This window comes from Oncorhynchus tshawytscha, linkage group LG27 (genome assembly GCF_018296145.1).
Source record: "Oncorhynchus tshawytscha isolate Ot180627B linkage group LG27, Otsh_v2.0, whole genome shotgun sequence".
In the NCBI taxonomy this organism is placed as follows: Eukaryota; Metazoa; Chordata; class Actinopteri; order Salmoniformes; family Salmonidae; genus Oncorhynchus; species Oncorhynchus tshawytscha.
In genome coordinates this window covers 9,771,686-9,843,187 of record NC_056455.1, presented here as the reverse complement: position 1 = coordinate 9,843,187, position 71,502 = coordinate 9,771,686, and the positions used below count along the sequence as shown (strand labels likewise).

General features: G+C 43.6%; 3 protein-coding genes, 3 non-coding genes and 1 pseudogene across 13 annotated transcripts; 1 reads left to right on the top strand and 6 right to left on the bottom strand.

Moving 5' to 3' along the window:
• Nucleotides 1–42,443: 42,443 nt before the first annotated feature.
• rps11 (ribosomal protein S11) lies at nt 42,444–45,536 on the bottom strand. The gene is made up of 5 exons (XM_024414311.2): nt 45,380–45,536; nt 44,386–44,526; nt 43,467–43,542; nt 43,057–43,186; nt 42,444–42,658 (listed from the first exon to the last, which is right to left on the bottom strand). Exons 1-5 carry the CDS (start codon nt 45,392–45,394, stop codon nt 42,535–42,537), a joined length of 486 nt encoding a protein of 161 aa, XP_024270079.1. The 5' UTR covers nt 45,395–45,536; the 3' UTR covers nt 42,444–42,534.
• LOC112246057 lies at nt 42,796–42,879 on the bottom strand. The gene has a single exon (XR_002952853.1). It is a non-coding gene; the product is annotated as a small nucleolar RNA SNORD35 (small nucleolar RNA).
• LOC112246052 lies at nt 43,290–43,366 on the bottom strand (annotated as a pseudogene).
• On the bottom strand, nt 44,170–44,251 carry LOC112246054. The gene has a single exon (XR_002952851.1). It is a non-coding gene; the product is annotated as a small nucleolar RNA SNORD35 (small nucleolar RNA).
• LOC112246056 lies at nt 44,619–44,702 on the bottom strand. The gene has a single exon (XR_002952852.1). It is a non-coding gene; the product is annotated as a small nucleolar RNA SNORD35 (small nucleolar RNA).
• Nucleotides 45,537–45,657: 121 nt separating the features above from the next.
• On the top strand, nt 45,658–50,545 carry LOC112246045 (apoptosis regulator BAX). 4 transcript variants are annotated; one of them, XM_024414308.2, is made up of 7 exons: nt 45,662–45,756; nt 46,491–46,549; nt 47,356–47,404; nt 48,097–48,261; nt 48,382–48,517; nt 48,739–48,843; nt 48,978–50,545. In XM_024414308.2, exons 1-7 carry the CDS (start codon nt 45,677–45,679, stop codon nt 49,074–49,076), a joined length of 693 nt encoding a protein of 230 aa, XP_024270076.1. In that variant the 5' UTR covers nt 45,662–45,676; the 3' UTR covers nt 49,077–50,545. The 4 variants fall into 4 exon arrangements, with proteins under 4 accessions (XP_024270077.1, XP_024270076.1, XP_024270075.1 ...); XM_024414307.2 differs by having other exon boundaries at nt 46,479–46,549; XM_024414309.2 differs by lacking the exon at nt 46,491–46,549 and having other exon boundaries at nt 45,658–45,756.
• Nucleotides 50,546–50,857: 312 nt separating this feature from the next.
• Nucleotides 50,858–69,703, bottom strand: map3k14a (mitogen-activated protein kinase kinase kinase 14a). Of its 5 annotated transcripts, none has more exons than XM_042307416.1 (16): nt 69,556–69,703; nt 58,362–58,629; nt 58,180–58,261; nt 57,770–58,004; nt 57,016–57,396; nt 56,772–56,906; nt 56,548–56,677; nt 54,640–54,768; nt 53,498–53,605; nt 53,219–53,379; nt 52,905–53,055; nt 52,402–52,734; nt 52,144–52,256; nt 51,836–51,977; nt 51,583–51,683; nt 50,858–51,447 (listed from the first exon to the last, which is right to left on the bottom strand). In XM_042307416.1, the coding sequence occupies exons 2-16, from the start codon at nt 58,618–58,620 to the stop codon at nt 51,283–51,285; spliced, it is 2,625 nt and encodes an 874-aa protein (XP_042163350.1). In that variant the 5' UTR covers nt 58,621–58,629; nt 69,556–69,703; the 3' UTR covers nt 50,858–51,282. The 5 variants fall into 5 exon arrangements, with proteins under 5 accessions (XP_042163350.1, XP_042163348.1, XP_042163351.1 ...); XM_042307414.1 differs by lacking the exon at nt 69,556–69,703 and adding an exon at nt 68,881–68,991; XM_042307417.1 differs by lacking the exon at nt 69,556–69,703 and adding an exon at nt 60,016–60,197.
• Nucleotides 69,704–71,502: the final 1,799 nt, after the last annotated feature.

Sequence of the window (71,502 nt, the reverse complement as noted above, 5' to 3'; positions counted from 1 at the left end):
TGAATCCCTGAACTGACAAGGTAAAAAATCATTTTTCTGCCCCTGAACAGGCAGTTAACCCACTGTTCCTAAGCCATCATTGTAAATAAGAATTTGTTCTTAACTGACTTGCCTAGTTAAATAAAAATACAATTCCTGTCCCCGGTATATTATATAGAGTGAGCATAGTGTTCTCTTCCACAACTATAGAGCTGCACAGTCCATTTGCATAACTGTTCAGACTCCCACTGTTCTCCCCCCGTCCCTGCCCTACTTCCACTCTTTCAACCTAACTAACTCTTCCCATAACTTCCCCTTTGTCTACCCCCATGTTGTCCTGGGAACCACTGCTGATTGACAGGTTACACTGGGAGAGATCTAGTCTACCCTTCATAAGACTATAGGGTTATGGGGGAGGGACATAGGAAAATAGTGAGAACTTCAACTGTCTTTAGTTGCACAGTTCTAATTATGGATGCTAGGGGGGACACTGAGAGGCAAGTTTTGAATTTGTTTGGATTGTTTTCAATTGTCACCCATGTTCCTGGGAGGGCTTTGTGTTTTGTATGATGTGCAATCTGAAGAGATGCAGGCTGGGGACCCAGTCTGCCTGCGTATTATGGTGGAAGAATGGAGCTCTGGGAACTGATACTGTATAAATGACCAGGCATGCCAATGTGTGAGAATCTCACGGGACTGACTGCTGAGCTGGCCTGGGAGAGATTCAGATGGGAAACTGCTGAGGTTAGACTCAGCTGAGGTTCGGTGTGGGTTAGGTGGGTGAAATCTATAAAAACACTAACACCCTTGCCTTTCTGGCACTCACTGACTATGTTGATAGCTGCTTCATTGAGGAAACATTTGCTAACTGTGACTGTAATATCTGGTTGTTTCACCTACCCACCTACCTACCTTAAGATGAATGCACTAACTGTAATTCACTCTGGAAATGATTGTAAATGTTAAATGAAATGGGAACAATTACATATTCGATTAGTATCAACAACTTATCTGAGGTGGTTTCGGTTCAGACTAGCCATGAAACTTGATGGGCTACCGAGGCCCCCCTCCCCTGACTTCCCTCATCAACAGTTTCTCTTCGTTGAACCGTGTAACTTGTCTTCCTACCAGTCTCCTTCCGACCACAGTTTTTTTTTTTATCAGCCCTCGAGTCTCACACTTCAGAACAGACTGATACATGATCTGTTTGGAAATGACCAAATCTGTGTGAGCCCCTAACTTCCCTACCCTCAGGAGCCCAGGGGATCCCAACAGGCAGAGGGGAGACACAGTCTACATCAACGGTGGCCCTGCCTGTAACGTGTGTGATGCCGAGGGCCTTCGCCCTGCCAGAGCTCTATCATTGTGTCCTTCATAATACGCCACAGAGAACAATGACGGATGGGCCAGGCTCTCTGGGTTAATTATCACCACAATCAGTGATATTATGCTACATCTGTACTCTATTTAGAGCTTCACAGCTACTTTTAAAGCATCTCCACAGTGTCAGTTACACACTCGTCATTTTGGGAGTCTACTTAATTTTTCATTATACTCAGTCTTTAAAAAAATATTGTTAATTTCATACAAAAAACAGCAACACTCGCACTTGTCTTTTCCTACTAGCACTGCCTTTGCTGATGACTACTTTATCGAGGATAAATGTACTTGACTGTGATGAATGCACTAACTTGTAAATCACTATGGATAAGAGCATCTGCTAAATGACTAAAATGTCAAGATTCATAGTATTTCATTGTTTGTGTTTATCAAGCAGTTCCTGATTGATAACCTTCTGGCTTGTGTCTTGTAAGGTATTTTTATTAGATTTTACTAGGCAAGTCAGTTAAGAACAAATTCTTATTTACAATGACGGTCTACCCCGGCCAAACCCTAACAACGCCGGGCCAAATGTGCGCCGCCCTATGGGACTCCCCAATCACGGCCGGATGTGATACAGCCTGGAATCAGGGTCTGTAGTGACGCCTCTAGCACTGAGATGCAGTGCCTTAGACCACTGCGCCACTCGGGAGCCCAATCAGGAGAGTAGCATCCCTCTATCATGTCCTAGCTTTTAGCCAGGGTAAACAAAAGCAGAGACGCTGAGCAGAGAGCAGGGTTTAATGGATAGCACCATGGGAGGCCAGGGGAATTACCACCCGACAATGTAAAGCAGATGTGATTGTAAGGTTGTTAAACTACTTTACTGCCTTGTGAAAACCAGTGAGAGACGACACAAAGAGGACTAGCTAATTACTAAAGACTAACTGGTAATTGAACTGACATGGGATGCTAAGACTGCATTTCCTGTTGGAACCCACATAGAATTTATGTCAAGTTACTCCCATTTCTCCTTTTGTGATAAATGACACATACCACTTCTTGGCTCCTCCATTAGCAAATTGAGTCCAACATAATCACATACATATTTGTGATTGTTGTTATACTAAACTGTGTTTATTCCACTGCCATCTTGTGATGCATAATTTACTGCAAGACATGCATATGGCTCAATACTGATTAGCCATTGTCCATTAATAATTCAAAAACCAAGGACCACACGTTAAAAAGGCTTACTGCAATCATGCTTGGCTGTCTGTATGACTGGGGTAGAGCCTGGCCACATGCTACATGCTGAGGATACAACCTGCTCGGCAGAAATGCCAGTCTGTCTCTCAGTCTGGAATATCAGCAGAGCAGAATGATAATGAGGTGTCCCCCACACACACATGTCTGCACTCAAGTGAACACACCAACACACATACACCCACACACACACAAACACAAACACATACACAAGCATATGTTTTACTATCCTTGTGGGGACCTACAATTTATTTCCATTCAAAATTATATTTTCCCTTTTCCATAACTCTAAACCTAATCCTAAATCTAACCCCTAATCGTAATCCCAATCCCAATCCCAATTCTAACGATAACCCTAATTGTAACCCAAAACCTAAACCTAACCCCTAAGCCTAATATAACCTTTGTCCTCTTGGGGACCATGTTTTACTATCCCAGTGAGGATTTCTGGTCCCCACAAGGATAGTAAAACCAAAAAAACACACAAACACAGAGAGACAGACACACACACACAGCCTTCTGCTCCCCAGACTGTTCATCCTAGTCAGCTGAGGGAATCTTCTGCTCTATTTGCTGCTGAGGGAGGTTCATTCCTGGCACAACTCCATTGAGGGAAAACAATAGCACCACCATGTCGCCATCACACAAGGCAGCAGTCTACCCCTTGTGGAGGGTCTAACAGAGCTGATCCTCTCATAATAAGTGGATTATCCTAGGCCTTGTTTAACTGTCAGCCTTTAACGAATACAACAGGGGCATATCTAAGTTTACTGACTTTGCTGATGACTACTTTATTGAAGACAAATCGACTTACTATGACTGTGATGTGTGATTGTCCCACCTAGCTATATTAAGATGAATGATCTAACTGTAAGTCTCTCTGGATAAGAGCTTCTTCTAAATGACTGAAATGTAAATGTACAATTTTGTTTAACTGTCAAATTGACTGAATGCAACAGGGGCTTATCTAAGTTTACCCTTTATAAATAACATAAAGACAAATATAAAAGTAACACATATGATTAATATTATATGCAATATTCCTTTTATTAATTGAAAGTAGTAAATCGATTATGAATCGTTGTATTGTTTGTATTTTGTGCTTTTACATTTGGCAATGGTTCCGACTTATTACCTACGTGGTATTAGGAAAACACACTGCATATCTGACCCCTGTGTTTAATCAGACTTCTGCTAAGCCCTCATAGTAACCGTGGGAAACTGTAGGATTATTGCAAGTTGCAAGCATTTTGATTTCCCTCAGGGAGCATGAATGAGGACCAGGTTCGGTTAAGATCCTGGTGCAACTATATGGTCCATTATATGACTGGACAGAATGGATCAAATGACCTATAAGCAAAGATTCCATGGAGCAGGTCAGTCAAATGAGTAAAATTAGTCAAATAATTTCTCTAGAATAAACACTAATAACCACAGACTACCATCACAACAATGTTATAATATATACGTTTGTTATGCTATGACATTGCACAATTGTCAACTAAGAATTCCTTGCAGGTAATTAGATGGCATGTATTGTGATGAAATAGTATGTGAGCCAGACTTGCAGCATTGCATGGGGTGACAACAGTCCCAAAGCCAGATTAGAGAGTGTTAGTTTATGGAGATGCCGGGTGTTTTTCTGAGAGCCCGTGTCTCTGGTAGGCTAGTCTGTAGAGTAGAAGAGCAGCAGGTGCTCCTCCCTGCCTATGCTCGTGTAGTAATCTCCTTCACAAGGCAGCGGCCCCCTCACCCCTCAGACTGCTCCATACGGGCGCCATGCTAATCACAGTCACAGCCCAGCCTGCCAGCCAGCCACACGGCCCAACACAGATGTGCCTGAGATCAGACTGAACAAAAACACCCCGGCCCAGGCCAGCCCAGAAGTCTGGGAATGGACTAGACTGTAAAGCCTGGTTAGCCTGTGTTTAGCCTGTGTTTAGCTAACACCCCCTTAGCATGGATCATGGGGAGCAGGCTTTGCCTTCACTGGGATATAGGCCTACTGCATTCATACCTCTGTATCTTCAAGTGTCAATCCCCCCACATTTTGGTTCCTCCTTTTTGACAGAACATTTAACTATATCAGCTTAAATTTGTCAAAGTAAAATATCCCGTCAAACATTGTCATTTTCCCTTCAATGCATATTTTTTTCAAGGCAGCTCTGCCTGGGGAACAAGGAGAGAGCGAGAGATCATGGAGCATCTGTGCTCACATGACCTGATGATGTGGTGGGGAGAGTACGATCGCTAAAGCTCCCCCACTAAGGCCTCATTAGTAAACACACACGCAACCACAGTAACCCACACACACCATCGCTTTTGTCCCCAAGACAAGTTGTGACCGAGACTGTAATCATGTAATCTCCCCACACTGAATCCATTGGTTCTGTTGGACACCCCCCAATATCGTTAACCTCCGCAGAGCCATTCACTGTGACCAGTGCCAGCCCCAATCGAGGCCACACTCGCTCACTGGGCCTTTCCCACAACCTCCAGGCACCTTGGAGGAAGTCATCCATGGCTAACTGTGCTCCTTAATCAAAGACTGAATGTAGAAGTTGTCCCGGAGGTTGGCTGCTGCAAGTGCGGCATTAAGCAAAGCACATGCTCTCCTTTCAGCAGGAAACAATAGCACCCATTGTCTTGGTGCAGAACTGTCCATTTTGATTTAGAGGGGCTCTTTCCAGCAGATAGACAATACAGAGGAACTATATTTGTCCTCAATACACCAGTACACTATTGGACTTCACAACATGAGAAAATCAAAAGAGCTCTCTGTTTAAATGTTTTTATTTGTTATGTCAAATTACTCATGTCCTTCTTTTTTAATGTTTGTATAGGGAACATTATGAATGACAATCTTTTTTTCTGGAAGAAATTGTCACTCAGAAGAACAAAACTTATACTTGTCTAATATGCAGTAATGATGCTTTCTGAAGCTATCTGTAATAAAGTAACCATATCAGCAGATTATTGACTGGTGTCTCGTCTTATTGAAGGGGGTCCCTTTATTCAGTGTGTTGTTGTTGTGACAAGATGGATTCTACGAGAACTGATGTAACGGGCTCAAGTGAATGTCACAACAAGGGCTAACTGTGACAAATGGATGTGGGGGGAGACAGGACAGGATTCCGGCCTGGGTTTCCTCTCTGATAGCAGTAGGTCTACACTGTCTCTAGCAAGAGTGGAACGCTCAGGTTACCCTACAACAAAAGAAGAGAAGAAACGCTCACAGTTAAACACTCTTTTGAATTAGTCTTTAATCCAGACTAGCAAAGACATGCTTACAAAATGTGGGAGCCGTGCCTTAAAATCAATTGAATATAAATGTTAACTTTCTACTGTTTTGCTAAAGCCTTATCTCATGTTGTTTGACCCATAACTTAAGTTGGTTTATTAATGGCACTAACCCATACAAATAAATAAAGATGTTTTGTCCATTGTGTTTCCATCCTGGTACTGTCCTCGCCATTAATACATCTCTGCCATTCTCTGGTAAACATCCTGCAAACCGATCTAACTGACCTATTACCACTGACATGTTCTTCTCTACAAAATGGCGGCGAAAGAAATGGCAGAAGTTTTACGGGCGCCCAACCAATTGTGCTATTATGTGTTTTCTTTTCATGTTATTTGTAACTTATTTTGTACATAATGATCCTGCAACCGTATCTTACGGTAAAAAAGACTGGAATATGTTCCGGGATTCTTCCGATGGCATTGAGGAGTACACCACATCAGTCACTGGCTTTATCAATAAGTGCATCGAGGATGTCGTCCCCACAGTGACTGTACGTACATACCCCAACCAGAAGTCATGGATTACAGGCAACATTCGCAGTGAGCTAAAGGGTAGAGCTACCGCTTTCAAGGTGCGGGACTATAACCCGGAAGCTTACAAGAAATCCTGCTAGCGTCAATACAGGGCTAAGATTGAATCATACTACACCGGCTCCGACGCTCGTTTTATGTGGCAGGGCTTGCAAACTATTACAGACTACAAAGAGAAGCACAGTCGCGAGCTGCTCAGTGACACGAGCCTTCCAGACAAGCTAAATCACTTCTAAGCTCGCTTCGAGGCAAGCAACACTGAGGCATGCATGAGGGCATCAGCTGTTCCGGACGACTGTGTGATCACGCTCTCCGTAGCCGACGTGAGTAAGACCTTTAAACAGGTCAACATACACAAGGCTGTGGGGCCAGACAGATTACCAGAATGTGTGCTCCGGGCATGTGCTGACCAACTGGCAGGTGTCTTCACTGACATTTTCAACATGTCCCTGATTGAGTCTGTAATACCAACATGTTTCAAGCAGACCACCATAGTCCCTGTGCCCAAGAACACAAAGGGAACCCGTAGCACTCAGGTCCGTAGCCATAAAGTGCTTTGAAAGGTTAGTAATGGCTCACATTAGTAATTAGTAAAGGTTAGTAATGGCTCACATCAACACCATTATCCTTGTACTTCCGGCGCCGACAGAGATGGCCGCCTCGCTTCGCGTTCCTAGGAAACTATGCAGTTTTTTGTTTTTTTTACGTGTTATTTCTTACACTAGTACCCCAGGTCATCTTAGGTTTCTTTACATACAGCCGACAAGAACTACTGAATATAAGATCAGCGTCAACTCACCATCAGTACGACCAAGAATATGTTTTTCGCGACGCGGATCCTGTGTTCTGCCTTACAACCAGTGTAACCGAGTGGATCACATGCAGCGACCAAAAAAAAAACGACTCAGAAAAGAGGGAAACGAAGCGGTCTTCTGGTCAGACTCCGGAGACGGGCACATCGTGCACCACTCCCTAGCATTCTTCTTGCCAATGTCCAGTCTCTTGACAACAAGGTTGATGAAATCCGAGCAAGGGTAGCATTCCAGAGGGACATCAGAGACTGTAACGTTCTCTGCTTCACGGAAACATGGCTAACTGGAGAGACGCAATCCGAGCGGTGCAGCCAGCGGGTTTCTCCACGCATCGCGCTGACAGAAACAAACATCTTTCTGGTAAGAAGACGTATGTCTTATGGCCAACGTGACATGGTGTGATGAAAGAAACATACAGGAACTCAAATCCTTCTGTTCACCTGATTTAGAATTCCTCACAATCAAATGTAGACCGCATTATCTACCAAGAGAATTCTCTTCGATTATAATCACAGCCGTATATATCCCCCCCCAAGCAGACACATCGATGGCTCTGAACGAACTTTATTTAACTCTCTGCAAACTGGAAACGATTTATCCGGAGGCTGCATTCATTGTAGCTGGGGATTTTAACAAGGCTAATCTGAAAACAAGACTCCCTAAATTTTATCAGCATATCGATTGCGCAACCAGGGGTGGAAAGACCCTGGATCATTGTTACTCTAACTTCCGCGACGCATATAAGGCCCTGCCCCGCCCCCTTTCGGAAAAGCTGACCACGACTCCATTTTGTTGATCCCTGCCTACAGACAGAAACTAAAACAAGAAGCTCCCACGCTGAGGTCTGTCCAACGCTGGTCCGACCAAGCTGACTCCACACTCCAAGACTGCTTCCATCACGTGGACTGGGAGATGTTTCGTGCGTCAGACAACAATATTGACGAATACGCTGATACGGTGTGCGAGTTCATTAGAACGTGCGTTGAAGATGTCGTTCCCATAGCAACGATTAAAACATTCCCTAACCAGAAACCGTGGATTGATGGCAGCATTCGTGTGAAACTGAAGGCACGAACCACTGCTTTTAATCAGGGCAAGGTGTCTGGTAACATGGCTGAATACAAACAGTGCAGCTATTCCCTCCGCAAGGCTATCAAACAAGCTAAGCGCCAGTACAGAGACAAAGTAGAATCTCAATTCAACGGCTCAGACACAAGAGGTATGTGGCAGGGTCTACAGTCAATCACGGACTACAGGAAGAAACCCAGCCCAGTCACGGACCAGGATGTCTTGCTCCCAGGCAGACTAAATAACTTTTTGCCCGCTTTGAGGACAATACAGTGCCACTGACACGGCCTGCAACGGAAACATGCGGTCTCTCCTTCACTGCAGCCGAAGTGAGTAAGACATTTAAACGTGTTAACCCTCGCAAGGCTGCAGGCCCAGACGGCATCCCCAGCCGCGCCCTCAGAGCATGCGCAGACCAGCTGGCCGGTGTGTTTACGGACATATTCAATCAATCCCTATACCAGTCTGCTGTTCCCACATGCTTCAAGAGGGCCACCATTGTTCCTGTTCCCAAGAAAGCTAAGGTAACTGAGCTAAACGACTACCGCCCCGTAGCACTCACATCCGTCATCATGAAGTGCTTTGAGAGACTAGTCAAGGACCATATCACCTCCACCCTACCTGACACCCTTGACCCACTCCAATTTGCTTACCGCCCAAATAGGTCCACAGACGATGCAATCTCAACCACACTGCACACTGCCCTAACCCATCTGGACAAGAGGAATACCTATGTGAGAATGCTGTTCATCGACTACAGCTCGGCATTCAACACCATAGTACCCTCCAAGCTCGTCATCAAGCTCGAGACCCTGGGTCTCGACCCCGCCCTGTGCAACTGGGTACTGGACTTCCTGACGGGCCGCCCCAGGTGGTGAGGGTAGGCAACAACATCTCCTCCCCGCTGATCCTCAACACTGGGGCCCCACAAGGGTGCGTTCTGAGCCCTCTCCTGTACTCCCTGTGCACCCACGACTGCGTGGCCATGCACGCCTCCAACTCAATCATCAAGTTTGCGGACGACACAACAGTGGTAGGCTTGATTACCAACAACGACGAGACGGCCTACAGGGAGGAGGTGAGGGCCCTCGGAGTGTGGTGTCAGGAAAATAACCTCACACTCAACGTCAACAAAACTAAGGAGATGATTGTGGACTTCAGGAAACAGCAGAGGGAACACCCCCATCCACATCGATGGAACAGTAGTGGAGAGGGTAGCAAGTTTTAAGTTCCTCGGCATACACATCACAGACAAACTGAATTGGTCCACTCACACAGACAGCATCGTGAGGAAGGCGCAGCAGCGCCTCTTCAACCTCAGGAGGCTGAAGAAATTCGGCTTGTCACCAAAAGCACTCACAAACTTCTACAGATGCACAATCGAGAGCATCCTGGCGGGCTGTATCACCGCCTGGTATGGCAACTGCACCGCCCTCAACCGTAAGGCTCTCAGAGGGTAGTGAGGTCTGCACAACGCATCACCGGGGGCAAACTACCTGCCCTCCAGGACACCTACACCACCCGATGCTACAGGAAGGCCATAAAGATCATCAAGGACATCAACCACCCGAGCCACTGCCTGTTCACCCCGCTGCCATCCAGAAGGCGAGGTCAGTACAGGTGCATCAAAGCTGGGACCGAGAGACTGAAAAACAGCTTCTATCTCAAGGCCATCAGACTGTTAAACAGCCACCACTAACATTGAGTGGCTACTGCCAACACACTGTCAATGACACTGACTCTACTCTAGCCACTTTAATCATGGGAATCGATGGGAAATGATGTAAATATATCACTAGCCACTTTAAACAATGCTACCTTATATAATGTTACTTACCCTACATTGTTCATCTCATATGCATACGTTGATACTGTACTCTATATCATCGACTGCATCCTTATGTAATACATGTATCACTAGCCACTTTAACTATGCCACTTGGTTTACATACTTATCTCATATGTATATACTGTACTCGATATCATCTACTGTATCTTGCCTATGCTGCTCTGTACCATCACTCATTCATATATCCTTATGTACATATTCTTTATCCCCTTACACTGTGTATGACAGTAGTTTTTTTTGGAATTGTTAGTTAGATTACTTGCTCGTTATTACTGCATTGTCGGAACTAGAAGCACAAGCATTTCGCTACACTCGCATTAACATCTGCTAACCATGTGTATGTGACAAATAAAATTTGATTTGATTTGATTTGATTTGAAACCCTTGAACCATTCAATTTGCATACCGCCCAAACAGATCCACAGATGATGCAATCTCTATTGTACTCCACATGGCCCTTTCCCACCTGGACAAAAGGAACACTTATGTGAGAATGCTATTCATTGACTACAGCTCAGCGTTCAACACCATAGTACCCTCAAAGCTCAACACTAAGCTAAGGATCCTGGGACTAAACACCTCCCTCTGCAACTGGATCCTGGACTTCCTGACGGGCCGCCCCCAGGTGGTGAGTGTAGGTAGAAACACATCTGCCACACTGATCCTCAACACGGGAGCTCCCCAGGGGTGTGTGCTCAGTCCCCTCCTGTACTCCCTGTTCACCCACGACTGCATGGCCAGGCACGACTCCAACACCATCATTAAGTTTGCAGACGACACAACAGTGGTAGGCCTGATCACCGACAACGACGAGACCGCCTATAGGGAGGAGGTCAGAGACCTGGCCGGGTGGTGCCAGAATAACAACCTACCCCTCAACGTAACCAAGTCTAAGGAGATGATTTGTGGACTACAGGAAAAGGAGGACCAAGCACACCCCCATTCTCATCGACGGGGCTGTAGTGGAGCAGGTTGAGAGCAGAGGAAGGCCCTAAAAATTGTCAAGGACCCCAGCCACCCCAGTAATAGACTGTTCTCTCTACCACCGCATGGCAAGTGGAAGCCGGAGTGCCAAGTCTAGAACAAAAAGGCTTCTCAACAGTTTTACCCCCAAGCCATAAAACTCATGAACAGGTAATCATATTGATACCCGGACTATTTGCATTGTTTGCCCCCCACCCAACCCCCCAACCCCTCTTTTTATGCTGCTGCTACTCTCTGTTTATCATCTATGCATAGTCACTTTAACTATACATTCATGTACATACTACCTCAGTTGGGCCGACCAACCAGTGCTCCCGCACATTGGTTAACCGGGCTATCTGCATTGTGTCCCACCACCCACCAACCCCTCTTTTACGCTACTTCTACTCTCTGTTCATCATATATGCATAGTCACTTTAACCATATCTACATGTACTTACTACCTCAATCAGCCTGACTTACCGGTGTCTGTATGTAGCCTCGCTACTTTTATAGCCTCGCTACTGTATATTGCCTGTCTTTTTACTGTTGTTTTATTTCTTTACCTACTTATTGTTCACCTAATACCTTTTATGCACTATTGGTTAGAGCCTGTAAGTTAGCATTTCACTATAAAGTCTACACCTGTTGAATTCGGCACAAGTGACAAATAAACTTTGATTTGATGGATGATGAGAGTCCTTTTGTCTCAATGGGCATTTCATCATGAAGATATGGTCAAATGAACGGTCAAACTAGTGTCTTCTTTGTCGTATGAAAATAAATCTGAAAGTTGTAGCTGGGATTATGACCAGAGCTAATTCTATCTGATGTGTAGTGAAATATAAATAGCAATATTTGTTAACATGTTTGAGCGTAACCATGGACAATAGTAGTCCACATGATTGGATGTGTTTGGGAAAAACTTAAAGAAAAGTTTACAGTGCTGGACTGTTTCATGGTTTGGTTTTGTTTGGCCACTTTCCTGGTGGGACCGCTTGAAGCAACTGATTGCAACTGGCACTTATGAAAACAATGTCCCAGAACATTAGTTTCTTGACATCACTTTTCATCATGTTGTCAGTTAAATTAAATAAATATAGCATCAACCTGTCAAACCTTATCGCTTATTGTGTTTTTGTGTTTTACAAATAAACCCCATCCTCCAAACAACCAACTTTGGCTTTAAATGTATATATTTATGCTTTGTTAACACTTACAGTTGACATGTTTTTCTTGTTTAGTGTTATCGCTGTCTATTGCGTAGTTTGGGTTTAGATACCCATGTCCTACGCCATAACGGTTGTCTTTGAGGTTGCTGACACGTTAACGCAAAATAAGGGGCAGCTTTTAGAGGGAGAACATAAAACTTGGTCAGACATGGTTTCTTTTCTCTACGTGATTATGCTCCGTATCAGACTGTTTAAGAGGAGCGTTTTAAAGGGAGCTTTGGGGCCTTAAGCTGTGTGGGAGGGGGGCTGAAGTGGTGGTTCTCCATTATTCTCTTTCACTGTGGGCTGCCATTTTCATTGAAATGAAGGCAATCTATCAGGGGCCCGTATAGCTCTTTTCACAGCAGAATAAAGGGTGTGCTTTAGACAGACCTGTCCATGGGCTGCACAGACATGGGACACAACAGATGTGTTAAACACAGTGAACCCTCTGACAAGAGTTCAGAAGGGGGACTTCTGCATCCTTTAAGAGGGGCAGCTTTATGCTAATTGCTGAATAGAGTTGCTCAAAGCTGGTTCATCTCTGATGCCTTTGGTGAGCACGTCCGAGGACTCCCATGACACAAAGCAAAGAGGAGCTGTCTCTTCCCTCCATTTTCAGGTTGTGAGTGTAAGTGGGGTTGTTGGAGCAAAGGCTTAGCATGAGCTTCTTCCACACAGTGAAATGCAATGATGCCGTATGATCCCAACATCACAACCCTAGTTTGAGGGGGGGAAATAGATGTTTTGGTATACATGTCATTCAGTAAAAGTAGTGCACACCATACTGTCCTGTTTTTCCATCTATTAAATCTATAAACCTAGTATAGAATCTTAAAATCAATAGATTGGTAGCATTATATTGAGCTGTTGTAGTCTGGTGACAGATACATTGTGTTGTCAGGATCACATGTTTTACTATGGTGCTACTTACAACCTGAAGCCATGTTAGTGCTGGGGCCTGGCCTGTCTCCTACTGTGTCAGAGACTCCCGTGGGAATAAAGGTTTAGCACTATCCATGTGAGACTGCAGCCTATTCCACAATGTCAATCAAAACCACACAAAACAACACTCCCTGCGTTGTGTCAATCGTTTCCTTCACTTGAAAAAGTATATCTCATCTAAAAAAGTAAGTCATATCCCTAAACATGCAACCGGGTTGTTAGAGAAGACTATATTAGAGTTAGAGTTACTATATATAACTCCTATATTTCATCTTCTACATTTAAATGTCCCTTCTTTGGCGCTGAAGTGGGAGGAGTGAAGGTCCCGGCAAGCAGCTTTAAACCCGGTGGTAAACAATGGGAGCTTGGCGTGGACAGCCCAAGGCAAGCCATCTGCCATGGAGAGAGTGGAGTCCCATTGTCAGTCATTGTGGAATGTGGGGCCAGATTGACGAGGTTGATTCCTTCAGGGTCCTCCGAGGCAGCAGACAGCACAGAGAGAACACCATGCACAGGGCACACCACAGAGCACCTCACAGGGAACACCACAGGGAACACCACAGGGCACACCACAAGGAGCACCCCCTGGCTCCCTCCCTCTCCCTGTCCCTGTCCCTCTCCACACACACATCCACCAACCACAGGAGGATTCAGCAGCAGGGCTTTCTGTGTTCTGTAATATAGAGGGAATGTACTTTTTTAAGTCAATGTGAAGTTAGCCTACATAAAACCAAGGTTATCAGTGCTCTCAATGGTCATTTTTCACTTCAGTGGAACATTGTGGACATACCACAAGAGATTAATCAGATGCTTTGCGGTTTGTAAATGTAGTTTGTAATACCCATTGAAATGTAGCAATTTCTCAAAGTTGATGGATGAAAGTACTTTAAGAGAATTAATCCTCTTACATGTAGAATGGTTGAAACCATCATAAGTTTCAAAGTGAATTCCTTGCTATAAACCCTGTTAATGCCCGACAACAGATCTTTCCAGCATTGCACGGTCATTCTCTGTGGAACATGGTTTTGATCTGTGTTTTTTTTTTGTGAATGACCTTTCTGTAACCTTAGTCGATAATAAAGAGTCAGGTTCCTCTCTAGGTTTCTTCCTAGGTTCCTGCCTTTCTAGGTAGTTTTTCCTAGCCACCGTGCTTCTACATCTGCATTGCTTACTGTTTGGGGTTTTAGGCTGGGTTTCTGTATAGCAGTTTGTGACATCGGCTGATGTAAAAAGGGCTTTAAAAATAAAATTGATTGATTGATTGAACAAATTGACATATGACTTTATTGGTTGATAATCCATAAGATTTTACATTGACTGTAAAAGGCACATTCAGGAACTAGAGAGAGGGTGTGACGTTCTCCTGAACATTGGGAAAGAGGGAAACCCCAGGCCTGCCATTGGTTGACAAAAGGCTGGAGTCCTGCTGTGTTGTGGGTAATGTGTGCATGCCTTGGTCGGCAACCCCTGACCCTCTCAGCAGGTGTGTGTGGCCAGGATTTATTGAGAGAGGTGCCCTCTCTGACCTTTCCTAGAGGGGGCGGATCAGTGGTGGGGGAGGAGGGGCCTGCACAGGACAGATGTTGTATGTGAAAACCTCCAGGGAAAGCGTGCCGTCATTAAAGGGGGGATGGCAGAACAATAAGGCAGATCTCTGACACAAGCAGCCACACAACACACAATCCCCCGGTTTCCATAGCAGCTTGTTGCTCTGGCAGCAGTACTATGACCCGTCTGTTCACTGTGACATAAATTATGCCCTGGGATCCGGGAATCCAAAAAACAAAATATGCCTTTATTCCACTATTGCAATCATAAAACCATGTCTGTTCCAGTTAGAATCGCACAAAATGTATCTGCTTAGCGTCTCACTCAACGCCCTTGATACGTAAAGATTGTAAATTGTGAAGTCAGTATGATGAACCAGATAACACTTCACATAGAGCATTGTTGCAGCCATATGGTTTCATCATCTCTCTCACCATCTGTTTGCATGTGACTTCATGAATAGATCATGCCTGCACCACTCATTTGTATAAAACTAAAATGGAGGTTGCACGATATGGTTAACTGTGCCACAATTGTAGAGTAATTTCCATTATGTGGGATGATGAAAGAAGATTGGTTGCATTTGAACCGTCTCTGACAAACAAACAGTTTTGTGTCCACTGGGCAGTCAGAGAGTCAGTGTTCTGCAGGGTCCTGGGCCCCTATTCATAAAGCGTCTAAGAGTAGGAGTGCTTATCTAGGATCAGTTAAGTCTTTTAGATCATCTGCTTATATGGACAAGGGGGGACCTGTTCCTAGGTCAGCTAAATTATGAATACAGGCCCAGGTCCTATAGTTGTAACAGACTCCAGTCTTGAATCCTGACCAACGCACGTGGACAGAGTGTCTGAGGAATGCACTGTGTCTGGGGACAATTCCAACATGGAATTGCTAAAGCTTTAAAGCGGTGGGGTGTAGCAGACAGCACAGCTTGTTGTCCTGTCTGTTTACTGCGCTTGGGTCGTTTCCTTTGAGGAGGTGGCTGCTGCAGAGGAATGGGAGAGTCTGCCACTGTCTTTGATCAATCCACGGCCTAATCAGGTCATAGTACACAATAAATGAGCAGTAAACCAGTCACTTCAATAGCTTCAATCGCTGACAACTCTTTCCAATTGAGTAATAATGCACACAAGCACATTGCATCATTACTGTAGTAAACCTTCATGGACAGGAGAGAGTCTCTGCAGCAAGTCAAGATCTAGTTTCTCCAGCCTGGCCACCATAAAATGATCTTGGAAGTCATAAATATTGGAAGTGACATGTTTTGTTTTTTCCTTTATTTAACTCGGCAAGTCAGTTAAGAAGAAATTCTTGTTTACAATGACGGCCTACCCCGGCCAAATCCAGACAACGCTGGGCCAATTGTGCACCGCCCTATGGGACTCCCAATCACAGCCGGTTGTGATACAGCCTGGAATCAAACCAGGGTCTGTAGTGACGCCTCTAGCACTGAGATGCAGTGCCTTAGACCGCTGCGACCCTCGGGAGCCCCAGATTGATGAGGGTGAATGGAATGGAAGGTGCGTGTAGGGTCATAAAACCAAAACAATACAATGATGAAAGATATATGAAGACATGGGGGATAATACATGGAGAAACTGTAGCTGTTCAGCACTCCCCAGTGAGTGACACAGGATGATTTTTCACTCAGACAAATCTGTGGGATGACCTTGCATTGACTTTTCTCCGTGCTGACCTGTTTTTGTTGCGTTGAATTTACATTCAGAGAGCATTTTGAAGGTTTTCACATGAAATGCTCAAGGGGAAACGGAGGGAGAACAGGCAACCTCTAAGAATAAATGGTAATCGGGCAGGAACCGAGGAGAGAAGTCTTAGGAAGCAGTTCTAAAAGGAAGCTGCTGTGAGTAGAAAACATTGCCTCACTGTGCTAGTGTGTTTTTTCTTTTTTGAACGTGACCTTGTCTATAAAATATCTTTGTTCATTTTGCCAGGGGTCTCTGCTCTTCTCTGCCTCCAGGACAATGTTCGGAGGGTAAACGCTGGTGCCTTGTATGGGAGATGTCAGTCCAATGATGTATGACATTTGTATAACATTACTGGGTTCACAGCCTTGGGTCAAAGTGAGGCCAGGCCTGAGGCCAGGCCTGAGGATAAATTGTGAACTTCAGCCATCAGAAAGAAAGCACAGGTCAAATAACCCTTAGATACACATCTTGGCTTTAGCTCGGCTATCAAGTCTTTGAACCGTTTTGCCCCAAAAGCCATGGTCATCATCTCCCATTGAGAGACACCAAAGAAAGCCCCTTCAGAACCTGTAGAGATTATGTACAGTTTGTACAATATGAGGTCTACCATTTGCTTCTTCTAATTGTAACCACTTCCTTTATTTACCTTATGGAATTTGTGTTGACAAAGTAATACTATTGTATGGAAGTGTTTTTTATGGGGGATGAAGATCTGTTATATTTTTGGGACAGATACATAATGTGGCCTGTTGAATGTATCAGATCTAGCCAAGTTTCACGTGTATTTATTTTGTGAGATTAGTAAATGATACACTGATTTACAATGTGATTTGTTGCATCTTTACTACATTTCCCAAAACACCACGCAGAGAACGTTCGCTAAAGTGCGCCATTGAGGCATTTGGGGGTGGCAGGTAGCGTAGTGGTTAGAGCATTGGGACAGTTTTTTTTTTTTTTCTCACCCATCTGCACACAATACCCCATAACGGCAAAGTGAAAACATGTTACATTTCATTGTGTGCAAATGTATTGAAAATGAAATACAGAATGATCTAATTTACATATGTTTGCACACCACTGAGTCAATACTTTGTAGAGCATCTTTGCCAGTGATTACAGCTGTCTTTCTGGGTAAGTCTTTAAGAGCTTTCATACCTGGATTATGCAACCTTTGCCAATTATTATTTTCAAAATTCTTCAAGCTCTGTCAATGTGGTTGTTGATCATTGCTAGATAACCATTTTCAGGTCTTGCCATAGATTTTCAAGTAGATTTAAGTCAAAACTGTAACTCGGCCACTCAGGAACATTCACTGTCTTCTTAGTAAGCAACTCCGTTGTAGACTTGTCCTTGTGTTTTAGGTTATTGTCCTGCTGGAAGGTGAATTCATCTCCAGGTTAATGGCAGCAGCAACTTACTCTGTAGCTCTGCTAGCTCTTTCTATATCATATATGTATCACTTTCAGCTCTCAGTAACCACCACAAACACCTTATAGAAAATAGGCTAAAATATAAGGCACATTGCCACAAAGTTAAAAACAAACAGACTACATTGATGGCTTTTGCAAATAGAGCTGGGTTTCTTCACATTTAAATGAAGACTTTTAAAACAGGCGTCTACAATATCTGTTTTTTGTCAGACTTTCACATGTTTTCTACCACAACCACAATCCCTACAGCAGTTTCTGGTTCTCACCTCTGAGATATGATCTTCCTCACAGACAAACTGACATCAGTCTTTCCCAGGGTTTGTTTCCTACTGTGTCATTACAATACAGACTAAAGTATTACAATAGAGAGGAGCAACTTAGAGGTTATTCTTCGCCACTGTATTGCTAGGACAACGGGGTTTTAAAGCAACGGTTATTTTAGGAATCCAGCACAGCAGCTCATTTTAAGACATCTTGTTCAATCATACTGGCGTAGTCCAGAACATGACTAGAGGAAGGAAAATATACTGAACAAAAATATAAACGCAACATATAAAGTGTTGGTCCCAATGTCTTATGAGCTGAAATAAAAGATCCAAGACATGTTCCATATGCACAATAAAGCGTATTTCTCTCAAATGTTGTGCACAAATTTGTTTACATCCCTGTTAGTGAGCATTTCTCCTTTTGCTAAGATAATACATCCACCTGACAAGTGTAGCATTTCAATAAGCTGATTAAACAGCATGATCATTACACAGGAGCACCTTGTGCTGGGGACAATAAAAAGCCATTCTAAAATGTGCAGTTTTGTCACACAACACAATTCCACAGATGTCTCAAGTTGAGGGAGCTTGCAATTGGCATGCTAACTGCAGGAATGTCCACCATAGCTGTTGCCAGAGATCTAAATGTTGATCTCTCTACCATAAGCCGCCTCCAAATTCATTTTAGATAATTTGGCAGTACGGCCAACAGGCCTCACACCCGCAGACCACATGATAATGCACAGCCCTATGTTGCAAGGATCTGTACACAATTACTGGAAGCTGAGAATGTTCCAGTTCTTCCATGGCCTGCATACTCACCATACATGTCACACATTGAGCATGTTTGGGATGCTCTGGATAGACTTGTAAGACAGCGTGTTTCAGTTCCCGCCAATATCCAGCAACTTCGCACAGCCATTTAAGAGGAGTGGGACAACATCCCACAGGCTGCAATCAACAGCCTGATCAACTCTATGTAAAGGAGATGAGTCATGCTGCATGAGGCAAATGGTGGTCACACCAGATACTGACTGGTTTTCTGATCCACGCCCTAGGTTTTGTTTAAGATATCTGTGACCATCAGACACATATCTGTATTCCTAGTCATGTAAAATCCATAGCTTAGGGCCTAAGGAATTTATTTCTGTCATGAATATTACCGAAGGTGGCTCCCCTTCTTGTTCGGGTGGCGCTCGGCGGTCGTCGTCGCCGGTCTACTAGCTGCCACCGATCCTTTGTTCTGTGTTCGTTTAGTCTTGTCTAATTGGTATCACCTGTTTCTTGTTTGGTTGTTTGGGTGGGGTTATATAAGTTCGTTCAGCCCGCTTCTGTTTGTGCGGGCTTGTTCGTCTGTAGGTGTTAGAGTGATTTATGTTTGTATTCGGGTTTCTCGCTGTCCTTTATTTTTCTTATTTTTGTTAACAGTTTTGTTTATGTTATTTTTCCCTGGACATTAAAGCGTGTTTTTCCCGCATCCTTTTGCTCTCTGCGCCTGACTCCACACCTATTCACTCATTTAACGTTACAGAAGCCCGCACCAAATTATGGAGTCAGCAGGAGCAGCGACCACCCCTCTTCCCACGATGGAGGAGAGAGTCCTTCATCACACGTCCATCCTCCATCGCCTCGGATCGGCGATGGATCAAATGATGGAGAGGATGGATCGTTGGGAGAGGAATGGTCTCCCTACTACCCCACCTACCCTCCCACCAGCAACTCTACCATCTCCCCCAGCGGGATCTGGTTCCAGCGCTCTGCGCATTACGCCCCCGAGGGAGTACGATGGAGCAGCAACGGGGTGCCAGGGATTCCTGCTTCAACTGGACCTCTACCTGGCCACCGTTCGGCCGGCTCCCTCGGACGAAGAGAGCGTGAATGTCCTCATCACTTGCCTTACGGGTAGAGCCCTAGAGTGGGCCAATGCTGTCTGGAACAGGCCCGACTCAGCGAAGGGCAACTACCCGGAGTTCACCCGCCGTTTCCGGGCCGTGTTCGATCACCCTCCGGAGGGTCGAGCGGCGGGTGAGAGGTTGTTCCATCTCAGGCAGGGGACGAGGAGCGCGCAGGACTTCGAGCTGGATTTCCGGACCTTGGCCGCTGGAGCAGGGTGGAACGACAGGGCCCTGATAGACCATTACCGATGTAGCCTGAGAGAGGACGTCCGCAGGGAGCTGGCTTGTCGGGACACTACACTTAGCCTGGATGAACTGATAGACCTGTCGATCCGGTTGGACCATCTGCTAGCTGCTCGCGGACGTTCTGAAAGGGTCCTGTCAGTTCTACCTCCTGACCCTCCCGCTCCTATTCTGATGGAGCTAGGAGGGGCCGCGTCTAGGGAGATCGGAGGAGGAGGCTCCTCCTGTACCAGCTGTGGCCGGAGAGGGCACACTTCAGGTCGGTGCTGGAGGAATTCATCTGGGAGTCGAGAGGGCAGGCAGAACACTCCTCGGTCACCCCAGGTGAGTAAGCACCACACTCTCCCAGAGTTTCCTGTTGGTCACATATTTTTATTAATTTGTTTCCTTAAATATTTTCCCTCTCTCAAGCATAAAGCACTAGTAGATTCAGGCGCAGCTGGGAACTTTATAGATCGCGGACTCGCTCAGAGGTTGAGGATTCCGTTGGTAAAAGTAGACCCCCCTTTTTCCGTGCACTCTCTAGATAGTCGACCATTAGGGTCAGGGCTGGTCAGGAAAGCCACAATTCCTTTGGAGATGATTACGCAGGGGAATCACAAGGAGCGAATTAGTCTGTTCCTTATCGATTCACCTGCGTTTCCGGTGGTGCTGGGGATTCCCTGGCTGGCTATTCACAATCCTACGATTTCGTGGAAACAGGGAACTCTCCAGGGGTGGTCTGATGAGTGTTCAGGCAGGTGTGTAGGGGTTTCCATCGGTGCGACAACGGTGGAGAGTCCAGACCAGGTTTCCACCGTGCGCATTCCCGCTGAGTATGCCGATTTGGCTATCACTTTCAGTAAAAAGAAGGCGACCCAATTACCACCCCATCGACAGGGGGATTGCGTGATAAACCTCCAGGTATACGCTGCACTCCCCAGGAGTCATGTGTATCCTTTATCCCAGGAGGAGACGTTGGCTATGGAAACATATATCACCGAAGCTCTGGGACAGGGGTACATTCAGCCCTCCATGTCACCCGTCTCCTCGAGTTTCTTTTTTGTAAAGAAAAAGGATGGTGGTCTGCATCCGTGTATTGATTATCGAGGTCTAAATTCCATCACGGTGGGTTTTAGTTACCCACTACCTCTCATTGCTACGGCAGTGGAATCATTCTGGTGCGTATTCGGGAGGGAGATGAGTGGAAAACTGCATTTAGCACTACATCTGGCCATTATGAGTACCTAGTCATGCCATACGGGTTAAAGAATGCTCCAGCTATATTTCAATCCTTCGTTGATGAGATTCTCAGAGACCTGCATGGGCAGGGTGTGGTGGTGTATATTGACGATATTTTGATCTACTCCACTACACGCACTGCGCATGTGTCTCTGGTGCGCAAGGTTCTTAGACGACTGCTGGAGCATGACCTGTACGTGAAGGCGGAGAAATGTGAGTTTTCCAAACGATCCATTTCCTTCCTGGGTTATCACATTTCCAGCTCGGGGTTGGTAATGGAGGGTGACCGCATCAAGGCCGTGTGTAATTGGCCGACTCCAACCACGGTAAAGGAGGTGCAGCGGTTCTTAGGGTTTGCCAATTACTACCAGAGGTTTATTCGGGGTTTTGGTCAGGTAGCAGCTCCCATTACCTCACTGCTGAAGGGGGGGCCGGTGCATTTGCAGTGGTCAGCAGAGGCAGACGGAGCTTTTCGTAGGTTGAAGGCGCTGTTCACTGAGGCGCCGGTGTTGGCGCATCCGGACCCTTCTTTGGCGTTCGTGGTAGAGGTGGACGCATCCGAGGCTGGGGTTGGAGCGGTGCTCTCACAGCGCTCGGGTACGCCACCGAAGCTCCGCCCCTGTGCCTTTTTTTCGAAGAAGCTCGGGCCAGCGGAGCGGAATTATGATGTGGGGGACAGGGAGTTGTTGGCTATGGTTGAGGCCCTGAAGGTGTGGAGACACTGGCTTGAGGGGGCTAAGCACCCTTTCCTTATCTGGACTGACCACCGTAACCTGGAGTATGTCCGATCAGCTAGGAGACTGAATCCTCGTCAGGCAAGGTGGGCCATGTTTTTCACCAGATTTCGTTTTACTATCTCGTATCGACCAGGTTCCCTCAACACTAAGGCCGACGCGCTGTCCCGACTCTATGACACTGAGGACCGGTCCATCGATCCTACTCCCATCATTCCGGCAGCTAAGCTGGTGGCACCAGTTGTATGGGAGGTGGACGCGGACATCGAGCGGGCGCTAAGGGAGGAACCTGCGCCTCCACAGTGTCCGGAGGGTCGTAGGTACGTGCCGCTCGCTGTTCGTGATCAATTGATTCGATGGGCCCATAGTCTACCCTCGTCGGGTCACCCAGGTATTTCTAGGACAGTGCGAGGTCTTAGGAGGAAGTACTGGTGGCCCACTTTGGAGAGGGATGTGCGATTCTATGTCTCCTCCTGTTCGGTGTGCGCCCAGAGTAAGGCTCCTAGGCACCTGCCACGAGGTAAATTACAACCCCTCCCCGTTCCACAACGGCCGTGGACCCATCTATCGGTGGATTTTCTTACTGACCTTCCCCTGTCTCAGGGAGACACGACGATCCTGGTCGTTGTGGATCGGTTCTCTAAGTCCTGCCGTCTTATCCCATTGCCCGGTCTCCCTACGGCCCTACGGACTGCGGAAGCTCTTTTCACCCATGTCTTCCGGCACTACGGGGTGCCCGAGGATATAGTTTCTGATCGGGGCCCCCAGTTTACCTCCTGTGTATGGAGGGCATTTATGGAATGTCTGGGGGTCTCGGTCAGCTTGACCTCAGGGTATCACCCAGAGAGTAATGGTCAGGTGGAGAGAGTGAACCAGGAGGTGGGTAGGTTTCTGCGGTCGTATTTCCAGGACCGGCCAGGGAAGTGGGCGAGATACATTCCCTGGGCAGAAATGGCCCAGAACTCACTAAGCCACTCCTCTACTAACATGTCACCATTTGAGTGCGTGTTGGGGTACCAGCCGGTCCTGGCACCATGGCATCAGAGCCAGACTGAGGCTACTGCGGTGGAGGAGTGGGTGCAGGGCTCTAAGGAGACCTGGAGGGCCGTCCAGGAGTCATTACGCCAAGCGAGTGGACGGCAGAAGAAGAGCGCTGACCGTCACCGCAGTGAGGCCCCCGTGTTTGCACCAGGGGACAGGGTCTGGCTCTCGACCCGAAACCTGCCCCTCCGCTTGCCTTGCCGGAAGCTGGGTCCGCAGTGTATAGGGCCATTTAAAGTCCTGAGGAGAATAAATGAGGTTTGTTATCGATTATTACTTCCTTCGTATTATCGCATTAACCCCTCGTTTCATGTGTCTCTTCTCAGGCCGGTGGTAGCTGGTCCCATGCAGGAAGGTGAGGTTCCGGAGGTCCCTCCGCCCCCTCTGCACATTGAGGGGTCCCCGGCGTACAAGATACGAGCTATTCTGGACTCTAGATGCCGGGTGAGGGGCTTGCAGTACCTCGTTGACTGGGAGGGGTACGGTCCGGAGGAGAGGTGCTGGGTCCCGGTGGGGGATATTCTGGATCCACCTATGTTGAGAGAGTTCCATCGCCTCCATCCGGATCGCCCGCCGCCTCGGCCCCCGGGTCGTCCCCGAGGCCAGCGTCGGCGCGCTGCGGGAGCTGCGCGTCGGGGGGTACTGTCACGAATATTACCGAAGGTGGCTCCCCTTCTTGTTCGGGTGGCGCTCGGCGGTCGTCGTCGCCGGTCTACTAGCTGCCACCGATCCTTTGTTCTGTGTTCGTTTAGTCTTGTCTAATTGGTATCACCTGTTTCTTGTTTGGTTGTTTGGGTGGGGTTATATAAGTTCGTTCAGCCCACTTCTGTTTGTGCGGGCTTGTTCGTCTGTAGGTGTTAGAGTGATTTATGTTTGTATTCGGGTTTCTCGCTGTCCTTTATTTTTCTTATTTTTGTTACCAGTTTTGTTTATGTTATTTTTCCCTGGACATTAAAGCGTGTTTTTCCCGCATCCTTTTGCTCTCTGCGCCTGACTCCACACCTATTCACTCATTTAACGTTACAATTTCAATTCACAGATTTCCTTATATGAACTGTAACTCAGTAAAATCTTTTAAATTATTGCATGTTGCGTTTATATTTTTGTTCAGTGTAATTTCCAGTAGTTCAGAGTGACCAGCACCCTGGCTATGTTGAGGGACTTAAAACAAATTGAATGAGATTACATTGAAATAATTAATTGAGTGAGCACATGAGCTAGGGTGCTCAGTCAGTACCAAGCCAGGAGCATTACGATCAATCCTTGTGTTTGTGTTTTTCAGTTTGAGCCAAGTCAAACATGGAAACCTCATCATAGTGTGGGCAGAAGTTAAGCCCGGGGAGGACCCCTTCCTTTCAGCCAATCTCCTCCTGATTAGTGGGAATAAAGGGTCATCCTCCCCTGACATCCCTTTGTGTCTGTACCGAAAATCCTATCCACTGTTTCCCCTCGGGGATATGATGATCACTACTGTTGGCGGAACCATCGCTGGTCCAAGCCAAGGAATGTTTGATGTAGACCTGGCTCATCTTGGCAGGTCTGAGACCTGCTGTGAGACCATATGGACACGGTCACATCTGCAGGAAGACTCCTGATTATGATTAGACCTTTGTGGTCAGCATGGGTTCCTCTCTGTTCTTCTCCCATTTCCTCCTTACCGTGGGCACAGGCTTGCTTCATGTGTATCTCTGATATGTTTCCAATATGTTTGCAGCGTGTGCATTTTCAAAGAGTGACTGAAGCTAGGGCGTTCAAGTTGAGGCGATGTCGACTTTGAGAGTCCTTGTCCTTTTATGTGTTCAGTAGTGTTTACTGTTTTCAATCTGTTATTTCCCACCATTGTCTGCTGTGAAGGCGTTTTCTGGGAAGCATCAAGATATTTGTTTATCATCTACTTTCACGCTTGCCTTGTCCAAAGAAGCTGCTGCTAAAGATGTTTGTTTAGAGGATCAGGGAATCTGTTTAGAAATATAGATTTGTTTAGAAGTGTTTAATGCTGGAGATGTATTTAGCAGCTGGGGGTGACCCTTTGCTATTGTAGACAGGATGAAAATAACTTCCCAGAGTGTCATTATTTTCTGTTCAAATTCAGGAACATGGTTGTGTACATAGCATGCATCTTGAAGATACTGATATACAGTATGCATGCAAACTGAGAAACACAATGCTGTCTGTATAACAGAAACAGTACAAACACTAACAAATGAAAATTATATGAGGATAAGGGATAGTACACAAAATAGTCCAGAAAACTTTTTTTACAACTTCAGTAAATCGGAAGTGAGCAAACATGAAATTTGGCTGATCTCGGATTTGATCAATTTAGCCTCAGGTGTTGGTTTAAAATCTTTAAAGCGTTAAAGGGCTTGCTACTGGCACTGTCGTGTTGTCTTCTGGATGTATGGTCCATTGTACATTGTTAATACCATCTTAGCAGGAGAGCCTTGGCTAGTTATCCTGGTTTACCAGCTCTATGTGACATTATAAACTCAGCAAAAAATAAACGTCCTCTCACTGTCAACTGTGTTAATTTTCAGCAAACTTAACATGTGTAGATATTTGTATGAACATGAGATTCAACAACTGAGACATATACTGAACAAGTTCCACAGACATGTGACTAACAGAAATGGAATAATGTGTCCCTGAACAAAGGGGGGGTCATCAGCTGCATTTAAATACTGCAGTACATCTTCCTCCTCATGAACTACACCAGATTTGCCAGTTATTGCTGTGAGATGTTACCCCACTCTTCCAACAAGGCACCTGCAAGCTCCCAGACATTTCTGGGGGGAATGCCCTAGCTCTCACTCTCCGATCCAACAGGTCTCAGACGTGCTCAATGGGATTGAGATCCGGGCTCTTCGCTGGCCATGGCAGAACACTGACATTCCTGTTTTGCAGGAATTCACACACAGGACAAGCAGTATGGCTGGGAGGAGGATGTCTTCCCTGTAACGGACAGCGTTGAGATTGCCTGCAATGACAACAAGCTCAGTCCGATGATGCTGTGACACACCGCCCCAGACCATGACGGACCCTCCACCTCCAAATCGATCCCGCTCCAGAGTACAGGCCTTGGTGTAACGCTCATTCCTTCGGTGATAAACGCAAATCTGACCATTACCCCTGGTGAGATAAACCGCGACTCGTCAGTGAAGAGCACTTTTGCCAGTCCTGTCTGGTCCAGCGACGGTGGGTTTATGCCCATAGGCGACGTTGTTGCCGATGATGTCTGGTGAGGACCTGCCTTACAACAGGCCTACAAAGCCCTCAGTCCAGCCTCTCTCAGCCTATTGCGGACAGTCTATGCACTGATGGAGGGATTGTGCGTTCCTGGTGTAACTCGGGCAGTTTTTTGCCATCCTGTATCTGTCCCGCAGGTGTGATGTTCGGATGTACTGATCCTGTGCAGGTGTTGTTACACGTGGTCTACCACTGCGAGGACGATCAGCTGTTCGTAATGTCTCCCTGTAGCGCTGTCTTAGGCATCTTACAGTACGGACATGGTCATTTATTGCCCTGGCCGCATCTGCAGTCCTCATGCCTCCTTGCAGCATGCCTAAGGCACGTTCACGCAGATGAGCAGGGACCCTGGGCATCTTTCTTTTGGTATTTTTCAGAGTCAGTAGAAAGGCCTCTTTAGTGTCCTAAGTTTTCATAACTGTGACCTTAATTGCCTTCTGTCTGTAAGCTGTTAGTGTCTTAACGACCGTTCCACAGGTGCATGTTCATTCATTGTTCATGGTTCATTGAACAAGCATGGGAAACAGTGTTTAAACCCTCTACAATGAAGATCTGTGAAGTTATTTGGATTTTCACAAGTTATCTTTGAATGACAGGGTCCTGAAAAAGGGACATTTATTTTTTTGCTGAGTTTATGATAATACCTCTGATGACCCGAAGAATCTGTACAGTTACAGTATGTGACCATGAGTGGACCCAAACCAGGACCCATTACAACCAAACCTTACTCTTATATATGCATCCTCATAGAGAGAAAACAAGTCTTATTGAGAACAAAACTTTGTTTTAGATGAGTCTCTCACCATTAGGACAGTCCTGTCTATGTCTGTATCTGTGTGAGCGGGGACGAGGGAGTGGAATAACAGGCTAAATTGTGAGTAGGATGTGAGCACCCAACTTTGACCTCCCTCCCCACTGCTTCCTCTCCCAACTCCCTGGGTGGGACTTCCCCCCAGGCTGCTAGAAATCACACATATCTACTGTTCTCATGACCATTGTCTTCAATTATGCTTGCAATGCGTTCTCTCGCTCTCTGCCTGGCTAGTGTTTCTCTAGTTAGTAGTCTTAGGGACTGGGACTGAGAGATAACATTTATTGCCTTGTTGGCTGGAGTAGCAGGGAGAGAAATCTGTCAGTTTGTTTCAGTTGGGTTTCTGCCATGGTAGATATTAATCTGCTGTTTTTAAGCAGGAAATGAAAAAGAGTCCCTAAAACACATAAAAAGGGTGAAACAGTTCATGAATCCTCTGTCATAACAATAACACTGTGGCATGTCCCTGTTTTCTTTTCTAACCTTCTCTTATTATGATCAGAGTGACAGAGGATTCGAGAGAGATCAGGCCTGGGTAATGATTAAATGGTGCATTCGGGAAAAAAACAAATCGTGAATAGATGTATAATAAATTGTGAAAAATACGTCAACGTAGTCCAAGAACGTTGTGACGTTTTCTGCCGCATACGTGTCACTGAATTTGACTTAGCTCATGTTGTCATATCACATCATAAAGCATTCTGCATCGCACACAATATGTTGACAATAAGTTTGGACGAGTACAATTTTCCGTGCACCAGCGCGGCATTGAAAAGGACACATGGCTTGAATTTGTATCAGTGAATTGTTTGCCAGTGGAGAGGCCTAAAACAGCTTTAAGCTTCATGAAGAAGATGAGGCTTCTATCTGACGGAGCTCTATCTCTGTAGTATCAACCCCCCAGGAAGCGTGTGCACCAGTTCAACCATGGAGAGTTTACACTGCTGCTGAACAGATCAGTGTTTACGTTGGGGCCACCTCAGTAGGAAGCAGTGTAGCAGCAGTAGAAGCAGCGGTGGTGGGATCCGACTCCCTGTGTCATCAAATGAGTCACTTTTTCCATTTGATAAGTACAAAGCAAACAGTTTGATTCCGCTGTTTTTGGCGGTGCACAGGATGTGACTCTGCTTTAGAAGACATCAGAGAGTTGTTGGAATTCCAAAGGAATGTTATAATGGTTAATTGACTGGCTATAATGTGGGTTAGTAGTGTATGTATGTATGGAAAAGATATGCTGGTTCTGTCATTTCCATGGAAAATGTGTGTTGGACCTCAGCTGCTGGTTGAGGATACATGGGGCCAAAGTGCTGATAACAGGATTGAGGTTTGGTTTCAAGCAGGTTTCCTCCCATAAAACACACACTCATCACTTTTACTGCTGGGACTGAGAGTCAGCGTAAAATATTGCCCTCTTGCTTTACAATGAGCATAACTGAGTGCTGGATCAGGTCCAATACAGATGTTTTATCTCAATATCAAAATCATTTTGGGGTAACAATTAAGCACCTTAGTGTGATTGTTTTCAATTAAAATGGTCAAAAGGAAACAAAATCGCAATTTGTCAAGCAAAAATGTTGCTAGGACTGTCTGGGACTGGTCTGCGTGTAGAGGGGAAAACTGAAAACTCGCTGTTATTGGCAGAGAGGGTTGGAACTTTCTTTCTTTCTGATTGGTCAATTAACTCATTTACCGCCTGGGATGTCACAGGCAGGTCAAAAATCCATCCCACCAAAACAGGCTGAAATTTCAGGCAGTCTTTTCAAACAGCTCTTACACTAAAAGAGCATTATCATCATTTTCACAATTTCACAGTATTATTTCAACCTCATAGTATGGAAATATATATAAAACACAGGAAAATCCAATTTTTGACAGCACTGGGACTTTAAATCTATTTGGGAAACATTTCTGCATAGTGTGTAATGAATCTCCGTAACTATCAAGATTGCCTCAAATCAGTTTATTTGGTGCCATACTCTAATATACTCTTCTTTGTATACAAGAAAGAGATGGAAATGTGTTAGCTCCCTGTCCCCTAGGGCATTAAAATACCCAGAAACCCCTCATTATACGTACTTTGAATTGCTGAGGGTCCAGAGATGCTATCTGTCTCCAGATAACAGGAGATACTGTGTGTTTTAACATAGCACAGAATGGGGGACTTGTTTGCTCTTTTGAGATTTTCAGTCATCTATTTCAAGCCTGTCACACCATAGACTGATGAGAGATATGTTCTTCTGGCAACAAATACAGTAATATTGCACAGAGGCACAGAGGCTATCTGTTGCTGTCACTTTTCTGCCTCCCCTGAGAATGACTTAACAGACAAACGTTCATGAAACCCCCCACTCTCTCAATTAGTGCCTGATCACAGCTCTCATTCCCGGCATGCAGGGATGTCACGGACTGCTGCCTCACCGCCACTGCAAATATCAGACCAGACATGGTGGTCAGCTGCAAACTCTTATACTTTTTTTTTACCACATTACCATGGGAACTGCAAATCAATCTATTTTTTACCCAGCTACACCACAGTCCCCACTCATTGTGCTAGTATGCATATCTGTAGAGTCATGTAGAACCTGGGAAGTGTTATTAAATGCTGAGCTACAACAGATTCCTGACCCTACCCCAGTGGAGCCATGATACAGTGTTCTCATTGAGCCTGGTCTGAAACAAGGTTAAGTAGAAAGCCCTTTTTCCCATTTTCATGGTCACATGGTTCTTTTGTCACTATGATGGGATCACAACCTGAGGGTTCTCAGGGAGCACTTGGGTGTGCTTTCAGCATTTGATCTCTATTGTTCACTCTTTCCCTCTACAATTTGCTGAAGGAACAAGATACAGTTTCTTTCTCTTCTCCATAGAAAGTACCTCGTTTATGGACCTCCATTGAAATGTGACTTTTTGCCTCTTTGTACAATTCAGTTTCATCAATTGAGTTTGTTGAAAGACTCTCATAGATAGATTCCACTGGGCACACACTGGTTGAATCAACGTTGCTTCAACGTCATTTTAATGAAATTACATTGAACCAATGTGGAATAGACGCTGAATCGTGTGATTGCTCATTAAAAAAAACAAATCTAATCATATTTTCTATTCATGTTTATAAAGGTGGATGGTTAAAACATTAACTTCAGCGATTATATTTGTGGATTATAGTTTTTTTTGTAAATGAGAACAGTGTAATTGATGGACTAATGATCATAGGAGAGCGGTGGGAATGGGGACATTGGGACAGTCACTATCTGATCGAGATATGCTGGGCTCAGCATGGCGTCTTCTTATTAACATATTTTACTGATTGTATCTGGCCTACATATAACCATTTGTTTTGGCATCTTGGGAAAATGTCCTGGGTACTGGCATGTCTTACTGTCATGGTAATGACACTGTATGCATTGTGTGCATTTTATTAAAAGGCATCAGTCAGCTGTTTCCTTCTAATTTATAGTTTGGTAAGAATACACAGATATCCTCTTGGGGCTATAGCCTTTTTCTTCTTGGGGAAACACTATTGTTATGTGGTTACTCTCTGCTATTCTTTCTTTCTCTCCTTTGTTAGGTTGCACTGTATTTACACTATATTTGTATTGTGTAAGACATTAGGAACAAAAGACAGAACAAACTGCAATATCCACCCACTTTATCTAGGATCACAGCCTGGTCTCATAGACTAGTCGTAAAATAGTAAATGTAAACCTGGGACACTCAAATTAGTATGATAGGTTACATTTGTTATGGTTACATAAGACAGATGGTTACTTAAAGCAAAAACAAAAGTATGGTGGTTGGGGGTATAACACGAGTGTCAAGCAACCCAAAGGTTGCGAGTTCAAATCCCATCACAGACAATGTCCAGCAAACCAAAGGTTGCGAGTTTGAATCTCATCATGGACAACTTTAGCATTTTAGATAATTACCAACTTTTCAACGACTTACTACTTTTTATCTACTTTGCAACTACTTAGCATGTTAACTAACCCTAATTATTACATACCATACGAAATGTAACATATCATAGAGCGTTGGGCCAGTAACCGAAAGGTTGCTGGATCGAATCCCTGAGCTGACAAGGTAAAAATCTGTCATTCTGCTCCTAAGCAAGGCGGTTAACCCACTGTTCCCCGGCGCCGGAGATAGAGGTTGATTTTATTTTACCTTTATTTACCTGCCATTGATTATGGCAGCCCCCCACACCTCTCTGATTCAGAGGGGTTGGGTTAAATGCAGAAGACACATTTCAGTTGAAGGCATTCAGTTGTACAACTGACTAAATGGAGTGTCTCTAATTTACGTAAAGAATAATACCAAATGCTCTGAGACCAGGTTGAACATCAGCAAAAACCTTACAAACAATCTCAAGTATCTACACTGACACCCAAAATTGGAATTCAACAGATTCCACTTAAAGCATAGTCTTTGGTAGCTGACCTCAAATAACAGCAGCAGCAGGAGCAGCAGTATCTAGACTAACTGTGTGCTGTGATAGGAAACGAGATATGCCACTGAGGTAAGATGGAGAGATTGGGCCTGTGTGCTGATTACTACCAGGTTCCCAGGGTCTTGTCTCTCTCTGGGGAGAGACTTGATCACAGCTTGGGTCTCCCCACTGTCATTACCGCCAGTGAGTGCCACAATAGGTCAGGGAGATGAGATAACATTGTGGGTGAGAAGCTCAACAGGGCATTATTAGGTATCCGGGTCCCAGAGTGTAGCATTGCTGCTGGCCTCAGGGGTTATGACTCACCATCTGCCACAGAGAATTCCTCCTGCTCAGAGCTCAAGCCAAGGGCCAATTCAACAGAGAAACAAAATGTTTGTGTTTTTTTGGCTTTGGTTTGTCTAGTTTCTTTGTCTCTTTTTGTAAAAAGATGAATGATAATGAATATGCATTCAAAAAGTTATATCTATAGTAGTGTCTGTTTATCATAGCCTTAGTGGCAGACTACATCCTAAGGAAAAACAGATTTGTAGCATTTCAGATGTATTCTGTCTATGTAGTCATAGGAGCTGACCTGTAGAACACAATGCATGAACAATGAAAATGGAACCTGTGTTTCTGCCAGTCAGATATGTGGCCCACATTATATGGGTTTTCAGATTCTCAAATTCCAGTAGGTTTACATGACCATCAGTCACTGAGAGCACACCCCAGGGATGCTCTGATGAAAGCCATGTTGGATGATTCACACACAAGACCCCAGTCTGCTGACGCTGGGTACACCCTGTACCTTGATCTCTGACCCCAGCGCCTGTTTGATCTGAGACCCTGGTGTAAAATCAGAGGTGCCCATCACACCCACACATGCCAGCCATCCGTCCGGTCTGACAGGCAGACACGGCAGATCCTGGGAATATTGAATTAGGACCTGCTGCTTTGACTGGAAAGTAGGAGCCAGTTGTTAAGAGGATGAGGCTGGCCCCATGCCCCGTCTCTGACCAGCCAGCTTCAAGAGCAGCTGGTAACAGCTATCAGCTTTCACTGACAGACCAGGTGAAGTATAATCATTGTGCATTTCTATTAAATATCTCACTGCTCAAAACAAACTTGTAACTTTGTTTTGAGAGTAAATTCACCTAATTTGAAGTCCCTGCATTTTCATTTGCATTGATTTATAAATAAACCTTTACCATTGAATACAGAAATGACAACTTTGATAAGTTTATGTTCACTTAATGGATGCAACTCAAGCCATTTCATAACCAAAATTCAGAGATTGATTTATGGTATGGATATTACATTTTGATGAAATGAGAGAAGGGTAAGCCCCATCTGCAAAACCCATTCAAATCAGTTAAGGAGCTGACCTCACACTTGTAAATGCACTGCAGTTGTTGGTACCAGACACCTCAAGCCATGACCGGCACCTCTGACCTTTGCCTCATGTATTCTGACATGCTAATGTTGAGCACATCAACTACTTTCACTGGTACCAAACAACTTATATCAGCTCATCCTATATCATCTGCTTTTAAGGGGCGGCAGGTAGCCTAGTGGTTAGAGCGTTAGGCCAGTAACCAAAAGGTTGCTAGATCGAATCACCAAGTTTGGAAAATCTGTTGTTCTGTCCCTGAATAAGGCAGTTAAGGCACTGTTCCTAGGCTGTCATTGTAAATAAGAATTGGTTCTTAACTGACTTGCCTAGTTAAAATAAAGAGGTGTGTAAGATATGCATATGATTGTCTGTTATTCTGTTGACACCCTTGTCTTTCAACAGGAAGTTGTTGGACACAACTATAGTTGATTTGATCCAGGGACAGTGGATATCCTTGTGCACATCTGAAGGGCGATGCGTTGTCCAGATGTGGTGTGTTCCCCGGCGCTGACCCACAGTGCCCCAGAAGACCGCCCAAGCCTGGAAAATGTACTTGCCTTTGGAAACAGAAAAGAGTGCAGCTAGACATCAGCAAAGCAAATACTTGCTAATGATTTGAAACATCTCAAGAGAATGACAAACATCAATAAAGATAAGAATGAAAACTGCATTAACATACAGTGCTTTGCGAAAGTATTCGGCCCCCTTGAACTTTGCGACCTTTTGCCACATTTCAGGCTTCAAACATAAAGATATAAAACTGTATTTTTTTGTGAAGAATCAACAACAAGTGGGACACAATCATGAAGTGGAATGACATTTATTGGATATTTCAAACTTCTTTAACAAATCAAAAACTGAAAAATTGGGCGTGCAAAATTATTCAGCCCCTTTACTTTCAGTGCAGCAAACTCTCTCCAGAAGTTCAGTGAGGATCTCTGAATGATCCAATGTTGACCTAAATGACTAATGATGATAAATACAATCCACCTGTGTGTAATCAAGTCTCCGTATAAATGCACCTGCACTGTGATAGTCTCAGAGGTCTGTTAAAAGCGCAGAGAGCATCATGAAGAACAAGGAACACACCAGGCAGGTCCGAGATACTGTTGTGAAGAAGTTTAAAGCTGGATTTGGATACAAAAAGATTTCCCAAGCTTTAAACATCCCAAGGAGCACTGTGCAAGCGATAATATTGAAATGGAAGGAGTATCAGACCACTGCAAATCTACCAAGACCTGGCCGTCCCTCTAAACTTTCAGCTCATACAAGGAGAAGACTGATCAGAGATGCAGCCAAGAGGCCCATGATCACTCTGGATGAACTGCAGAGATCTACAGCTGAGGTGGGAGACTCTGTCCATAGGACAACAATCAGTCGTATATTGCACAAATCTGGCCTTTATGGAAGAGTGGCAAGAAGAAAGCCATTTCTTAAAGATATCCATAAAAAGTGTTGTTTAAAGTTTGCCACAAGCCACCTGGGAGACACACCAAACATGTGGAAGAAGGTGCTCTGGTCAGATGAAACCAAAATTGAACTTTTTGGCAACAATGCAAAATGTTATGTTTGGCGTAAAAGCAACACAGCTCATCACCCTGAACACACCATCCCCACTGTCAAACATGGTGGTGGCAGCATCATGGTTTGGGCCTGCTTTTCTTCAGCAGGGACAAGGAAGATGGTTAAAATTGATGGGAAGATGGATGGAGCCAAATACAGGACCATTCTGGAAGAAAACCTGATGGAGTCTGCAAAAGACCTGAGACTTGGACGGAGTTTTGTCTTCCAACAAGACAATGATCCAAAACATAAAGCAAAATCTACAATGGAATGGTTCAAAAATAAACATATCCAGGTGTTAGAATGGCCAAGTCAAAGTCCAGACCTGAATCCAATCGAGAATCTGTGGAAAGAACTGAAAACTGCTGTTCACAAATGCTCTCCATCCAACCTCACTGAGCTCGAGCTGTTTTGCAAGGAGGAATGGGAAAAAATTTCAGTCTCTCGATGTGCAAAACTGATAGAGACATACCCCAAGCGACTTACAGCTGTAATCGCAGCAAAAGGTGGCGCTACAAAGTATTAACTTAAGGGGGCTGAATAATTTTGCACGCCCAATTTTTCAGTTTTTGATTTGTTAAAAAAGTTTGAAATATCCAATAAATGTCGTTCCACTTCATGATTGTGTACCACTTGTTGTTGATTCTTCACAAAAAAATACAGTTTTATATCTTTATGTTTGAAGCCTGAAATGTGGCAAAGGTCGCAAAGTTCAAGGGGGCCGAATACTTTCGCAAGGCACTGTACATATCAGAAGTACAAATGTTCCTGTATGATTACATACACATGTTGAGAGTCCTCTACATCAACTCTTAACATTCACATAATCATACATAAGCCACCAGGGCATCATAGTAAGACAATATCCTCCTCCTACGTGCAACCTCAGAGTGCAGTACCTTGCCAGCTCTGTGTTGGTAACCCCAGTAGAGTAGAGGACTCAGCCTCTTCCCCACCCCCGCCTCTATGCTAGCAGCTGACAGAGGGCAGGGGGCCATCTGAGGGGCTGCTGATGCCAGGGTCCATGTTCCACTATGTTACGGTATACAACCCCGCTCTGCTCCCATCTGCTCAAGTCATCGGGCCTCCTCCACCGCTGCTGGAAAAGAGTTTGTGTGCTGCTTGCTGACATGTCAAAACAAACCAAGATGAGGGCCCAGTGCAGCACCGTGACCCCTCCTGTCCTGCCCCCTGCCCAGACCCCTGCTGGGACACCATAAGGCCTGTGTTTAACTTTCAGACATGACCCTTACGGAGATGACCCTCTAGACTAACATCCCTGCTGCTGAATGGACAAGTAAGAAAACCTGTGTGCATGCTCAGTGACACTAGATAAACATGTAAACCTGCAAGGCACTGGACTGTTAAGTGGTGGACAGTAAATGATGTGGAGAGGAAAGGAAGCCAGGCAATGCAGGGCAGTGATCTGCTGTGGGCTGCAGTGCCACTGGGACCAAACTGGTTGAATCAACAATGTTTCCACGTTATTTCAACAACAAAAATAAATGTGATGACGTTGAATCAATGGGGAAAACTGATTGGTTTTGCAAAAAGTCATCAATGTAAAGGAATTTCAGGGATTCCTGTACTCCCCCCCCCCCATGTGCCCAGGTCACATGCCTGTAATTGATGGTCCATTCACTTCCTACCCTCTCAGTAGTTCTTAGCTGCACCTTTTGGGACTTTTCCCAGCTGGAAAGTGTTTGAGCTCTTTAGCAGAGGAATTAGATGGACAGGGACAGGTTTGCCCTGGGCCCTCTTTCAACAGTATCCTCACCTGGAGATATAGCTAGATTTTCCATCCGTGTGTTACATAGAAATGATCTCCACTCCATCAGGATGTTACATAGAAATGATCTCCAATCCATCAGGATGTTACATAGAAATGGTCTCCACTCCACCAGGATGTTACATGTAAATGATCTCCACTCCATCAGGATGTTACATAGAAATGATCTCCACTCCACCAGGATGTTACATGTAAATGATCTCCACTCCATCAGGATGTTACATAGAAATGATCTCCACTCCATCAGGATGTTACATAGAAATGATCTCCACTCCATCAGGATGTTATATAGAAATGATCTCCACTCCATCAGGATGTTACATAGAAATGATCTCCACTCCATCAGGGTGTTAAATGGAAATGATCCCCACTGGAATGGGCTGTACTGTACAGTACCAGCAGGCAGACCATGCAGATGTTTGTTTAGTGGAGACTTACAGCCACATTACTCACAGCTCAAAAAGTGGCAAATCTCATGAGTCAGGTTACCTAACTAATGATACAGTGAAGATTGAGACATGGAAGAAAATACAAATTAGATGATATTGTAGCGAGAGCAAATCATCTAGAGAGTTTGGCATCTTAATTGAACCTATACAAAATATTGAAAACTTACAAAAATAATCATTCAGTCCCATTCTACCCACCGAAAACAGTTTCTGACTGAGAAGGAACCAAAAGACGAGAACAGTATAGAATATCTGCATCTTCTTCCTGTCTTTTTGCATTGTTAACATTTACTTTAGAGTTACATTTAAGTATATGGATCCCCCAGTGAGTCATTGATATTGAACTAACAGCTGCGGCAGGTGTGAGCACAAGATGCACGTATCAACATGGACTAACAATGAGGTATACTCCATAACAGACAGGTTTAACTGCCATGTAATAAATGAAACAGATATGCTTTGATCTGCTGCAAGTGATTGCTTCTCAAGTTGTTACATAAGTTCATATTTCCTTGCCTGATGGCATTGTTGTGTGCGTCTAGGATAATGAAATCAGTCACTGGAGTTTCCCCTGTTTGCCAACGGTTTCAATGAAATGACGTTGAACTAACGTGGAATAGACGTTGAATTGACATCTGTGCACCGTGGGCTACTGTACCCTGGTTCTATGTATTTTTATCCATAACAGAAACTAAATCAAGCTGGATTTATGAAAGAGATTTTTAATTAAAAGCCTTATAAAGATGATATCATAAAAGATTCAAGTATTCTTTCGCAAAACGCATTGCAAAGGTCAACGGCTATATCTATTTTATGAGGATAGAACAGTGGTGACACTGTTCCACACCTTAAAAACCTCCACATACCTTTGATCTCCTGTAATTTATGGACCTATCCTCATCCGACTGAGACCTGTGTTTATGATTCATAATAAAACCATCTCTATGAAGTCTCTTTAGTTACAGAATCCTCCATCCTCCACGGAAAACTACAGGGGCTGATTTCCTTACTTGCAATTGATTGCCTTAGCAAATCACCAACTAACACCAAAACAGTGGTGCGTAGTGACCATTTTAAAAATGAGGCTAACAACTATTTGTCAGTGATGTAGTGAGCTCCAATTTGAGGGTATTGTCATCCATATCGGGTGAACCGTTTACAAATTACAGCACTTTTTGGAGTCCCTTTTAATTAAAATATTAGAGAATATGTTTCTAAACACTTCTACATTCATGTGGATGTCACCACGACTATGGATACCCTTTGAATGAATCGTGAATAATGAGAGGAATAAATATCATACCCCCCCAAAAATGCTAACCTCCTCTGTTAATGGTAATGTTGAGAGGTTCACATGTCTTGGGGGTTTGATCTTTGAGCTTCTGTAACATTCTCACTCGTCGTTATTCACGATTCATTCATGATTATCCGTAATCATGGTGACATCCAGAAACATATCTATTCTTATTTACAATAAACTTTCTCAAAAATGATATAATACATTATTTACCATTAATTTCTATTGGGCATAAAATAATCTGAAACACAACCAAAACCAACTGCAAATGCATCCAACAAGTTTGTATTGTCACAAGCTTGATGTAGTCATTTCGTGCTAGGAATATGGGACCAAACACTAAAGTTTTTAACTACTTTAATACACATATACAGTTGAAGTCAGACGTTTACATACACTTAGGTAGGAGTCATTAAAACTTGTTTTTCAACCACTCTCCAAATTTCTTGTTAACAAACTATAGTGTTGGCAAGTCGGTTAGGACATCTACTTTGTGCATGACACAAGTCATTTTTCCAACAATAGTTTACAGACAGATTATTTCACTTATATTTCACTGTATCACAATTCTAGTGAGTCAGAAATTTACATACACTAAGTTGACTGTTCCTTTAAACAGCTTGGAAAATTCCAGAAAATTATTTCATGACTTTTAGAAGCTTCTGATAGGCTAATTGACATTATCTGAGTCAATTAGAGGTGTACCTGTGAATGTATTTCAAGGCCATACCTTCAAACCCAATGCCTCTTTGCTTGACATGGGAAATCAAAAGAAATCAGCCAAGACCTCAGAAAAAAGACTGTAGACCTCTACAAGTCTGGTTCATCCTTGGGAGCAATTTCCAAACGCCTGAAGGTACCACATGCATCTGTACAAACAATAGTACGCAAGTATAAACACCATGGGATCACGCAGCCATCATACCACTCAGGAAGGAGATGCTTTCTGTCTCCTAGAGATGAATGTACATCGTTGTGAAAAGTGCAAATCAATCCCAGAACAACAACAAAGGACCTTGTGAAGATGCTGGAGAAAACAGGTACAAAAGTATCTATATCCACAGTAAAACGAGTCCTATATCAACATAACCTGAAAGGCCGCTTAGCAAGGAAGAAGCCACTGCATCAAAACGGCCATAAAAAAGCCCGACTACGGTTTGCAACTGCACATGGGGACAAAGATCATACTTTTTGGAGAAATGTCCTCTGGTCTAATGAAACAAAAATAGAACTGTTTGGCCATAATGACCATCGTTATGTTTGGAGGAAAATGGGGAGGCTTGCAAGCCAAAGAACACCTTCCCAGCCGTGAAGCACAAGTGTGACAGCATCATGTTGTGGGGGTGCTTTGCTGCGGGAGGGACTGGTCGACTTCACAAAATAGATGGCATCGTGAGGGAGGAAAATGTGGATATATTGAAGCAACATCTCAAGACATCAGTCAGGAAGTTAAAGCTTGGTCACAAACGGGTCTTCCAAATGGACAATGACCCCAAGCATACTTCCAAAGTTGTAGCAAAATGGCTTAAGGACAACAAAGTCAAGGCATTGGAATGGCCATCACAAAGCCATGACCTCAATCCTATAAAAAAAATTGTGGGCAGAACTGAAAAAGCGTGTGCGAGCAAGGAGGCCTACAAACCTGACTCCGTTACACCAGCTCTGCCAGGAGGAATGGGACAAAATTCACCCAACTTATTGTGGGAAGCTTGTGGAATACTCCCCAAAACATTTGACCCAAGTTAAACAATTTAAAGGCAATGCTACCAAATACTAATTGAGTGTATGTAAACTTCTGACCCACTGGGAATGTGATCATTCTCTCTACTATTATTCTGACATTTCACATTCTTAAAATAAAGTGGTGATCCTAACTGACCTAAAACAGGGAATTTTTACAAGGATTAAATGTCAGGAATTGTGAAAAACGGAGTTTAAATGTATTTTGCTAAGGTGTATGTAAACTTCCGACTTCAACTGTAAGTGAATTTTTCAGAGTACTTTTGGTTCCCAAAAGGGTTGTAATTTCTACATGGTTCACCCAATATGGATTAAAGTAACCTTAAATTAAATCTGACAGTATGCATTTTAACCTCGTAGTCATTGTATAATTTCAAATCCACTTTTGGACCTCATTGTAAGTGACGCGGCAAGTTTCAGAGTAGCATTAAAAAGAACAAAACCAGATGCACACTATGACTGCTCACTAAACAAACTCAATATATGATGATTCATCTCTCTTGCCTCCCTTCAGTATGGATTCATGAGCAAGCTTGACCATTGAGGGGTCATGGTCAGGTCTCTCCTTCCTCTCCCTGGGGTGTCTGTGCGTGAGAGGAGCTATGGTCCACAGATCACCCCTGGGGCCTATCCTAACCCCATTACACAGTCCCCTGTCTATGGAGGCCTACGGCGTGATGACCCCAGCGTTGGAGACCAGCCTTGCTGATGAAGTAATGCAGTTGACCCTGTAGTTATTTTTTTGTCCCAGTATTTAGAATGATTTCCCTTGAACGGATGTGCCATAATCTTGGGAGTTGACAGAAACTCTACCTTGTTAGACATGTTTCATTTATTTATTTTACTACCTTTCTTGAGAAGCTGTATTGTGTGCCAGGATTCTGCAGTCAGACAAGTCTGGTAGAAGGTTTAGGGCTGGATTCAATCTGTATCGCGGAAGATCCGCGTTTACCGTGAATGCAGTCTGCGAACGCGGGAACATTGCCTTTAAATTGACGTAGATCTTCCTCGATACGAATTGAATCCAGACCTTAATCCGTGACTAGGTCAAATAAGAGGTGGGCATAAGCAGTGGCCAAGGATTGCAAGCTTCTTATGAATGCTGTCTAGCAAGGTGACTTATGGGTCTGGCTTCATCAGTGTGTCTACAATGTGAGAACATGCCCCACTCAACCCCCTGCCATAGCTGGACTCACGTCACCACCATACGGTCCACATTCACATAGGCACTGGGAAAGCAGCAACCTCAACATCATTATGTAAATGCAGACACCAAGACCTTGGTAGACCCAGGCAGCAAAGTAGACAGAAGCTCAGCCCTCATTCCCATGCAGAGACACTGAGGGGTTGGATATCAGAATCAAAGCCCCATATGCCTCAGCTGATGCACGCAGGCAATTTAGCATGTATTGCATGTTTGGGTACGTTTTCTTCTGGATCTCAGAAGCCATTGGGCGTACAGGCCTATAGCAAAACACCTAGGAAACAATGGAACAAACTGAAAAACAAGACAACCCTAGAATGAGTCCAACCAAGGACTTGTGTACATGATTTGTTTGGGTTCAAATGTATATGGTCTCGTGGGAGAAATACTTTCATACCATCATTCAGACCAAATATAAAAACCTTATATTGCAAGTTTGAAAGGGAAATCCCCACTGGTATTTGTCAGTTGAAACATTTGATTTCTGAAAGCATTTATTTTGTATTCCATTGTTTCTTTGTATTCACATTGGGAGTTTCAGTAGCATGCCACTGTAGATCTCTCCCATGACTTGGAAATTATGCTGTGTGGACCATGGGTGACAATCAACTTGCCTCAAACAGCCTCCGCTGAATGTGGCACACTAAATGTGAATGAATTAAAGGATAAAAATTATTACTTTGTCTATCAGATTTAAATAAAATGACATGAGAATCATTTACTGTTATGGTACTAACAATACTTTATATCCTCTTTCTACACCCAGTCCCAGGATGGAAGCCAGTGTGCAATTTCTTCAAATCTCATCAGTACATTTGGTAACCAACAGAGGGTGTTTGTCACCCTCTGTTGGTTAAGCATAGGACAAGGCCACACTTTTGAGTCTTGACATAGATTTAGTTATCCACTAGGGGTCCCTTTTGTGTATCCATCTTTGACTTTTGAGACCCAAGGTATATAAATAATTATAAACTGGACAGGTCCAGTCCTGAATGCTGATTGCCTGAAAGCCTTGGTATAGGAGTCAGTTGATGGATGGACAACGGAGAGAATTGTCCGGCAGAACACACAATAAGTCAGACTCAGTTATTACGCAAAACAAAGCACTCAATTTTCAGTTAATTGGCAAAGGCTTTCCATTGAACTGTACAAACGTAATTATTTAACAAAAGACAGGCCAGAAGACCAAGATACAGAACATTTTCTTTATTTCAGATACTTCAGAGCAGGTCAGCCTAGAAAGCCTTCCTGTCAATTGGTCTCATCTCCTGCACATCCTAGATTAGAACTTCTGGAACTGCTTCTTGGCGCCAGCGGCCTTTGTGACCTTGAGGACGTTGAACCTGACTGTCTTGCTGAGGGGTCGGCACTCTCCGACGGTAACAATGTCTCCGACGGAGACGTCTCTGCAGGGAAAAAGAGGGAATTACTGGAGCATAATCCGAAAGCGACCATGGCACTGCTTTTCTAGGAATAACATCAAGATAATGCAAGGAGAATTGAGAAACATGGAAACCACTGCCGTCTCATGTGATAGGTAGGCCAAACTGCATCAGTGTAGCCATTAGGCAGTGTCGTCAGCGCCACATGGGCTTGGAAGACCATTGTGAGAAAAACATAATTTGCAGCCAACATAAAATCTGATTTCATAGAACTTCAACTGTAGTGCAACAGTGAGTTACAGCCACCCTTGCAGTAGGAAAGGCACTAGCTAGGCACGATCAGCCAATTCTTGGATACAGCCTGGCAAGAAAAAGACATGCAAAGAAGAGAGGTTGAAAAGACTCGACAGAAATCCTCTTACCTGAAGGCAGGTGAGAGATGGACAGACATGTTCTTGTGCCTCTTCTCAAAGCGGTTGTATTTGCGGATGTAATGCAGGTAGTCACGTCTGATGACGATGGTCCTCTGCATCTTCATCTTGGTCACCACGCCTGAAAAGGCAGAATCAGGTCAATGTGGTCAATCTTAGACTACATCTAAGCACTGATCTAGGGATAGGAGTAGACCGTTGAATAGGGTGAGCATGGTCTTAGGGTCATTGCATCAGTAATGCCATAAGGCTTTGTCATATCCAGAAGGCTTGGAAGACCATCATGAGAAAACTGTTTGCAGTTCAGTGAGAATGTGGTCATATAGGGCTCTAAATGCCAAAGATGACTGTTTTACATCCAAACCAAAAACAATGAACAGCAAGGAAATTTAAAGACTAACCGGAGAGGATACGACCACGGATGGAGACATTCCCAGTGAAGGGGCATTTCTTGTCAATGTAAGTACCATCGATAGCCTGTTGGGGAAAAAAAAAGTTAGGTTCTCTGCAACTCCTTCCAAAACGCTCAAACCCGTGTAAAAATAAACAATACGGAACTAAAAGAAACCCAACATACAACAATTACCCAAGTTACAGTTCATAATGAAATCAGACATTTTAATTAATTGGGGCATAATCTTTGGATTTCACATGAATGGGCAGGGGAGCGGCCATAGGCCCACCCACTGGGCTTTAGACAGAAATATTCCTGTTTCATGAGTTGTCATCAATTTTAGGGCAAAAGCTTTGGGGAACATTCCTGCAGTCAGCATGCCAATTGCACACTCCCTCAACTTGAGACATCCGTGGCATTGTGTTGTGTGACAAAACTGCACATTTTAGAGGGGCCTTTTATTGTGCCCAGTACATGGTGCTCCTGTGTAATGATCATAGTGTTTGAGCAGCTTCTTGATATGCCACAGGTGGATGGATCATATTGCCAAAGGAGATATCTTCACTAACAGGGATGTAAACAAACATTTTAGAAAAAAATATTTTTGTGCATACGGAACATTACTGGGGCCTTTTATTTCTACTCATGAAACATTGGAGCATAACCGTACATCTATTTTTTTGTTCAGTATAGATGGCCAAAGCCCTCCTATAACTGCATCAGTGTTGCCATTTGGCAGTGTCGTCAGAGCCTCAGGCTTGGAAGACCATCGTGAGAAAAACATCATTTGCAGCTTTAAAGAGCAGTTAACCATACAAGCTAATTGACACCTTAGACAAGGCTGTATTCAAAAAACAATTAAATAATACTGCCCATAAGGAGCACAACTGTAGTTTTACGATAGTTTAGGTCGTTGGGTACATCACCTCTCTTGGGGTTTTGAAGCCTAGACCAACGCTCTTGTGGTAGCGTGGGAGCTTCTCCTTGGCCTCCTTGCCACCTTCACCAACCAGAACACGCTTCTTGTTCTGGAAGATGGTTGGCTGCTTCTGATAAGCCCTCTCGGTCTGTGGGGAAAAGACATAACCAAGTTTAAAAAAAAAATCTATGCAGAGACTAACCCGTTGCTGCATCATGGATCTGAAAAGACCCATCAAGCTATACTGCATCAGTGTTGCCGTTAGGCAGTGTCGTCAGAGCCTCACAGGCTAGGAAGACCATCGTGAGAAAAACATCATTTGCAGGTTAAAAAAAAAATAAGACACGACTACTGTGCATTAATGTTTACAAAATATTATAAGTTAATTTAACAGAGAAGTAGATCAGAAAGGGTGCACTAGCCAGATTTACACTATGAAGCTGGCCATTATGAAAGTTCAGAAAAGTTTGAGCTGGCTGCACTCAAAAGCAGAGCAAATTAACTAGGTAACTAAAACAATAGCCATAACATTTGGAATATAGAAATTGAGAAAGTAAACCGCTGAGTTTGGCCAACGAAAGAGTATCTGGCTAGTAAGCCAGCCAAATTAGCGTAAAAACTAACCTGACGGCTATAGCTTTTTCAGTACGTTAAGACTGAGCTTCTTGCGCATACATTTATCTAGCAATGACACGTTTTAGCTATCAACTCTGCCATAAATCAGTAAACTTCGATTATCAACTACAGATTAAGCATACGCACAATGTTGTAAAGGCCTAGTTAGCAAACGGCCTAGCTGCATCTCCGACAATGCGCTCCACAGTACAGGGCCTCGGAACGCGATAGTCGAAACAACTGCGGGACCAAACTACAGTGAAATACTTCAATCGCATGCTCTTCGCTTAACCAAAGCTATGTATTGTACGCTACGATGCCATGCTAGTTATTTTTCTGTCAAAAAGAAGCACATTAATTTCGCCACGCTGTTTTGCGGAACGTACTTGTGCATCCGCCATCTTTGCCAGCCGAGTCGTAAAGAGAACTAAGCATGCGCGCAACCGACAGAAGTCAGCAAGGTCAGGATATGACGTTTAATAAAGGGCAAGGCAGAAGCGGAACCTTGGATTACATTTGTCAAAATATTTGTATTCATTGCTGATTAAACGTGCTATACTCTTAGTGTTTTGTAAATTGACTACTCGTAAATGTTATCGGCCCTCTGCGTTGTGTTCTTACAAGCTGGCATTCATGAACGAGCAACACGAAGCCACTCCTCTGTTACTGTAAACATATGTCACATGACTGCAGGCGGAAGCAGACTCAAAGTAATATTAGTAACGTTACAAGATGGCTACGCCGTCGGGAGGAGGCGATTCAGGTAAGTGACATAACTATGATAAACACAGTCGATACGGAACTGTGGCACTGATATCGTAATTATCGTGAGCCGGAACTTAAAGTATTTGTCACAGTTTAGTTAACTTGTTAAATAATTGAGGTTTGTTACCGGTTGGACCCAGCCGCGTCGAGCTAGCCAGCTGGATAACTAGCTAACATAACACCCAGCCATCCCATCTCTGAAACATGCCCATACACATAACTAGGTAGTTAAGTTACCTATCTATCTATCTGGGAAAGCTACATTATAGTTAACTTGTTTTCTTTTCTCACCAAGCTAGCCTGTAAGCATGTAACGTTATGTGCTAGTCTGTAATAAACAGTTAATTGGTATATACATATACACCCCAAACATTCTGTTTTGTATTGGATATTCGGTTTTCACTCGTCAATAGCTATTGAACCAAGCATGCCATGACATGGAGTATTGTGACGTTTATTTCTGAATCAGAGGAGGATGGAGAACAATCGACACCTTTTGTGTGTTAATCTTAGATCTTTTTGAAGATTGAAATCTGATAAGGAAATGAGAAATTCACACAAAAAACCTATGGATTGTTCTCCATCCTTCCCTGATTTAGAATATATTTTCATTGTCATGGCATGCTTGGTTCAATAGCTATTGGCGAGAGAAGCGAATATCCTATATAAAACAACCTTTACCTTGGTACTGAACCATATACCTACCGGCTCTCTAAAAAGTCTTTTTAACAGTACTTTCCTGGGGATATTTTGTCTCAATGAAGATGAAGGACAAACCACACAGACAATCGGTATAGTAAGTTTAAATGTAATTTTATTCAACATTCTGGCAAGGAACATTTACAAGATTTTTCTGGCATTTGTTTCAACTGTTTATACCAATTAATAGTGTATTACAGACTGATTCGTCAGACTAGTATGTGGGTGCTAGCTAGCTGTGTTTAATATGCATGTTAGTGGGGGTGTATTTAAGATACTCTTTGAAGGGGTAGTGTTTCAGATGTTTTTGGGAAGATGGGCGGGGAAGCTGGTTCCACCATTGGGGTGCTAGGGCACAGGAGAGCTTGGACTGGGCTGATTGGGGGCTGCCCTCCTGTAGGGCTGGTAGGGGCAGGTGTGGCAGTCCGATGAGTCGTTGTACTTCATTCTTAATGGTTGTAATTCCAGAAACATCATTGGCAACTAACCTATCTGTAGTACATCTTGGGCCAGCCCAACTGTTACTAATGTCAGCTGAGAAGTCTACTTCTGAAAATGAGTCAGCTGGTGTTTTAACTTTCACGTTAATTCATGTCACACTGAACTGGTCATGAGACCTGCATACTTCAGTACCTACTTGTTCAAAAATATATTTTTGCGTCACATTTCAATCATGTTTAGCCCATTACATAATATATTTATGACTCCCCAGTTTCGATATGACAGACACCCATACATTAGCCTGGCTGACGCTACCTACGTGACTCAGTCAGGAGGACTTCAAGAGTTCAGTGTTAGCCAGACTACCTAGACATAGGCATTGTCTTAAATTGCCTATACCTGCTGTTGGTTTATGTTCTGGTAGTACTCTCACTACAGTGTTGCTTTGTGTTCTCAGGTAATGGAACTGATCAGGTACTAGAACTGGGAAAAAGATTACTGACAGAGTGAGTATACCTTCTTGTTTACTCCTGAATTTGATCTTTATTCTTTATTCACATTTGTCTGATTTAATCAGGCTGTAATACACTATTTAATTGGTACATATAGCCTGAAACATTGGAGTCCAAATCATAAATGTTCCTTTACAAGCCAGAATGTTGAATAACATTACATTTGAACTTACACTATAGGTTGTCTGTGCGGTTTGTCCTTCAGCCACTTGAAATTTGAGACAAAATATCCTCAGTAAAAAGCCTGTTTATCAGACTTTTTACTGAGCCGGTAGGTATATGGTTCTGTTGGCTTGTATTTTTGGTGTGTATTTTCAATCTTCTGACGAATGCGACGTAAACACATGCACAATATGTAAACAATAGCCAAGCGTCAGCGAACCACAGATCAGACGTTGCTCGCATTCATCTGACCTACCAGCACTCTAAAAAGCCTGGTAAACAATACTTTCCTGTGGATATTTGTCTCAAATTTAGAGCGTCTGAAGGACAAACTGCACAGACAACCTGTAGAGTAAGTTAAAAAAAATAAAAATAATAATTCAACATTCTGGCTGAACATTTTATAAGATTTTGCACTCCAATGTTTCAGGCTGTATATACCAATTAATTTTGTTACACCCTGATTAATCAGACAAGGATCACATATACTAGCTAGTTGTTTACCGGTGACCCTATCTTCGCAGTTTCATCTACGAGCGGGTTCGTCGCCATGCTGACAGCAGTACTCAGTTGTCAGTGTTACAGGTCCAGTTGGGCGGGAGTGAGCTGTGTGACCCCAACCACAAGAAACTGGCCCAGTGCCTGCAGCAGATTGGAGATGAGCTGGATGGCAATACACAACTCCAAAGGTATCTTAAACCAAGGACTTAGAAAGGGACTCCAGCTCTTTGCTTGAATCGATATTCACTTTGAATTGACCTCTGGAGTTTGTGCAATACTCAGAGCATCTCTCTTGTTTTTCCATTCAGTATGATAAATGATACTGCACTCCAGCCCAGCCAGGAGGTTTTTATGAGAGTGGCCTGTGAGATCTTCTCTGATGGGAAGTTCAACTGGGGCAGGGTGGTGGCACTCTTCTACTTTGCCTGTCGGCTGGTCATCAAGGTGAGGGTTGTCAGTGGTTGTGTTTTATTTAGCTCTCCTCTCTCAATCAATCTCTTGCTCTCTTGTCCTCCGTTAGACAAAGGAAACGGGGCTCATCTCAGTCGGAATAGATTCACTGTTTTGAAAACCGCAACGCTTGGAATGGTACTGCATTTTACAAGTTTTGGGATGAGTTGGCTTCTTCATTGTGTAATAAGACAGCATCGTCTTTCTCTCCTCAGGCTCTGTTGACCAAGGTCCCCGACATCATCAGAACCATTATCAGCTGGGCCACAGACTACCTGCGAGATCATGTGATCACCTGGATTAGGGAGCAGGGTGGCTGGGTAAGGAATCAGTAGATGTGCTTTCCCCAAATTGATTTACAGGTTTCATACACGTTTTTTATTTTTTATAAATGTGTTTTTGAATTTGTAGTTGTAGTGATGGTTGAAGACAATGGTCTCTTCCTAATTCTTAGGAGGGAATCCGTTCCTACTTTGGCACTCCCACCTGGCAGACCGTGGGGGTGTTCCTCGCTGGAGTTCTTACCACTGTGCTGGTCATCCGCAGGATGTGAGGGGGAGGAGAGCCTGAGAGAAGAAAGGACAAAGAGGGAGGGACATAAGACTGGGAGGAGAACTAGGTAGTAGAGACAGACCTGATGTGAGGGTAAATGGGAAGTGTTTCTGGGGAAGGAAAAGGTGAGGAAAAATAGAGTTGGGAATGGAAAAACAGCTACGTTTGGACCTGATCAACCACTCCTCTTTCCTGCCCTCCATCCATGGCAAAGGATCAAGTCAGATTCAAAGTTCTTCTTACCTCTGTTCCCTACACCGCTGAAAATGTGAGCGGCTCTTGACCGCACATACAGGAGAGAAAGATGGAAAGAGATGTATAGAGACTCGGCCAGGGCACATCTTTGAATTAATTTATTTCTTACAAACAAACAAGTCGCTGCATGACATTTTGTTGCTTAAGTCTTATGACATGAACTGATGACATTAAATCCCCCCCCCCAGGTTAGCCATGAGAATCTCCTATGCTTTCCTGCTGTGCTTTATTTCTGTTGCACTTCTCCCATTGAGTCTCTCCTTTTTCCTATCTGATCATTCTCTCCAGCCGTCTTCATTGTATCTCTTTGCTAGAGTATGCATTTTGGGGTGTGTGTCTGTGAGCATCTATGTGTGATCATAGGCTCAACAGATGTTCCAGGTACGCGTGTGTGTGTGCGCGCAATTCTACTGCACACACACAGCACTGTCCTCCTCTCACAGATGTTTACCTCTCTCTCTCAGCATAGTGTTCAAAGTACTGTATTCTATGGTGGGCTATTTAAAAGTAGACTATACCATAATCCTTCACAATCAAATGCTCTTTTTATACACCTTGTTAATGTGTTAACAAATAAGGGAACCTTTTCTTATTTCTTTTAAGTTGTCAGTGCCTTCGTCCTTTTTTACATTTCTACAATAAATTGCTTTGATATTGTTCAAATTTTTCACTTTTTCTATAAATCTTTTGTAAAACTCTTGTCCCCTGAAACTATCTTTTTGCAGTGACAGTTTGTTTTAGTAATATGAACCTAAAATAAAAACATTTTATGGATTGTGATCCTTCTTAAGCTGTGACATATTTGGGGAAAGATTGTGGGGTGTGAAAAAGATGATTTTAAAACTATCGCCTGCTTATACGCAAATTCTCAACTGGAAGCATAAGAGAGTGTCTAATAGTAATGCAGTAGTTGGATTGAATCTTTCCTATTGATCAACAAATGGATATGAAATTCTCCAGAGTAGAGCTTTGATTTCATGACATGATGCCATGTTACTGTAGCGTACACATGGTTGAGATGTTAACATCTTATTGGCTCAGTGCTGTTGTTGGGTGTGCTCTAGCTACGTACAGAAAAGGGCTGTCATTTTTGGACAGCTGTATAAAATTATGCTAGGTCTACAGCACTGTTGGACTTTTCATACCGTACTTTGAGAAAAGGCAGTTGTAGCTTATTCACATGAACCATTGTCAATAAAGAGAACACAAAGACCACCTGTGTCTGTGCTCCTGTAATTTACAGGGATACCCATTTATTAGAAACCCATGACATTTGTCCCTTTATAATATCCTCTACGGGATCGGTGTCCCTATACCGGGACGATTGTTGCTAATGTGACTAGAATGACGTAAGTAACATTTCCAGGACATACACGTCTTATATGTGCAGAAAGCTTAAATTCTTGTTAATCTAACTGCACTGTCCAATTTACAGCAGCTGTTACAGTGAAAAAATACCATTTATTGTTTTGAGTGCACAACAACAACAAACTTATCACGCCACTTGGTTTGATACATTCACCCCTGAAGGTAAATAATGTACTTACATTCAGTAATATTGCTCGGATTTGTCATCCTGAGGGTCCCAGAGATAAAATGTTTTGTTTGATAAAATCAATTTTTATATTCAAATGTAGGAACTGGATTCTAAAGGTTGAATCCCTGCCGTTAATATTCTCCTACATTAATTTGACATTTCTACAAACTTCAAAGTGTTTCCTTTCAAATGGTGTCAAGAATATGCATATATTTGCTTCAGGTCCTGAGCAACAGGCAGTTAGATATGGGTTGTCATTTTAGGCAAAAATTGAAAAAAAGGGTACGATCCTTAAGATTATGCATAACACACAGTTTGATAAAAAGCAGGATAGACTGAGACAGGCGTACAGGAGTGAGTCTACAGTCCTGATGCTTGATGAGACTGCTACTGATGAATGGGGGGAGTTGATGGCTCAGGCACGAGTCTCCAGCACCCCCTCCTTGACCCTCCATCTCCAGGCCTGGCTGTAGTCAGGAGCAGGGACACAGCGGAGCAGGAGGCCAGAGTCCTGCACCTCCTCATCATGGGCCACTGGCTCCTGCTCCTGAGTCTCCATGGTGAACACCCTCTCAGAGATCTAGGGGGGAGAGAGACACACAGGTGTAAGATTTATTGTGGTGTAATGAAGGACTGTAGTCGCCTGTGAAAAGGACAAGAGCATAAACATGAAAATATGATTGTTGTCAGGGGTCTACCATGATTCCTCACTCACCTGGTCGCTGATCCCCGTGGCAATGTGGCCCACCTTCACCCTACGTTTCTCTCGGATCCGGATGCTTTGCCCATTTACGTCCGTGATGCAGACGTCCACTCCTGAGCCAATCACAGTGCAGAGAAACAGCCAACATGAGTGATATCTCTATGGGAATGAGATCCTATCCAGTGGGAAACAATATGACATGATCCTCTTATCTAAACATCCTGAGCTGTAGCACCTTCCAGGGTCAGATAACAATGTCACTCACCCTCAAAGCATCGGGGTGGAGACAGGTGGCTTTGGTGAACCAGCCAGTCCATACTGAGAATCTGTCCGTCCGGTTGGCTGTTGTAGGAGAACACGCCAGAGCTGAGGTCATCACCTGGGCTGATGGACCAACGGCCAGAGTCCTGTAGTCAGGGAGGAGGGAGACAGGGAAAATAGAGGGAGAACCGTGAATGGGTTGATAATGTGACCGAGAGATCCAGATACCAACCCACAGAAACACATTACACACCCTACAGCTGTTCATATTATCTAACATGTCAGGTATGGCAGGTTTGTATGGTGGGTTACCTTTCTGTCCCATAAGTCCCTGTTGGAGTAACAGTCACTGCTGCTCAGGCAGGACAGTAGTTGCTCCTGGGTTTCTGCTGAGTGCAGCTGAGACAGACTGGTCAGGTAGAACTCTGCAGACGAACAGAAGAGGAGCGGTAAGAACAGAGGAGTTGACTTGAGTTGATATAGACACACAAGGATATACATCAAGTAAAATGAACTGAGATACACAGACTGACAGACAGCAAACATGCAGAATGTTGCAACAATCCTTACCTCTCTCCAGTTTGCGCAGTTCAAGCTCAGACACGTTGGAGGTGACGTCGGCCATCTTGGGATTTTGCCATTCATGGAGTTGTGTCAGTAGAGAGCGAGGTGAGTCTGGAGGTGAGGTTGTCTCCTCTGTGTCTGCCTCACTGCCTTCCTCCTCCTCATCATTGTTCAGCTCCCTGCTCCCTGGGTTCATGGATTCCAGCAATAGCTTATGGTTCTCCTCAGAGCAGGTGTCTCTGCTGAAGGGAGGCCAGGGCTGGCTAGACTGGCCGGGGCTGTCATCTATCTGTAGGGGCTCCTTATAGGACCCTCTGATGGGGCTGCTGAGTCCTCCCACTAAAGACACACAGTAGGGTTGTTAGTCAGTTATAACAAAGTTATATCATCTAAGGACTGATCTAAAGGCAGTAGGTTTGTTAGCCAGTATTCAAATGAACATGGTTAACAGCCACAGTTTTTAACATCTAAGCACTGATCTAAAAACAGTGGTGGTGCTACACCCTCACCTTCTCTCAGAGCTCTGGCTGCTCTTCCCTTGAGCTCCGGGGCAGAGGCCCTCTTGGTTGGCTCCTTCTGTAGTCCCACCTTTATGACATCAGCAGTGAAGGGACTGCAATCGGGCGGGATCTCCCTCAGAGGCGGTGGTTCATTGGCTATCTGTAACCATAGCCACACGAACAATGAATCCACGACATGAAGATTCAATCCAATTGGAGGCCTAATATTGGCTCCGATTTTTTAATATTTTTTTACATCAAAAGTTAAACATACTTGTCACATGTCAAGTATGAAGACAGGGTGTTGTTGTGTTGAAGGATACCTTGAAGTACAGTGGGCGGGAGTAGTATCGTGTCCAGGGCTGACAGCCATTGAGCATGTGCAGTAACATGCAGCAGCTGCTCCACACGTCTGCTTTGGCTCCGCGGGTTTCCCCTTTCACAATCTCCGGGGCCATGTGTGTCTCTGTCCCCTTCAGATCTGCTTCCACGCACATACACAGAGTATACATTCAGACATGACAACCAGGTCAAACACTTTATTTCTTTGGTGTATCCCTCTTTTTTTTGTCTAGTGAGGTCTTGAGTTCATATTTTGCTACCTCCTTGGGATGCACTTAGGCTCTGTCCACCAATGTCCATTCTCTCCGAGTGTCCAAAGTCACACAGAAAAGTGTCCCTCCCATCCTCTGACAGCAACACATTGTCCGCTGCAACACACACACACGCACACACACACACACACACACACACACACACACACACACACACACACACACACACACACACACACACACACACACACACACACACACACACACACACACACACACACACACACACACACACACAGGAAGGCATGTTAATCTATGGCTATATACTGGATTTGGTTATTGTTGTTCTATAATCCTGGGATGAGACAGCCATATTTAGCAGCGCTGTAGCTATGCAGACGGGGCAAGGTTCTGGTAACCAGAGGGAAAAGAGAGTCAAATCCAAGTCATGTTGGCTATTAAGAAACAGCTGTTGGGGAAGGAATGAATCTGGGGCTTATAGCAAAATAGACAGGCAGCAGGTGACTTGGCAAAACCTCCCTGTTGTATCTGTGCCTGTGGTGTAGCTTATCTGACACCAGGTGGCATCTGAGCACTGAGCCATGTGGTTCCGACTGTCTATCCTTTGCTCTGTCGCTCTCTCTCTTCCTCGAGTTCTGTCTCTCCCTCTCTCTGGCTGGCGAGCGCTTGCGCCTTCTAAAGAGCAGCGGTGAGTCACGCTGTGGGAAATTCCCGGCTTGGCGCGTTCTCAGCCTGTGGTGCTCTGGTTTCACAACACAGGTGCTGGAGATCAAGACACGATCTGCGACTCTTGTGTTCCACATAACAACTGCAAAAACAGCCGAGAAAGAACTTACTCTCACCAAGGCAAAATATGAAACAAAATATGAATAACCTGAACGTCTGCTTCTCTATTTCTCTTTACATGTGTCAACTGTCAAGACACAAGTCTTTTAATTACTGTTTTAATAGCTGCCATAATCAAACAATACAATCAAACACCGTAATCAAACATCGCAATCAAACACCGTAATCAAACACTGTAATCAAACCTAGTTTGAAAATGCCTAGTGTCATCACCAGAGTCAGTCAACATGCCCAGACATTTAGTTACTGTGTGTTTTATGAACCTTCTGGTGTATTTTTGTTCATAAGTCAGTCATTTTTCATTATCTCATGTCTCGGCCTACCCTTTATGTCCAGATGCAGCACTCGTCTCTTCAGCAGGTGTTCCAGTGCCCCCAGGACCTGACAGTGGTAGTGTAGGGCCAGGTCCTCAGGTAGCCGACCCCTCTCTTTAATAAGCTGACCCACAGAGCCTAGAGAAGAGGACAGGAGGGGTCAGTGGGTGATGAAAAATCACCTCAAAATCATAGTGGTGATCTGAGGCATTCTTCGAGAAACTCTAACAGAGGCGTCTAGTAGTGATGCCCTGGTTGACTCATAAACCGGACGCGTTTAGGGTCATTAAATATTGTGTGGGTGAAGGGCGGGTGGGTGGCGGGTGTGTTGAATAAATGGAAAACAATACCTTTAAAAATCCATAAATGTGTAATTCCTGCGCAATTTATATCTATAGGCTACACTGAGGATGTTCTTTAATTATTTTAGGCTACCTGGCATTAGTGCATAAACCTAGGGGTCTAACTGTACTAGTGCCAAATAGCCTACATGCCATGCTTTTGGGAATGGGCAAAAAAAGTTTACGTCGGCCTCCCGAGTGGTGCAGCGGTCTAAGACACTGCATCGTAGTGCTAGCTGTGTCACTAGAGATTCTGAGTTCTAGTCCAGGCTCTGTAGGAGCCGGCCGCGACCGGGAGACCCATGGGGCGACGCACAATTGGCCCAAGGTCGTCTGGGTTAGGGGAGGGCTTGGCTGGCAGGGATGTCCTTGTCCCATCGCACACGACTCCTGCGACTCCTGTGGCGGGCCGGGCGCAGTGCACACTGTCGCCAGGTGTAAGGTGTTTCCTCTGACACATTGGTGCGGCTGGCTTCCAGGGTTGGGTATTGTGGGCATTGTGTCAAGAAGCTTGGTTGGGTTGTGTTTCCGAGGACGCACGGCTCTCGACCTTCGCCTCTCCCAAGTCCGTACGGGAGTTGTAGCAATGAGAAAAGACTGTAACTACCAATTGGATACCACGAAATAGGGGAGAAAAAAGGGGTAATTTGTAAAAAATAATAATAATAATTTTAAGGTTACGTCAATCCACGGAGGCAAAAAGGAGTTTAATTCAACAAGAGAAAAGCTTTGAAATGTTGAATATAAAGGGAAAGGAGGGCCAGAAAAGTCATGTTGGGAAAATATTTGGTGAAGTGGGAAATGTGTGATGATTGTGAGGCGCTATACAAATTCAACAGTCACAAGACAGGGACTTCAAATAGGGAAGTTCAAGGGAACTGTAGCCTACTGTTCAGATGGGTTAAATGGAAACTGAAATCTGGACACTGACTGTAGGTCTATAACCTCACATAGCCTTAATATTAACTCCTGCAAAATTAAGGATTTCTTGAAGTAACATGATACACCAAATGTAGGCAAAATTCTGACTCAGGAACAAGAGTGGAGAAATGTGATTTCTTTCTATCAGCATTCTGAGAGAATGCAAATGCTCAGTTAAACGTCTTTGCTCCATGAAAGAAGATGACAGAGAAAAACTCTACCGATGTCAACTAGATTAAAGCATTCATTCTATTGATTTATGACAATCTGGTGAGCAGGGGTTAATATAGTCTTTGAGGGCAACATAAAATGACAGAAGAAAAGCTGCATCTTTTTAATTATAGACAAGTTGACTAACAAATAGTCTACCAAAATGTTAGAAATTATAAGAAGAAACATATCTAAAATCAGGAGAAAATCTGCACCCCCTGTCAAAAAATAATTCCACTGTCTTTTGACTATAGCCTACAGCATTTTTCTATGTTAGCGGGTTAGGGTCGGGCCTCAGATTGTCACTTTATCATATATAGTCTGGCGGTTGCGGATGGGTTATTAGCAATTGTGGGTGGGTGCAGGTGAACAAAAAGCTTACCCGCGCCTAACTAGCATCCAGGTCACTGCCTGAGATCGAGGTACAATATAGTGTATAGCTCACCAGCTTTGAGGTCCATGAAGAGGACAACGTAGGGCCCCTCTCGGATCACTCCGAAGAGTTCCACCACGTGAGGAGACTTCAGGGCACTCCACGTACCCACTTCCTCACTACTAAAACTCTTCAGGAGAATCTGGGAGGAAGGAGAGGGACGAGAGTTCAATAGTTATCAATAGTGAGAGATAACACACAGATAATGTACACAGAGAGTGTAAGTGCTGTTGTACCTTTTTAGCGCAAAATCTGAAGTGTGTTCTGTTGTCTTGCACACTGTGCACTTCCCCGTATGACCCTGTGTTGATAGACTTGCAGAGGCTGTAGTCCTTCCCCTCCCTGTACTCATAATTCACAGGCTGAATATTCTAATAGGAAATAAGAGGGAACAATTGGCTGAGTGAATAAGGAGGAATCAGAAAAAGCCACAAGTAAACAACTGCATTTATCGACAACAATTGCAGTCTGGAAAGTTACCTCATTGAATATCAGGCCCTCGTTGGTGTCAGTCTCTGAGACTTCTCCCTCCTTCTCCCAGACATGCCTTTCCACGTCTTTGCAGAAGGGACCTGCGTAGCATCGGTCCTCCTGACTGACACTGCCCCTGAGCCCTGCTAGGGCCAACGAACAGTCTCCCACACTGCTGAGAGGAGAGTCCGAGTCACTCTCCTGCCCATAGGTGGAGAGGTTGCAGGAGGGGCTAAACACCTGGGGGCCCCAGCATGGGTGGGAATGGCTGGGGCCCCTGTTGCAGTCCTGGAGGGGGTAAGGGGGGCGTCTTGTGTCATGCGCCTCTAAACTCGGGATACTGCTACTGTAAGAAGTGCTGATGTTACTTAATGGCTCTGAAGCGTCCTCCTAAAGGGGAGAAAGACAAACCAACCACCAGGTGATTAAAGGTGACTGTCTGCCAGGAAAGAACTTTCACCTTCAGGTGATGATACTGACACTGACAACTATCTATGTGGGTGAGGCTTCAAGATTAGTATGGACACCTGAAAGGAAGCTTTGTCAGACAGTCAAGAGTTCTCTGAATCACTTCCTCCCGGTTGAAAGGCTAATGTTTGTGCTAGGATGTTTGCTGATAGAAGCTCAAACACTATATGAGACCGTCTACAGTTCATACTACAGACTATGAATCATAAGAAAGGCACTTCAAGTTCAACTAGAGTTCAACGTCATCCATTTTGTGTCTGACGGTAGGATGTTACAGGGAGAGTGCTCATCTTACCTGGGTCTGGATCAGTTGAGGAGAACTTCCAGTCTGGGTCTCCTGCTCAGGGACACCAGAAGGTACTCTACGTCTCTGTCTCTGCTTCCCTGTCTCCCTCTGCTCCTCTTTCTTCTCCTTCCTCTTCTGATTCTTCCTTGGCTTCTTCCTGGGGGAGCAGTGGGCCGGGGAGCCTGGTTTGTCCTGGTTGGAGGCTACGGTGGAACACGCCACATTGTTGTGCTCTGATGAGTCCCTGTGGAAGACAACAGCAATGCCTGTGTGAATGCAGTACTGTCACGAAAACCCAAACTGTAAGAAGACATTAGTGATTTAACCAATGCTTTGTAGCTAAAGAAGAAAACCAAAGATTGAGATAGTTGGAAGGAGAGATAATGGAGTGTGTTATGGAGGGATACGTGAGGTCATACCGGTTGATTAAGCAGTTGGGGGACCCGACATAGGAGCGTTCGGAGCAGGAAGGGCTGAACTGCTGGGAGTCTTGGGTTTCACCTGGGGAAGCACAGACAGCAGGTGTTAGCTTGGTGCCATTCTCTCTCTCTCTGTAATTAATCCTATCAAAACTAGTATCGCCCGTCCTTAGTATACTCACATTCAGCCTGGGCTATGAACGAGTTCTTCTGATAGTTCAGTGGACCTGCTTCACCCACTTGTTCTGCTGTGCCCTGCATTAGGACTTGAATTAGTCTGGGTTTTAAACAAGCCATGAAGTCTCCTTCGCTCTCCTTCCCCTCCTTGTCACTCGTCCTGTCTTCTGGGCTGGGGAGGCTTGGGTAAGACCCCTTCAGCTCTATTTGGGGTGACCCTGAGAATGGTCTGGTCGAGTTAAAGATCCTTTGATTCACCTCCATTCTCACCTGCTGGAAAAGGAAAGAGAAAATTATGTCAATTCAGAATAAAACATGGTTTTATCCTGTTTACTGACTTCGCTGTTGGCTGGACTATTCAAAACGGTCCGTCCTTTAACAGCTCAGTGTACAGCACTTCATTTGAAGCACATCTCCACAACAACCAACTTGCTGATCTAAGCGATCCTCACACCTGTCCATTAGCAGAGAGCGGAGCAGAGCTTGTGACTGCTGGGACAGCGACTGGGTAATCAAAAACCCCAGTATAGCTTGTTAACTTCTGGAAAGAGCCTCCCTCATGTCAATTGAACTTCACCTGCTAAGAATGGAATAATGTCCGGCTTTGTGTGGCAGTGAAACAAGTCAATCTAGTAATTGTTTATCTCTGCCTTGTATTGTTTATCTCTGCCTTGTAAATATTGTTTGTACTTTTTAACTCTGCATTGTTGGGAATTGGCTCGTAGTAAGTATTTCCCGGTAAAGACCACACCTGTTGTATTCGGTGCATGTGACCAATAAAATTTGATTTGAAACATATACATTTCTCAACATGAGGAAGTGTATGCTTGACACAGAAACTTGATCGCAACTCCTTCTCTGCTGAAACTTCACGTTTTGCGGTGAGCGAATGAAACAGGAAACTCGATCACGGCCTTGTTTTGACAGTTACAACTGTGTAGTTAACACCAGGAAGTAGTTGTGTTGTAAAGACTGCTACATGGCATGCTCAAGGAACAGAACTGCCTCAGTTCCACAGAATATCATGTGTGTGTGTCTGTGTGTGTGTGCATCAAGCATGGAGTATGTATTTCAAATGAAAACCCCTCTGATCTGAGCATGTTTAATTCAGTAGAGAAAGGCCAGAGAGGCTTTGGACCTAGGCTCGCTTAGTGAGCACTGTAAGCGGAGAGCTGTAGAGCTAGGGTTGCTGCATGTTGCATCAGTGTGCCAGCACTTCACAGGAGTTTATCTTCCCTTAGACAGGTGCCCTGTTCCCTTTATGACACGCCAAGCTCAGGTTGACTGCCAGGGTAAATGCTATGTAAATGTTTATACCCGGATATGCAAATATTGTTTGAAATCTCTTAGAACCTGTATAGCATTCAAATAAAACACTCCACGCACTGTCCACGCAGTGAATTTCCTCCACTTTCCTGTCAATTTCTCATTCCCCTCCTCCACACACACTTTGTCTAACCCAGACTCTGATCAGGCACACCAGCTTTGTCATTCACTGATCATCACTTCCTGCTAAAGCAAGAGCTCCGCACACGTACCCCTCCTCCAAAACACAGCACCACACCCCAACTGAAATCAAGTGGGGCGGAAGTAAGAACAGGCCCTTTGACAAAGAACTGGACAGAAAAATAGACGCTGAGGAAGGAAACATAGACCTACCAACAGAGGCAGGTCCGAATTGCAGGTCTGCAGTCTCTTCTGGTTATCCGTTTTTCACTAAACTGAAGTCAAATATTCTGCTAGTAAATACCCCTATCCTTCCAAATGATAACTCACGCTCTGTAATATAGGTCTCTTTCGACTCTCTCTCTCTCTACTTCACTCTGTGATCTTGCTGTGTATCTCGGTTGCTTGGTGTCGCTTTATCCCACTGGCCTACTGCCAACCGGGGTAGGAGCTGTGATTGGTTGATGGTGATTTACGGGAAATCCATCTCACTTCCCCCCCCTCCCTCTTTTCCCTGCAGCAGCAGGGCTGTCTTGCTCTTTCTGCGCTTTCTCTTTCTCTCACTTATGCTCAGTGTCTTTCTGTCCCATTTTCACTCTCCCTAAATAATGGGAAAATTAGAGCACATTATTAAAAAGTGCACCCAACAGTGTCCAAATCTAACCTGTCTAACTCTTTAAATGTTCATTTGGGACCCAAAACAACAAACCCTGAAGATCTAATTCCCCAAAGCAAGGGGCCACGTGTTAGTTATGTACTAGACTATGTTATACTCTTTGGCCCACTTTAAGCCTCTCATTGTGCTGCGTTGGGGCTGCAGAAAGGGGTCAGGGTTCAGGGATATGCTCTTAAAACACACTCACGGTCTAATATCAAGCAAACGATGATGCATGAATAAGCCATTTGATCCTATCAGGCCAGAGTAGTCGCATCAATCATGTCCACAGGAACACCCTAGTTATGTTCTGCATATAGCCAAAGTTACAGTGGGGCAAAAAAGTATTTAGTCATCCACCAATTGTGCAAGTTCTCCCACTTAAAAAGATGAGAGAGACCTATAATTTTCATCATAGGTACACTTCAACTATGACAGACAAAATGGAAAAAAAAAAAAAATCCAGAAAATCACATTGTAGGATTTTGAATGAATTTATTTGCAAATTATGGTGGAAAATAAGTATTTGGTCAATAACAAAAGTTTATTTCAATACTTTGTTATATACCCTTTGTTGGCAATGACAGAGGTCAAACGTTTTCTGTAAGTCTTCACAAGGTTTTCACACACTGTTGCTGCTATTTTGGCCCATTCTTCCATGAAGATCTCCTCTAGAATAGTGATGTTTTGGGGCTGTTGCTGGGCAACACGGACTTTTAACTCCCTCCAAAGATTTTCTATGGGGTTGAGATCTGGAGACTGGCTAGGCCACTCCAGGACCTTAAAATGATTATTACGAAGCCTCTCCTTCATTGCCCGGGCGGTGTGTTTGGGATCATTGTCATGCTGAAAGACCCAGCCACGTTTCATCTTCAATGCCCTTGCTGATGGAAGGAGGTTTTCACTCAAAATCTCACGATACATGGCCCCATTCATTCTTTCCTTTACACGGATCAGTGGTCCTGGACCCTTTGCAGAAAAACAGCCCCAAAGCATGATGTTTCCACCCCCATGCGTCACAGTAGGTATGGTGTTCTTTGGATGCAACTCAGCATTCTTTGTCCTCCAAACACGACGAGTTGAGTTTTTACCAAAAAGTTATATTTTGGTTTCATCTGACCATATGACATTCTCCCAATCTTCTTCTGGATCATCCAAATGCTCTCTAGCAAACTTCAGACGGGCCTGGACATGTACTGGCTTAAGCAGGGGGACACGTCTGGCACTGCAGGATTTGAGTCCCTGGCGGCGTAGTGTGTTACTGATGCTAGGCTTTGTTACCTTGGTCCCAGCTCTCTGCAGGTCATTCACTAGGTCCCCCCGTGTGGTTCTGGGATTTTTGCTCACCGTTCTTGTGATTTTTGACCCCACGGGGTGAGATCTTGCGTGGAGCCCCAGATCGAGGGAGATTATCAGTTGTCTTGTATGTCTTCCATTTCCTAATAATTACTCCCACAGTTGATTTCTTCAAACCAAGCTGCTTACCTATTGCAGATTCAGTCTTCCCAGCCTGGTACAGGTCTACAATTTTGTTTCTGGTGTCCTTTGACAGCTCTTTGGCCATGGCCATAGTGGAGTTTGAAGTGTGACTGTTTGAGGTTGTGGACAGGTGTCTTTTATACTGATAACAAGTTCAAACAGGTGCCATTAATACAGGTAACGAGTGGAGGACAGAGGAGCCTCTTAAAGAAGAAGTTACAGGTCTGTGAGAGCCAGAAATCTTGCTTGTTTGTAGGTGACCAAATACTCATTTTCCACCATAATTTGCAAATAAATTCATTAAATCCTACAATGTGATTTTCTGGAAAAAAAAATCTAATTTTGTCTGAAGTGTACCTATGATGGAAATTACAGGCCTCTCTCATCTTTTTAAGTGGGAGAACTTGCACAATTGGTGGCTGACTAAATACTTTTTTGCCCCACTGTATGTGCTCCCATAAATCAATGATGCTGCTATCAAATCCCCTCTGTCTGTATAATCTATCATTTTTAGTTATGGGTGTTGAACTCCAGACCTTTAGCCCCTGCTGTTTTCCCTTGTTATAATCATTTAAATAAATAAAACAACATCAGATTGACTCGTGAGGATTACATGTGAGAATTGTGAGGTTTTAACTCAGAACAGGGGAAAGGTCGGCCACCTTTTTGAGTTTGGGGAAAACCTCACTTCCTTTTTCGGTTCCTCTTTTTTTTTAGAGGAACAACACATACTCAGAACAGAGTCACTAAAGGGCAAGGAAACTCAGGGACTACATTTGGACATGTCAAACAGCCAACTCTTGTATCAAATCATAGCAGTGAGTGACAGCTTAAAGCATGTAGCCTACAGTATATGAACTTATCATCACCCTTGACTCTTGCTTTATTTTACTTGTGATCGCATTAAACAGAGCGAAGGTGATAATTTTCTATGCTGGGATTAGCCTACATCCTCTGGCCTTGATGGGTCACTCACAAGTCATTTGCCCTCTTAAAAACCTCTTGAAGAGGTTAAACTATGAGAACTACAGGCTAATGATAGGTTGTAGAGCTGCACTCCACAGCCCAGAAAACCACTCTGACCATAGGGACCAGTCATTGTGATATATAAAGTAAGTCCTCCCCTAGCTATACTCAGTATTTGGTAAACTGTGCAGATTCAGTTTTTTGTTTCTCTATGTTGAGTTATTACAACAATGTAACAACTTTGTTATAACAATGTAGGCCCCTGTCTAACTGTCAATGTGACAATGTAACTGTGTTTGAGGACCTCTCGACTCCCTATCAAAAACACATGCATGAAAAACATGAGCATGATACTCAGTGAGCAGAGGGGTGGGGGACAGTTGGAATCTTGGTGGAGGAGTGAGAGAATGTGGGGGCAGAAAGGACAAGAACGGGAGGAGGGGTGGAAAGGGGATCCAAAAATGGCGGCATGATTCTGGGGGAGTGAATGTTGACTGTAGAGGATACAACAAAGAAAGGAACAAATAGAGGAATGGCTGCAGATGGAACTGCTGAAAAGATTCAGGATGGATACACACAGACACACAATGACCACTGACTCATATACGCCCACTCAGATTAGCAGAATACCAGAGGCTTGAGTAAGAACAGCCGAGGGCTCCATCTCCTGCAGGACCTGGATAATTTAACACACCAGTACGCCTCCGCCATTCCTGGATACCTGCCAGTACTTCTGGGCCCCCCAGTCCCTCACAGAGCACTGTTAAGAGGCATTCATTCATGGGAAACTCAAGAAACTCATGGGAATCCAAAATGAATGTCTCAATGAGTGAATAAGGCTGGGTATCAGAGGGGGTGAAGGCCTCTGTGCATAGAAACACATCCTTCACACGCCAGAAAGACAACACCTATTTACTCTGGTTCTGTCACGTCCTGACCATAGAAAACCTGTATTTTCTATGGTAGAGTAGGTCAGGGTGTGACTAGGTTTAAAAAAAAATCTAGTTTATATTTTCTATGTGGGGTTCTAGGTTTGATTTTCTAAGTTGGTGATTTGTATAATTCCCAATTAGAGGCAGCTGGTTATCGTTGTCTCTAATTGGGGATCATACTTAAGTAGCATTTTTCCCGCCTGTGGGTTATGGGATATTGTTTATGTTTAGTTGCCTGTTAGCACTGAATTGTCGTCACGGTTCGTTTATTCTTTATCGTTTTGTATTTGCTTAAGTTTCACTTTCTTCATTAAAATATGTGGAACTCTACGTACACTGCGCCTTGGTCCGACCATCATTATTTCGAACAACGTGACAGGTGCTAATAATGCATCAGACATAGAGAAGGCCATTGCTTCTCTTTGTCATTTCATCAGGTTCGCGTCTGGTCCCTGAGTGGAAGACTTTAGCCCAGTGGTGTAGTGGGGGCTATATGCTGTATAACCACTATTCTTTTCAGTGGGCATTGCGTATACTCACTTTTTAATCTTCACTGATGCTGCTCTCTGTTTTGTTCCACGACCCCCACAAGTGTCACAGGACTCATCTAAAGTTACCATTTCAAAAAATTAATGGGTTAAATGTGTTAAAAAATATATTTAAAAAATAAGAAATCTGAGCTTTCTTCTATCTCAGATATAGGACAGACACTTCAAAACCTTATTCCTTAGGATACATTTTTTGACTGTCTGTTTTGCCATTTATGAACGTGTCATTGAATGCGTCTCTAAGGGCAAATTCTATATTTTATCAAATACTTTGCAAATATATATTTATTTTATATCTACAGGGTCCTTAAATCAAATAGCCAAATGATCCATGATCCAACAATTCCATATGTTAGGCAAGTATAACCCCCCCATACTGACCTTGTGCCATCATACCGACTTTGTGCCATCCCGTAATACCGGCACTAAAACACACAAGGGGCGCTATTTTCAATCAGAAGGTTATCAATGCTAACAAGCATATGTACAATCCCATAGCAAATGCTAGCTAAATGCTAACATGCAAACCTTTTACATAAACTATTTGGAGGACAGACATCCCAGGTCATACAGTTACACAAGTAACTCAAAAATGTTACTCACTGTTTGTTGCACGCAAAACAAAATGAATATTAGACAGCAAGCCTCTTGATCCAGGAGGGGATTATCTTGTTACCAAGAGGAGCTTGATTGCAAAAAGCTAACCGCTTACTACGGGCTCTACGCAGACGTGCGATTCGGGGAGTGTTGCAATATAATTTTTCGGCACAATAGGCTCCGGCATTTTACTTACTTTTTTTACTACCTGAAAATGAAGACACGCTGTATCATTCCTTCCGCAGTGGGGGCAGTGTTGTCGCTTGGCTCCTTGATCTGATCTATAGGAAAGATAGGCTACTCTAGTCCTTGAACGGACGTCAAAGCTTGTTCTTTAACCAGGGGTCACAGTTACATTTTGTCCCAATTGCTTTATTTATTTTGTCTTGAAGACAATGTTAATTTGCTTTGACTCTAGTGTTCCATTTGTACAAATGTGCATTTGTGACTAACTCATGAAGCTGGTTGAGAGAATGTCAAGTGTGTGCAAAGCTGTCATCAAGGCAAAGGGTGGCTACTTTGAAGAATCTCAAATATATTTTGATTTGTTTAACCATTTTTTGGATACTACATGAGTCCATATGTGTTATTTCATAGTTTTAACGTCTTCACTATTATTCTACAATGTAGAAAATAAAAAAAACTCTGGAATGAGTAGGTGTGTCCAAACTTTTGATTGGTACTGTATATGGGGCAATTTAGCAATTAGGATTTGTTATCTGTAATAGTTATGATAAATTATAGATAAATATGTGCATATTTCTTTCCAGGGCAGGCCTTGTGTTACATTTCAGTACTCTAAAAAAAAAACATGAATACATGTGAAAAATGTAAAATGCCTATCCTTGCATCAAAGTAACCTATTTTACATTGATAACCAAATATGATCTCAGCGACTATTCAAACAGTTAAACCAAACAACAAGAATCAACCCAAAAAGGTATTTAGTTTAAAAGTAATAACTACAGTAATAACTAGTTATTATGATGAAATGGTAGAACCTGCTGTAGTCAACTATCTAGCCATGTGCTTTTTTTCTCCCAACATGATGAAGGTCTATTTGTAGCTGATATGGGAGTGAATACACAAGCAGCATATCAAACTGGGATCATGTTTCAGGTTACATCGGCATGTATAAGAATATTTTCCAGGGCATATTTGCTTTATAATAAATCTGATTATTTCACAAAGGCTAGCGAGCTTGTTATGTTTTTAGCCAGGTTAAAGCCAGCTAGCCAGGCTGCCCAGGGCCAGGATTCCAGTCTAAAAGCACGGTTTCGAAAAGGTTCCTCCAGTTTTGCTTCGGTACTGCAGTTTAACTGATGCCTGGCCCAGAAAGAGAATTTCCATAGATGGCCACATAGAGAAATCAGATTAGAAAATTCCTAATGAGACACTTCAGTCATTACCTTTGTGCACAAATCATTAATTTAATTATTCAAATAATTGTAGTTGATAGTTCCCATCACTCACAGCCGAAGATATTAAAATGTTATATTCATCCAATGTCTGCCATGTTTTTGGATGACGTGATGACGTCATGGCTGCTCCCTGTGCGTAGGAGATGTTGGCTGTATAAATCGGATGCAACCGAGGTATACATGGTCCATGAATCGGCGTATGTGAACATGAGTAGATCTACCTTGAAAACAACGGTTGGACATCTTGGATGCAGTCTCCAGTTCTTATTATATCTCAGTGGCTGCCAGCTAGCTACTACTAGCAAGGAAAGTCACAAAAGGAAAAAACGTTGATATCGCCCCCTTGTGAATGAGAGTGGGCCCGGCAAGGAAATCATATTACAAAAATGTTTTCCCTACTCCAAAAATCCCACTCCACCCACATGCACGCACGAAGATCAATAGAGTGAAGCTTGGTAGATAACTAGCTACTATGTCAGCAAACCAAATGCACAACCTCAGAGCATTTAGCACATTTTAGACAGTTAACTTAATAGTTATATCTAGCTGCAAACATTTAGTTGTGAATTCAATACTGAAACTATGCTATTATCTATGCTGCACAACAGTGAGTGACTCAAAAGGCAACATGTGACGGGACTACCAGTGAGCTTCATAATGTAAAATAATGTGAGAGGTGAAATGAAGAACGCAATCTGCTTTATTGCCTGGAGAATTGCACAAGTTGACTGCAGGTGTTTATAAAAGTAGAATCAGCGATATAACGTACGTATATGCAGAAAGTAAACAGCATAGTGGATTAATTTCAACAACAACTAAGAGCGTTAAAGCGCGAGACTCAATTTCTCTGCTGTATTGGTATATACGGTATACTGCCAAAGCCTATATATTGCATACTGGAAGAGTGACAGCAGACCCTGTACAGACAACTGGTAGAGGGTTGATAGGCCAATTGGCTTATCAAATTCTGAAACTTGTCCAAAAATAGCCTACTATTTTAGCCTATTAAACTGCTAGCATTAAAAACCCAAGTTTTGAGGGAGCGTGCAATTCTGACTGCAGCACTGTCAACCAGAGCTGTTGCCAGATAATTGAATGTTCATTTCTCTACCATAAGCTGCCTCCAACATAATTTTAGAGAATTTGGCAGAATGTCCAACCGGCCTCATAACCGCAGACCACGTGTATGGCGTTGTGTGGGCGAGTAGTTTGCTGATGCCAACGTTGTGAACAGATTGACAAATGGTGGCGTTATGGGCAGGCATAAACTACGGACAAAGAACACAATTGCATTTCATCTATGGCGATTTGAATGCGCAGAGATACCGTGAGGAGGTCCTGAGGACAATTGTCGTGCCATTCATTCACCGCCATCACCTCATGTTTCAGCATGATAATGCACAGCTCAATGTCACAAGGATCTGTACACAATTCCTGGAAGCTGAAAATGTCCCAGTTCTTCCATGGCCTGCATACTCACCAGACATGTCACCCATTGAGCATGTTTGGGATGCTCTGGATCGACGTGTACGACAGCGTGTTCCAGTTCTGGACAATATCCAGCAACTTCGCACAGCCATTGAAGAGGAGTGAGACAACATTCCACAGCCCACAATCAGCAGCCTGATCAACTCTATGTGAAGGAGATGTGTCGTGCTGCATGAGGCAAATGGTGGTCACACCAGACACTGACTGGTTTTGTGTTCCAAACCCCTACTTATGACCAACTGATGCATATCTGTATTCCCAGTCATGTGAAATCCATAGATTAGTGCCTAAGGAATTTATTTCAATTGACTATTTCCTTATATAAACTGTAACTCAGTAAAATCTTTGAAATTGTTGCATGTTGCGTTTATATTTTTGTTCAGTATACAATTCCGATGCTGTGTTTTAAAGTTTAAAAAAGTCAACAATCATGACTTTCCAACCGGTTTTCAAAACATATGTTGATGTTAAAAATGTTAAAAATTGATGTAATAAATGTATCACTAGCCACTTTAATCAATGCCACTTCATATAATGTTTACATACCCTACATTACTCATCTCATATGTATATACTGTACTCTATACCATCTATTGCATCTTGGTGTAATGTATCACTAGCCACTTTAAACAATGCCACTTTTATGTTTACATATCCTATATTACTCATCTCATATGTATATACTGTACTCTATAGCATCCACTGCATCTTGCCTATGCCGTTCTATACCATCACTCATTTATATATATTTTTTATGTACACATTCTTATTCATTCTTTTACAATTGTGTGTATAAGGTAATTGTTGTGAAATTGTTAGGTTAGATTACTCGTTGGATATTACTGCATGGTCGGAACTAGAAGCACAAGCATTTCGCTACATTCGCATTAACATCTCCTAACCATGTGTTTGTGAAAAAATACAATTTGATTTGCCCGTTGTCTTTCATATCACCGAGAAAGAATCCTTCAAATAAAAAAAAATACACTTACTGTAGCGTTTTGCACAGATCCACAAGCTGTGCAAGCCTCCAGTTGAGAAACTACACTTCCTCCCCAGTTACACTTACACACGTGTTCGGAGCGCATTATATAGCTAATTAGCCCAGGTGGCCACCTATGTCTTCCATAAACAAGCGATGTATATTGGAGATATATTTGGGCGTGTGGGAACACTAATCCAATAAAGGTGTGTAGTAATTTAAACTTTTTATGAGAACAAAATGTTATTTCTCTCTGATCTGGAAGACACGTTCCTTATGTTTCCAAAAAACGTTCTGCAAGCGATACGTGTTCATGTTTGCAGCAAGCGTTGGCTCCTCTTAACAAAGCACCCCCGTCCGAAGATACTATCGTCAACAGGCCGTGGACTGTACTGTAATATATGGCAATATCTACTGTAATAGCCTATGTGGCAACTTCGTGCATAACATCTACCTGGGTCATTTGTTATCTTAAATGTAACAACTAAGAAGTTCTTAAGTAATTAACGTTAAGTCGTTAAATAAAAATTATCATTATGCTATGGTCGAGAAAAATGTTGACGCGACTTCACTTCACCTCCTTTTCCTCCGCCATTTCAAATGTACTTCAACCCATTTGCTAAGAAAGTTATTAATCTTGTGGACATATTCAATTCTAATATCTTTATAGTTCATATTGACTTACCTTTGTTCAGGTCTGTTGTTTTTGTAATTGATAAAAGGCGTCGGCTGTTTTCAGCATCTACACAGTTCGCTAAAAATGTCCAACGTTGAAAATTGCGTAATCGGAGGGGTGTAGATCTGAAAATCGAAAGTACATGATCGTTTTCGAAGTTAGGTTTGAATGTAGGAAGTGTGTGGTTCTTGTGTACAATTACTTTAGTAAACATCAAGGCTGCGTTTAAACAGGCAGCCCAATTCTCATATTTTTTTCCACTCATATGTATTTTCTCACCAATCACATCTTTTCTAATCAGATTTTTTTCAAATACGATCCGATTAAATAAAATCTGAATTGGACTGCCTGTCTAAACGCAGTCTAAATGTTTTCACAATGTAGGCACAACTTTTCTCAACTTAGTTATATCGAACCTGAAAGTAACCAAAAAAAGGTTAAACAAATCAAAATATAATTTATATTTGAGATTCTTCAAAGTAGCCACCCTTTGCCTTGATGACAGCTTTGCACACTCTTGGCATTCTCTCAACCAGCTTCAGGAGGTAGTCACCTGGAATGCATTTCAATTAATAGGTGTGCCTTGTTAAAAGTAAAATATGTTAGTTATTTCTTTCCTTCTTATTGCATTTGAGCCAATCAGTTGTGTTGTGCCAAGGTAGGGGTGGTATACAGAAGATAGCCCTATTTGGTAAAATACCAAGTCCATAGTATGGCAAGAACATCTCAAATAATCACAGAGAAACGACAGTCCATCATTACATTAAGACATGAAGGTCAGTCAATGCAGAGTTTCTTTAAGTGCAGTCGCAAAAACCATTAAGCACTATGATGAAACTGGCTTTCATGAGAACCACCACAGGAAATGAAGACCCAGAGTGACCTCTGCTGCAGAGGATAAGTTCATTAGAGTTGCCAGCCTCAGAAATTGCAGCCCAAATAAATGCTTCACAGAGTTCAAGTAACAGACACAACTAAACATCAACTGCTCAGAGGATACTGTGAATCAGGCCTTCATGGTCAAATTGCTGCAAAGAAACCACTACTAAAGGACACCAATAATAAGAAGAGACTTGCTTGGGCCAAGAAACATGAGCAATGGACATTAGACCGGTGGAAATCTGTCCATTTGAGATTTTTGGTTCCAACCGCCATGTCTTTGTGAGACGCAGAGTAGGTGAGCGGATGATCTGGTTTGCGCTGATTGGGACTATCATTTGTTTTTCAACAGGACAATGACCCAACACACCTCCAGGCTGTGTAAGAGCTATTTGACCAAGAAGTAGTGCTGCATCAGATGACCTGGCCTCCACAATCACCCAACCTCAACCCAACTGAGGTGGTTTGGGATAAGTTGGACCACAGAGTGAAGGAAAAGCAGCCAACAAGTGCTCAGCATGTGTGGGAATACTTTCAAGACTGTTGGAGAAGCATTCCAGGTTAAACTGGTTGAGAGAATGCCAAGAATGTGCAAAGCTGTCATCAAGGCAAAGGGTGGCTACTTTGAAGAATCTCAAATATATTTTGATTTAACACTTTTTTTGTTACTACATGATAACATATGTAATTTCATAGTTTTGATTTCTTCACTATTATTCTACAATGTAGAAAATGGTAAAAATAAAGAAAAACCCTTGAATGAGTAGTTGTGTCCAAACTTTTGACTTGTACTGTACATATTTATACATTTTTTGGTGGGTGGAATTTTCATTGTTGGACATAAAATACTGTAAAAAAGGTGATTTTCAATTAAGAAATCTGTTCCAAAGTATTTCCACATGTAATAGAGAGACACGATGTGATCATATACAAATGTAAAAAAGGTTTGAAATTATGTTTTAGTCAAACATATTTTGGGGGGCTTCTTGCAGTCAATTTGCAGTCTACAAATTATTTGTAGTTATGTTACGCCTCCCGACCATACTCTCAGTGTTCCCTTACAAGAAAAAATTATCC

Bases quoted from the DNA above. Each gene is read 5' to 3' on its own strand.
- rps11 (XM_024414311.2), bottom strand. The intron at 43,187-43,466 runs GTTAGTCTTTAA...CTGCCTTTTCAG, and splicing joins CCGTGGTCGTATCCTCTCCG to GCGTGGTGACCAAGATGAAG. The intron at 42,659-43,056 runs GTAAGAGGATTT...TTTTCCCTGCAG, and splicing joins CATCTCTCACCTGCCTTCAG to AGACGTCTCCGTCGGAGACA.
- LOC112246045 (XM_024414307.2), top strand. From the start codon at position 45,677: ATGACTGCAGGCGGAAGCAGACTCAAAGTAATATTAGTAACGTTACAA. The intron at 46,550-47,355 runs GTATAGTAAGTT...TTGTGTTCTCAG, and splicing joins ACAAACCACACAGACAATCG to GTAATGGAACTGATCAGGTA. The intron at 48,262-48,381 runs GTATCTTAAACC...TTTTCCATTCAG, and splicing joins GGCAATACACAACTCCAAAG to TATGATAAATGATACTGCAC.
- map3k14a (XM_042307414.1), bottom strand. From the start codon at position 68,976: ATGCGCTCCGAACACGTGTGTAAGTGTAACTGGGGAGGAAGTGTAGTT. The intron at 58,005-58,179 runs GTATGACCTCAC...TGTCTTCCACAG, and splicing joins CCCAACTGCTTAATCAACCG to GGACTCATCAGAGCACAACA. The intron at 51,684-51,835 runs GTGAGTGACATT...TGATTGGCTCAG, and splicing joins TCCACCCCGATGCTTTGAGG to GAGTGGACGTCTGCATCACG.